Source organism: Bidens hawaiensis, unplaced genomic scaffold (assembly GCF_021521415.1).
Source record: "Bidens hawaiensis isolate Kalapana, Puna unplaced genomic scaffold, B.hawaiensis_p1.1 tig00003488_1, whole genome shotgun sequence".
NCBI classification, from domain to species: Eukaryota; Viridiplantae; Streptophyta; class Magnoliopsida; order Asterales; family Asteraceae; genus Bidens; species Bidens hawaiensis.
In genome coordinates this window covers 973190-1045278 of record NW_027491195.1, presented here as the reverse complement: position 1 = coordinate 1045278, position 72089 = coordinate 973190, and the positions used below count along the sequence as shown (strand labels likewise).

At 36.8% G+C, this 72089-nt stretch overlaps 5 protein-coding genes across 5 annotated transcripts; 1 reads left to right on the top strand and 4 right to left on the bottom strand.

Annotated features, from left to right (window-relative positions):
- Positions 1-19784: 19784 nt before the first annotated feature.
- LOC143623494 (putative WRKY transcription factor 4) lies at positions 19785-22523 on the bottom strand. Its single transcript, XM_077094391.1, has 4 exons — positions 22162-22523; positions 21209-21840; positions 20599-20769; positions 19785-20206 (listed from the first exon to the last, which is right to left on the bottom strand). Exons 1-4 carry the CDS (start codon positions 22507-22509, stop codon positions 20035-20037), a joined length of 1323 nt encoding a protein of 440 aa, XP_076950506.1. The 5' UTR covers positions 22510-22523; the 3' UTR covers positions 19785-20034.
- Positions 22524-34408: 11885 nt separating this feature from the next.
- Positions 34409-36081, bottom strand: LOC143623493 (ubiquitin-conjugating enzyme E2 2-like). Its single transcript, XM_077094390.1, has 5 exons — positions 35957-36081; positions 35864-35889; positions 35686-35775; positions 35125-35213; positions 34409-34655 (listed from the first exon to the last, which is right to left on the bottom strand). Exons 1-5 carry the CDS (start codon positions 36079-36081, stop codon positions 34527-34529), a joined length of 459 nt encoding a protein of 152 aa, XP_076950505.1. The 3' UTR covers positions 34409-34526.
- Positions 36082-39064: 2983 nt separating this feature from the next.
- On the bottom strand, positions 39065-43747 carry LOC143623492 (serine carboxypeptidase-like 45). Its single transcript, XM_077094389.1, has 10 exons — positions 43318-43747; positions 43059-43163; positions 42888-42983; positions 41602-41694; positions 41438-41523; positions 41043-41345; positions 40363-40496; positions 40191-40283; positions 39361-39478; positions 39065-39271 (listed from the first exon to the last, which is right to left on the bottom strand). The coding sequence occupies exons 1-10, from the start codon at positions 43547-43549 to the stop codon at positions 39095-39097; spliced, it is 1437 nt and encodes a 478-aa protein (XP_076950504.1). The 5' UTR covers positions 43550-43747; the 3' UTR covers positions 39065-39094.
- Positions 43748-51462: 7715 nt separating this feature from the next.
- On the top strand, positions 51463-54042 carry LOC143623523 (mitochondrial outer membrane protein porin of 34 kDa-like). Its single transcript, XM_077094409.1, has 7 exons — positions 51463-51511; positions 51619-51659; positions 52663-52692; positions 52938-53048; positions 53276-53362; positions 53451-53659; positions 53736-54042. The coding sequence occupies exons 1-7, from the start codon at positions 51463-51465 to the stop codon at positions 54040-54042; spliced, it is 834 nt and encodes a 277-aa protein (XP_076950524.1).
- Positions 54043-55564: 1522 nt separating this feature from the next.
- Positions 55565-57342, bottom strand: LOC143623522 (NAC transcription factor 32-like). The gene is made up of 3 exons (XM_077094408.1): positions 56957-57342; positions 56210-56487; positions 55565-56095 (listed from the first exon to the last, which is right to left on the bottom strand). Exons 1-3 carry the CDS (start codon positions 57117-57119, stop codon positions 55643-55645), a joined length of 894 nt encoding a protein of 297 aa, XP_076950523.1. The 5' UTR covers positions 57120-57342; the 3' UTR covers positions 55565-55642.
- Between the last annotated feature and the right edge of the window lie 14747 nt (positions 57343-72089).

Sequence of the window (72089 nt, the reverse complement as noted above, 5' to 3'; positions counted from 1 at the left end):
GCAAATGTGATATGCGCCACGCGCATAGGTTTTGGCTTTGTGTCTTCATGACATCTTGATTCCAAGCCTCTTGTCTATATCTTGTGGGTTGACCCGCCCCGCTCGATGTTAAGGCGGGTGCATACCCCTTCAAGCCCCCCCCCCCAGTCTAATGTGTGTCTTGTCTCGCGCGAGCGAGGTAAGATAGATATTAGACTTAATAGTTTGCTCTTTTAACAGGGTTTGTCTTTTCTTTTTCATTTCTCATATGTGCGTTGCGCGAAATTCTATCCCTATGGTTAAAACGAATCGTCAATGCACGTGGTTGGTTGATGCTGACGTGCATCAGAGATTGAGACGTTATGTGTCAGACCTTTCGCGTGCTCGAGGTGCTACAGTTGCCTTTCACGTCTCCTCATACAGTGTCAGGAACACGTGTCGCGCTTATGTTGGCCTACGCCTGCGCGTGGGGGCTCGTGAGCGTAGATCTGATTATTACTTGTTTCTCTTTCTCTCCCCTGGGCCTATAAAATCAAACCTTTTGAACGGTTTTTTCTTCATCTCCATTGTCATTTTCAGAGCTTTTGCTTCTTCAATTTACATTCCGATTAAGAGCCATTATATTTGCTTCCAGATTTCCGTGCTTAAAGTAACCATATTGTTCGATTCGCAATTGTATGTCTGATAACCCAGACACCACAATTTCCCCTAATAAAGGCCGTGTAAAATCAGTGGTTATGTCTACTTTGAAGATGACCGGCAAGGGTAAATGGGTTGCCGAGGCCTCGTCGGAGGAAGGAGGGAAGAACAAGGCGGTGAAGAGATGGGATGAGATTCCCTGCAAGTTGAAACAATCTGACTTTGATAATCTCGTCGCCTCTCAGGGTTTTCTCCCTGAGTATGGCTGTCTGCTCCCGGCGACCGGGCAAACGGCGGCGAATCCTCCCGCCGGCTCTATTTCTTTATACTCTCATTTTTTCACCCACTGTAATCTTCGTCTTCCAACGACGAGGTTTATAGGTGCGCTCCTCCAGTTTTACGGGATTCATATATCTCAGGTTCATCCCTGTGGACTAGTGCGCATGACTCATTTTGAGTTCATGTGCAAAGCTCAGCGCGAGGAGCCCACCCCTCGGCGCTTTCAATATTTTTATAAGCCGAAAATCCAAGATTCTTGGTTCTCATTCACACCGCGCAGTCAGAAGGTTAAGTGCTGCACTGTTTCCTTCAAAAGCCTTCATGACTGGGCTGAAAAATTCTTTTATATCAAGGCTGGTGTGATTCCCATTCGCATGACTATGCGCGTGATTACTTCTGCGCCCGCGGATGATGACGTTCTTAAGAATCCATCTGGCGCGTGGGTTAAGAAGCTATCTGCTGAACCATCCCCCGCCAGGAAAATTTGCGAGGAAGCGTTGGTGGGGGTTGGCATGAGCAAGAGGTGGATTGACAGCGGGACTGAGCCTGTCATCCATGTTGATAGCTCAGGTGGGTTGTTTGTTCATTGCATTAATTTTGCGCGAGTATAATTCGTTTTGCTAATATCACTTGTCTTGTTTTATGCAGAAAGCAAGGAATACATCCACGCCGCCTATGACGAGCATACGGAAGGTGGCTCTGTCGCGCTGAGCGCTGGGGAAGTTGCTTTCCCTGATCGCTTCGATGATATGTTCATCCCTGTCGATTTAGAATTTTGTTTTTACAGCGATGCGCCTGGTAAGCTTTTGTATCTGTGCTTAGGGCCTTAGAGTATCAAATTTGGTTTTAACATTTCTGTTGCGCGTATTGTAGATGCGCTCGCTTATTATGAGTTGGAGCTTGTGGAAGAGGAAATGGAGGAGGAAAAAGCTGAAGCGCAAAAACTCAAGCGCAAGGCTAAAGGCAAAACTAGCGCAGGGGCCAGTAAAAAACAGAAAAAAGATGATGCCTCTGTTGCCCAGAATCTTCCTCCTACTCAGGCGAAGGGACTTGAGAAAACCAAGGGTTTTACTTCCAAGTTTTCCTCGTCTTCTTTGCCTCAAGGTGTGGGCAGTCCTCCCGTCCACACGAGGTATGGTGCCGCCACCTCGTCTCTGCACGCGGCGGACAAGGGAAGCGGTGTTGTGCCTGCTGTCTCGTCTTCTCCAACAGGTATACTTTGTTTATTTTTTGTGGTTTTTATGAGCGTGATTCTGATAGTCATTAATGAAGCTTTGTTCACTCAAATGTTTGTAGAGCCGGCAACGTTGGTGGCTCAACCTCAGGCGCAGCAAGGTGCCGAGGCTACGCCGAAGGTTGTTTTGAAGTCCCCTGTTTTACCCTCGAAAAGGGGGAAAATGGACTTCATGGCGATGTTTAATTCGCGGACTGCGGTGCGCCAAGGTATTTATTGCGCTTTGATTGTCTGATTTTTTCCTTTAGTTTAAGTCATGAATCATTTCTCTTTGTTGGTTTTTTAATAGGAATTATAGCTGGCACACAAGCTGCTGGTGACACTGCTAGCGCTGGCGCCGTTAGTTCTGCTCCTGCTCCAACAAGTACTGAACTCCTCTCATTGGGATCACTAAGGAGCAGGAGACTATTTTACGCGTTGATCTAACAGCGTCAAGACCTCCCTCACCTCCTCCTGCGCAGCCCTCGTGAGACTATTTTTGATTTTTCCAAGTCGCATAAGAGACCTGTTATAGAGGATGATATGTCATCATGTTTCTTGGACAACAAAAACCATGAAGAAGTAGATAAAAGTAGCAAAGATAGTACACCAACACATGCAGATTAAATCAAGCTAACGAGTTTTCTGATTCAGCCAGTTTCAATGACAAAATCATTGAAACCTCAAACTCAGCCTCACAGAATCAAACAAGAAAGTCCACTGTTATTACTCTTGCAGTGAAGAGAGCCGAAAATGCGCATATAACATGCAAAAACTGTAAATATTTCATTTTTTGATTCGGGCTTGAAAATCTTGATGTTTAAATAAGTGAAATGAAATGCAGGTGCTATAGAAAAGTTCTTTTAAATATGTGAAATGAAATGCAGGATTCGTGAACCCGTGTTGTGCAGATGAAAATCCGACTCCTAGTTGTTGGTCTGTTATTAGCCCGTCTAGTTTCACTCTCAGAAGTGAAAGTTATTTCAAGTATTCCATCAAATTCCCTCTTCAAACATTAGTCCATTTAGAGACTCCTGGATCTTGAGCTGGGCCGGCCCGTCTGCTCAGACCCGGTCCAAAGCTAGGACCGATTAGGGCTAGATCAATGACCCGTTACCTAAATTTGTCCAATCTTATGTAATGTATTTACAATTTCGTTTTTAAATTAAGACAGATGGAACATATATAAATCTTAATTACTTTTTTCCAATTAACTTGAAGTAGTAGGTCATAGTGAACAAAAATAATCACTTTAGTAAATAATAGCCAAGTCTCATAATTTTTTTAATTTAATTAAAAAATATAGTTATGCAATACTTCACTAGATAGTAATAAAAGTTCATATATGTTTCATCTGCCACAATTTTTAAAAAAGCACCATCTAAAAAAAATATCTAAGATCAGAACGCCTAATGAAAGTTGAGTGACTTAGAGGTAAAAAAATATCTCAGTGACTTTAATGGGATACTTGGAAAGTTTGATTTCTATTTAGGGGGTATTTGAGATTGCTTATTTTCACCAACTTATAACTTATTAACTTTTTAAAAAGTAATAAGGTGTTTGGGATTGCTTATATTGTGAGAGAAAAATTTTCATAAGTAAGAATGTTGTAACTTATTAACTTAATGAAAAGTTATAAGGAGGTAAAATAAGGAATCCCAAACACCCCCTTACAAAGTTACCCCTACATCAAAGTCTATTAATGTGTATATACATATACATATATTGTCACACCCCGCCTTCGAGCCTAGGCGTGTGACTCACAGTTGGTACCACTTTTGTCAATTTATCAAAGTTTGCAGCGGAAAATGTTAATTTAAAATATTTACTTTCATAGCATAGGGAATTAAATACCCTAGATTGTTTTACAAAATTACTTGTTTACAAAAACAAGTTTAATATATATGCTTCATTACAAAATTAGCTGAGCCACCAGCTGCATTCTATGCCTAGTGATCTTCTATCTCCACTAGCATATCCTTACTCTCGATTACCTGAAAACAGTTTGAAAATACGTCAGCTATATGCTGGTGAATACGCTGACTCAATAAAACATTTTCACAATTCGTAATGACACAACACCAATAGTGTTCAACGACTCAGTGGTTCTCAATCCCATCTCATCAGAACTAACATACGCACAAACCCCATAATCGGACTTCACTCGCCCTAGAGACAGTCACTTGCCTCATGGTCAGTATGTCTGTAGTGTGCCCACTACAGTACATATATGTAAGGATCCAGACACATGTGTATTTAGCCTGAGTGTTTAGTTATACCTTGTATCAAAACGTTTTAGAGGATTTGAACCAACCCTCATGCAAATATTTCCATAACTCTTTTACATATGGATAACAGTCCATAGCTTTAAAGAGTAAATATCTTTTCAAAATATACAGTACATAGACGTATTCACGTCATAAAACATTTCACACTATAAAAAGGTTTGGACGTATTCACCTTTTGTTGATTTCAAGATTTCTCACCAACAGATGTCTGATCTTTATCTCGGACCTATAGTACGAGAATAAGATTCTATAAATAACTAGATCTATGATCTAGCTTTTAAACCTTAAGTCTATTTTCATTACCTTTACCTTGATATTCATTTCATTTTATAAAACATTTATGTACTACGTTTCTTTATCATGAAGAAACGTATATATATTTCATTTCTTCATCCATAAGATATATCTTTATAATAAAGAATAATATTTTGTTCATAATCTTATCTTATGAAAGCTACATTTCACTTATTATTTGATCAAGGTATAAACTATACCCCCGACTAGGGTCTAAGCCATACATAATAAAATAATCGGACAGAACCCCTACCTTGTATGGCTTGTCTATGAAATGCTTAAACTTCACGTGGGTAGCGCTCCTACTTGCACGTACTTCTAGACAACGAGCGTATCGGGAATGACAGAATTTTGGCACGAAAACCGAGGTAAAGTGTGTGTGATGTGATGGGGACTTCATCCCATGGCCAGCTATTTATAGGAAAAAATCTGTGCATCTTCGCGTATCGCGAAGGACAAATGTAGCCGCAATTATTATTATATTCCTTCGCGTATCGCGAAGGATTCTTCGTGTATCTAGAAGTTGCTCAATAGCTTTGCTGAGTCAACCACTAGACCTGCCACGTGTCAGCACCGGATGAAGTTACTTCATGCATCTTCGCATATCGCGAAGTTGCTAAATCTTCATTTTTAGTCCCTGGTCTTTGGTAGCTTGTCATATCTTGATCATAGTTAAAAAATGCGCCATCAAAACTCCCATCGCCCGAGTCTGTGCGCGTGTGCGTCGGGTGCTACGCACCCTCCGCTAGGACTAGTGAGAGTAGTTAGCCATACAAGAACATTACCATGGAAAATTCCTTCCTTATAAAGTGCTTCCAACTCTTTTCCACTTTCCATGTGGGACGGAGTTTTACTTATGTATTACCTTATCATAAAATGCCTTCTTTTCTTTATCATACTTTTCCCATCACTTATCTCATGAATATTTTAGTCCTTTAACTTTATAAACCTGTCAAATTTTGATCAAAATTTTGTGGATGTTATATATATATATATATATATATATATATATATATATATATAGGGTAAGGATCCTAAGAGAACCATTGGCAAATTGAGAACTTTAAGAACCATTTTGGACCACTAAAAAAACCTCTAAAAAATATTTAAAAATTATAAAACAAAAAAACAAAAATTTTTAAAAAGTAAAAAAAACCAAAATTCTTATATTTTATTCCGGTTTCATATAAAAAACGATTTTTTTTTCTTTTTAATTCGTATTATACCTATACACATATGTATACTTTCATTTAATCTCTAGTTACGTAATGTACACATATGTACATTATCATTTACCTTAAATTATACATATGTGTATAGGAAAAAACATGTGTGTACATATTATACATATATGTATAATAAAAAAAAATCCAATTTTTTTTCTTTTTAATTCGTATTATACCTATACACATATGTATACTTTCATTTAATCTCTAGTTACGTAATGTACACATATGTACATTATCATTTACCTTAAATTATACATATGTGTATAAGAAAAAAACATGTGTGTACATATTATACATATATGTATAATTTAGCTAAACCGAGAATTTTTTTTTTTACGTTTTTTTTAAGAAACCGGGATGATAAATAAGAACTTTGGTTTTTTTAGGTTTTTTATTTTTGTGTTTTTTTATTTTTTTTGTTTTATGATTTTTTTTGTTTTTAGGTTTTTTTGTGGTCTAAAATGGTTCTCATAGTTCTCAAATCCCAAAAAGTTCTCACATGATCCTGATCCTACATATATATATTTATATATATATATATATATATATATATAGGGGAAGTATAAAATGAAAACCCACTTGAGTTGTGAAAACCCGTAAAAACCCTATGTAACATCGTTTTTTTAAAAAAAAAATTTTGTTACACACGTAATATATGTTGTAACATTTAATACAAAACATCGAAAACTAAAAAAAATTGTTTTGCTATTTTTTAATATTTTTTTACTAATTTTTATATATGTTTTCAGGAGAGAGAAAAAGTTATATTTATATTTACATTTTTTATTATCTTTAATTATGGACCACAAGTTTTAATCTTTAATTAAAAACATGTGGTTGAGAATGGGTTTCTAGAGTTTTCACAACTCAAATGGGTTTTTATTTTAACCTTATCCTATATATATATATATATATATATATCATCATCATCGTACTCTGTATATCCCATCAATAGCAAAGCTATGGTAAGGTCTGAGGAGGGTAAGATGTAGACAGCCTTACCTCTACCCCGTAGGAATAGAGAGACTGTTTCCGGTGAGACCCCCGGCTCGATAGTAGTTTTGCATCAAGCCTTGGACATAAGGCGCATAACACTCAACCATCGGCACACCGATCGATTGGTGCATGAAGAAACACTAACCAGACCCCGGGCAGATTACTGGTAACCTGGGGGTTGGATAGCTGTTTCCCACGAGGGGTTAGACCCTTGGAAGATGGTTCTTCTGATAACCTGCAAAACAGACACCGTGAGCTCGTCACTGAGAAGGGGGGGGGGTTCCTCCTTGTGACCACCCTCCGGCGTGAGAATCAGACTAGATTGCTCTTTAAATATAAAAGTATATTAAGAGATTGCTAGAGCAGATATCAGGTATATTATGATGATATAAGATAATGTAATGTTGTCTTCAGATGATCATACCATTTGGGGTATTTATAGCCGAAGGTAGGTTTCCAAGGAGGTATGGCCAGCTGCAACAGTGTTCCTGTTCATCAACAGTAGCCTACGCACGTGCCTTGCTGGTAGTTGGTGAGTAGGCAGCGGCTGATAGTGACCAGGCCTGCTGTATACTATTCCCTTTCCACCAACTGCCGGCTACGCACGTGGTATGACAGTAGTTGGTGAGTAGGCAGCGGCTAATAGTGATACAGTACAGGAGCATGCTGCTCGCCATACTGTATCAGTGAGCTGTCGTATCTCTGATCAGATCTTTCGCCCATACCTCGTCAGGTACAGTAAAAGATCCTTCAGTATACAGACTGGCTTATTTGGGCGGGAGTATTCCCCCTCCCGCCTCTGTGCGGGATTGCTCCCGGCTTTGCTCATTCCTTCAGGTGACACTGATCGAGAGCTAAGTGCCTTGTGCGTGTAGCCATGCTGCGCGGGTGGCCTTCCCTAATGGCTTGTATCCGAGGCTGCGGGGACAGGCGGAGTCCTTCACCATTGGGAGGCTTTTCCTGCGGGACCAGCTTGCGTACTGCGCGTAAGGACGTCACGTCTCTGCGCATGGTTGGTCCTGCGGATCCAGTTGGTCTCTGCGCAGACGTCCCTGTTTAAGGTGAGTCTTGCGGGTCCAACTGGGCTCTGCTGGGACCTACCTCTTCAAGTCCCCCCAGTCCAATGTTCTTCTCATGCGTGTTTAATAAAGTGAGGTGAACTTTTGGACTTAAGCAAAGGGTTTTGAAAAGGGTTTTGTAAGGTTTTCCATGGGGATTCTTTCCGCGGAAGTCCTTGTCACTTGCAGAAATGCCCGAGTTTCCTGCTTGGTCTTTGGGTATGATGCGGGTAGGTCTGTAACCTCCTCGCAAGTCAGGAGCATTGAGTCCCAGTTGTATGTATTTTCCATGAGGTTTTGGTAGTTTTGAACATAGTGATCAATTATGTTAAAACCACCAATTCCATTCTGGAGCTTCAAACAACGTAGTTCTCGACGTTCCTGCTATGCGGGGATGTTATTTCCGTTTCCGCAAGCATTGCCCAGAAGATCCTTCCTGGTTTCAATTCCCAGCGGAGCGCTAGGTATGTGAAGGGTTTTGCCTTAACACTGTACCAGCGCTCGTCTTACGGTTACTTTACTTCCAAGGTATTCCTGGCGTCAATTCCCTGCGGGTGCTAGGTATGTGAAGGGTTTTGCCTTAACACTGTACCCGCAGCCGTCTTATAGTTACTTGGTTGCCGAGGTACTTGGCTTCAATTCCCTGCGGGTGCTAGGTATGTGAAGGGTTTTGCCTTAACACTGTACCCGCATCCGTCTTTCGGTTACTTGTTCACCAAGGTTTACTTGGCGTCAATTCCCTGCGGGTGCTAGGTATGTGAAGGGTTTTGCCTTTACACTGTACCCGCATCCGTCTTACGGTTACTTATTTGCCAAGGTTCTTGACTTCAATTCCCTGCGGGTGCTAGGTATGTGAAGGGTTTTGCCTTTACACTGTACCCGCATCCGTCTTACGGTTACTTGTTTGCCTATGGGTAAGGGGTATTTTCCCGCTTACTTTTTAATATTTTCGAATTTTGAATTTTGAAATTCGAAGAGTTGGTGAAAAGATAAGAACAGTCCAAACCTCTGAAACGTCGTGCGACGGTTTCTTCTGACTGTCAGGACGTGCAGGAAGTTATGGTGACGTGACAGAACATGGTCATTCCAGTCGCTTTTTCTGGCGCGTGGGCACGATTTTTCGGGCGCGTGGCCGCGAAATTACTGGCACGCGTCCTGTCAACAGCTGTTGCCAGCTTGCTTTTTGCCACGTGTCATAGTTTCATTGCACCTTCGATTTCTCTCTCCTCCGCATTAAATTCACCGCATTAATTGTGATTACTATATAAAGTGGGAGAGGGTTATTTGTAATCCATACTTTTCACTCTTCTCTTCATCTTTAAGGCGATTTCCGGCGAATACTCCTTTATTCAATCGAGCATTCTCTCGAAATCGTTCTTTTCTTCCTCTGCAAGATGTCTTCTCGTGATGCTGAAGCTATAGCTGACGACAGGGGTACTGCCGGCGAGTGCCAGTGTGCTCTGCCCGGCGATCAGTACCGGTATGTTGTCAGGAAGTTCATGCTCGATCATCTCGAGCCTGAGTTTCCTGAATCCCACCAGACCGTGTACGATGCCCCCAGAGGCAAGATCGGGGTTTATGCTGCATTTTTTGTCTATGGGAATCTTAGATTCCCATTGACAAAATTTGTTTACCGTGTCCTTGAGAGGCACGGTGTTCATTTGACCGAGCTGCACCCCATGGCGATCGCCAAGATTCGCCATTTTGAGTGGGTGTGCCGGATTTTGGGCATCGAGCCCCATGTGGACCGCCTGATGACCTTCTATACCTGGAGGTGCATCCAGGGGTGGTACACCTTGACGACCCGTATTAAGGGTCTGAAGATTTGCGACACCGAGCGCAGTCTTCGCGCGTGGAAGCAGGAATTCTTCTACATTTCTGCCCGCGCCATCCCCCTTGCCATGAAGTTTAAAAATGGCCAAGCGATACCGAGCCTTCACGCCCCCAACTACCAGGAGGCGGAATGGTTTTCGAAGATATCCCGGATCCAATCTCCGGTTTACCGGTTTGCGGAGTCCGGGATGGTCATGTTAGGGATGAGCCGGGTGTGGAAGGATGCGTCTCCGGTTCCCATCCTTCTCGAATACGGTTTGAACTCTATTCCCTATGGTATGTCTTGTCTTTCTTTTTGATACAAGTTTGTCTTCTAACTGTTTCTTCTTTCAGAGGGAAATAATTTGGAGTCGCTTCTGTTCCCGCGGGAAACCGACGGTCCCGCGCGGATGGGTACTCGTGCTCTGGACGAGGGCGAGTTGCCCATCCTGGAGCAAACGGCGGATCGTTTTGTGGAGGTCTATCCGCTGGGCCACGAGATCCTGAGCCACCGACGGCCAGGTAAGGCGATATTCTTTCCTCAATCTCTCAATGCTGTACCCGCTGTTGGAATTCTTGACCTGTCTTCTTCTGAGGAATCCTCAGATGCTCCTCCATTGGTGCGGAAGAAGAAAGCTGCTGCCGGCGGGAAAGGGAAGGAGAAGGCCTCCACGGCTGGTCCGGTGGTTCTATCTGACTCGGAGTCAGATAGTGAAGAGGTGGCGGGGAAGCCCGGTGGTGAGAAGACCACTGTTCCGGAGGCTACGACCGTTACCTCCGGAGAACCAACGAAGACGACGGTGACCGGTACCAAGAGGCCGGCTCCATCGGGTTCCTCCCCGCCCGTCCGTACGTTCAGGGTCAAGAAAACCCGTAAGTACAATCATAATGTCTTTGCAGATTTATTACTTCTTAAATTTATCTAACACTTTCTTCTTTGTGCAGGCGTGGATGTTGACGCATTCCGGGGTGAAGCGCAGGGGAGTACCTCCCCGCCAATGACGGTAGGCTCGGTCAGCCTTCCTGAGGCGTCGACCCAGGCGCCTGCGCCTGCATCCGCTGGTCCAGTTGCTCGTTCCTTTGAGCCAACTGTTCCGGCCGAGATGACGTCACCGTCGGCCGTGAGTGCGATTTTTACAGCATCCTTCACGGAGCCGGCGGTTACTGCTGCTGCTGAGGAGGCGGCGACCGCGGCGGCGACCACAACGGCGACCACGGCGGCTGCCACCATGCCCGCGCCACCGGCACCTATGGCCGGACCATCAGGTACGCGCAGGGCTTCCCGCCGATCTTTGCCCCCTTCCCGTCTGCCTGACCTGTTGGATGGATTTCCTTTAGGTTCAGGTGATGGGTTTGGCGGCTATCGGCCTGTCATTGACCCTACAGGTGCGTAGGGTTCCTTTCTTTTTCCCTAATGTTTTTTATCATCTTTTCCTTACTGCCTTTGTTTCTTTTGCAGTGTCGGATTCCAATGAAGTGTATGTTCCGCGATGGAACATACGCCGAGGAACAACCCTTCGTACCCCTGTGGAGTGCGTGGACTAGGCTCGCCACGCTGCTCCTCATGGTGCGTTGGGGGAAGCCATGGCTAGCTACCAGGAGGGTAGGCTAACCAATGAGCTTCGGGTTCTCCAAGCCCGGATGCAGCCGCGCGTCGAGCTGCTTTGTCGTGAAAACGACAAGTTGAAAGCAGCTCGCGCCAAGGACGTATCTGAGGCGCGTGCTCTTCGGGAGGAGAACCAACAGCTGGCGGCAGCTGCCGCCGACAAGGAGAAGGCCTTCAAGGCCCTCGAGGTTGAAGTTCAGGCGCGACTCGAGGCCCGCTCCAAGGCTGCCCAAGCTGTGAATGAACAGCTTCGGCTGGCCAGGGAGACTGCGCGAAACGCAACCGAGAGGGCTGCCAAGGCTGAAGCCGTTGCTGAGCCTTTGCGTGTGGAGAATGAGGAGCTCAAGGCCAAATTAGAGGCTCTCCAACGCGCTCATGATGCCTTGGCAATGGAAGATGCCAAGAAACTCCAGGAAATCTTGGACCAAAGAGGGGTGCTTGACCACACCGAGCGGAAGCTTAAGGGCGTCGAAGAGGCTGCCGCAAAGGAAGTTTTACTTGCCAACCTTAACAAGAGCGAAGCCGAACGCGCCCATAACGAAGCTCAAGCTGCCCTCCAATGGCTTCTTCGAGAAGCGTTGCCTCAGGTATGTTTAGCTTTATCTTCTCGCTTTTCTTTTGTAAGAAAAGGTTCTAATACTTATATTTTTTCTTTGTAGGTTGTGCGTCGGGTCTTTTCAGAGACCTCTTACGATGATGCTATGACCGCAGCCCTCAACGCTTCTCATGAGGATGGGGAAAAGGCCGGCTTCCTGCTTGGTCTAGGGTTTGTTGAGAAAGGCGTCCCGCCTTCCAACTTCCCTTTGTTCGATGTGGATACCGAAGCCATTTATGACCAAGCATTGAACCAATACGCCGCCTTCCCGCATCCAGTGGTGGAAAAGGTCGACGAAGTAGCTGCTGCTGATGATGGGTTAGCTGTCCTCAAAGCGTTCCTCGAACCACCCCGTTCTTCTGACAGAGCGGGTCCAAGTGGAAGCGGCCCTGAAGCTTGATCCTGAAGATCCCTTCCCATTGCTAAGACTTGTATAGTTTTATTCTCTTAGGCGGGTAGTTACCAGGCCATTCTTGTAATATATTCTTGAAATATTAATCTTTTTGCGTATAAGATTGTTATTTCCTTCTTTGGGTTCCTTGCTTTATAAACTTATGACTTGCATACTTAGTTTAGATTAGCAATTTTCCAAGTGTTTAGAATAAGAACCTTTGAACGTGGTTGATAATGTGTTAAAGTTTCGCTTCCTCCTTCGTGATTGTGCGGGTAGAACCGTCACTTGCACTTGGTAGGATGGCTAAACTTTAACCTTCATCTGACCTGCGTGTAGGTTTTCCTTTTCGAAATTTCTAAGGCATTAAGATAAGTTAACCTTTGAACGTGGTTGATAATAGGAAGTCTTGCTTCCTCTTTCGTGATTGTGCGGGTAGAACCGTCACTTGCACTTAGTAGGATGGCAAAACTTTACCCTTATCTGACCTGCGTGTAGGTTTTTCTCACCTTTTGAGGATAAGTTAACCTTTGAACGTGGTTGATAACAGGAAGTCTTGCTTCCTCTTTCGTGATTGTGCGGGTAGAACCGTCACTTGCACTTAGTAGGATGGCAAAACTTTACCCTTATCTGACCTGCGTGTAGGTTTTTCTCACCTTTTGAGGATAAGTTAACCTTTGAACGTGGTTGATAACAGGAAGTCTTTCTTCCTCTTTCGTGATTGTGCGGGTAGAACCGTCACTTGCACTTAGTAGGATGGCAAAACTTTACCCTTATCTGACCTGCGTGTAGGTTTTCCTTATCCTTTTTAAGAATTTTGTTTTGAACCGTTCGACGCGCGGTTGTCGATAGGTTAGTGTTCGGTTTCCTTTCATGATTCATGCGGATAGACTGGCACTTTCATTTAATAGGATAATTGAACTCTTCCCCTTCAACTGACCTGCGTGAAGGTTTGTCAAGTTATTGGGTTCGTGCGGGTAGGACCGCCTTCCCACGCAACGACTTCACGTAATGTGAACGCCGTCACCAGTGTTGCATAGTTTAACCGTTCGACGCGCGGTTGTTGATAGGTTATTATTCAGTTTCCTTTAATGATTCATGCGGATAGACCGGCACTTTCATTTTTGGGTGCTGAACTTTTTCCCAAACTGACCTGCGTGAAGGTTTGTCACGTTATTGGGTTCGTGCGGGTAGGAACGCCTTCCCATGCAATGACTTCACGTAATTATGCGGTGAAAACCGGCATATTAGTGTTCAGAAAAGTATGAATGTAAAATCATCAGCTTCGATGTTCTTAAAGAGAATCATTTCAATTAGAAGTGGCTCTTGGCCTTTTCTTTACAAATTGGAATTGATTTACATGCAGACTGTGTAAATGAGCTCCCTTCCATGTTGGGATGGGAGTGCCATCGAGCTGATACGCACCTGGTTCGGGATCTCGTTCTTTACGCAGCATGTAGTCTCGATTTTGAAGCTGGAATTGATTCGTGTCTTCCCCAGCTGAGGTTCTATACGCACCCGCCTGCTCAGCCCTTATTGTGCCACGAGGTGCGCGAGCGTCCCATCTCTGACAAATGCTTCGACCATGTCCTTTACGTCTATGCATTCTTCAGTGTTGTGGCCTTTTGTCTTGTGGAAGTCACAGTATTTGCTCCGATCAGCATCGTGACGATGTCGGATTATTGGAGGCTTTGGCCATGGGAGCTCTTCAGTGGCGAATATCTCAGTGACGCTTTTGGTGAGTGGCGTCCATCTGGAGTTCCGGTGCGACTGTACATTATCCCTTCCGCCCACTCGATGTTGCAAGCCGGATGAGGTGTCAAAGTTTACCCTTGACTGCCAAATGCCTAGCTTCCGTTTTTTATTTAGTCTGGCGGTGAGGACGTTGTCTTCTCTCGTCTTCTGAGTGTAGAGGTTTGTGCTCTGTGGGAGATCTCTACCCAGTTGCTTCTCTGTTTCCGCATAGCGTTTTGCTGCTGTCATGATGCCATCCCATGTGGATGGCATGCCATCTTTACCCGTTAGGGTGCGGATGAGCTCTGGGTCATGTGCGCCCTGGATGAAGGCAGCGCGAACAAGATCTTCGCTGATATTGCCCAAACTTAGCTTCTTTGAGTTGAAGCGAGTGATGAAGTTTGGCAGAGATTCATCTTCCTCTCGTATGCATTTGAGGATTGTCCATTGCTCCTCGGTATACTTCCGTTGCTGGCTGAAGTGTTGGCTAAACTTCTGTTGGAAGTCTGCCCAGTCGTAGATGTGGTTGACCGGTAGACGATCAAACCAAGCTCTAGCAGCCCCCACGAGCGTCATTTGGAACATGTAACACCACGTGGGTTCCGTCCAATTGCTGACGGTTGCCCCCGCTATGAACCTGTTCAAATGATCGTCTGGATCAGATATACCGTCATATGTGCCTATGTTGGGCATTTGTTTGGCACTCTTTGGGGCGATTGCTTCAGCAATGTCCCTTGCAAATTTGGACGTTCCTGCATTTGCAACGTTTGGTCTGAACGTTTTAGAGAAGTCTCGTGGACTTCCACCTGTGCTTTTTGGTTTGAAGGCTTGTCCAAAATGCCTTTTCGGTTGGGATTCCGTTTCCTTACGCTTCCCTTTTGCCCTATGGCGAGGGTTCGCGTCGGAGTCGGATTCCTCCGAGTCATCCTCCCAGTATTCGAATTCGTCGGCCTGTTGCACGGAACGCAAGCGTTCGTTCAACTCAGCCTGGAATTCCTTTTGTCGTGCCTCCGCCCATGCCTTAACTTCATCGAGAGTCTGGCGGGGGAGTCTTCGTTTCTCAAACTGGATATCGGTGGATCCCAGTAGGTGATCATTTACTGCACTTGCCCCAGCTTTGGTAAATGAGGTAGTGTTCGTAAAATTTACTTCACTTGCCCCGGCTTCGGTAGCCGGGGTAGTGTTTGTAAAAACTGTGTTGCCGGTATTCCCTCCAGTAGCTGGGGTTGTGGTTACCGGAATTTCTCTAACCATCTTTGTAAAAGTTTGAAAAAACTGGAGAAAATTGTAGTTCTAGCTTTATGCACGGACGGCGCCAATGAAGAAACACTAACCAGACCCCGGGCAGATTACTGGTAACCTGGGGGTTGGATAGCTGTTTCCCACGAGGGGTTAGACCCTTGGAAGATGGTTCTTCTGATAACCTGCAAAACAGACACCGTGAGCTCGTCACTGAGAAGGGGGGGGGTTCCTCCTTGTGACCACCCTCCGGCGTGAGAATCAGACTAGATTGCTCTTTAAATATAAAAGTATATTAAGAGATTGCTAGAGCAGATATCAGGTATATTATGATGATATAAGATAATGTAATGTTGTCTTCAGATGATCATACCATTTGGGGTATTTATAGCCGAAGGTAGGTTTCCAAGGAGGTATGGCCAGCTGCAACAGTGTTCCTGTTCATCAACAGTAGCCTACGCACGTGCCTTGCTGGTAGTTGGTGAGTAGGCAGCGGCTGATAGTGACCAGGCCTGCTGTATACTATTCCCTTTCCACCAACTGCCGGCTACGCACGTGGTATGACAGTAGTTGGTGAGTAGGCAGCGGCTAATAGTGATACAGTACAGGAGCATGCTGTTCGCCATACTGTATCAGTGAGCTGTCGTATCTCTGATCAGATCTTTCGCCCATACCTCGTCAGGTACAGTAAAAGATCCTTCAGTATACAGACTGGCTTATTTGGGCGGGAGTATTCCCCCTCCCGCCTCTGTGCGGGATTGCTCCCGGCTTTGCTCATTCCTTCAGGTGACACTGATCGAGAGCTAAGTGCCTTGTGCGTGTAGCCATGCTGCGCGGGTGGCCTTCCCTAATGGCTTGTATCCGAGGCTGCGGGGACAGGCGGAGTCCTTCACCATTGGGAGGCTTTTCCTGCGGGACCAGCTTGCGTACTGCGCGTAAGGACGTCACGTCTCTGAGCATGGTTGGTCCTGCGGATCCAGTTGGTCTCTGCGCAGACGTCCCTGTTTAAGGTGAGTCTTGCGGGTCCAACTGGGCTCTGCTGGGACCTACCTCTTCAGTGCATGTACCCTTGTTTTTCAGCTATCAACGCCACTACATGATGCCTAATTAACCTTCCGCCACTTTTAACATTATTTTCACGAGATTAGTTAAATAACGTCAAAATTAGTGCAACTTCACTTTTGCGCACCCAAGGGTTTACACATATATACATTATATGCACGCACCACAAGCAGGGCGTCTATATATATATATATATTTCATTGAATTATATTGTTGAAAGTTTATTCTAAAGCTTCAATATGATATTTTAAGTTTGATTTTTTATACAACTATAACCTGACCAAGTGTGTTAGAATTAAACGCACACACGAAACTGAACACACACGCGAAAGCAATAAACGAACACGAGGATTTAACGTGGTTCGGTCTAAACTGACATACGTCCACGGGTGGCAACTAGGTATTCTTTATTGAGTGACAAAGATTACAAGTACATAATGTGGTTTAAATAGATATTGAACTATGGTTAGTAAATGTTGAACAAGAAATCTAAACTGGGCTGGGCTTGGGCCCGCCCGCCCGCACCCGTCTCCTCTTTTGACTTCATACAATAAACCGGCCCGAACAAGGCCCATGAACCCAACAAAGTGCCATGTTTACAGAGATAAGGCGAAAAAGCCTGCTCCAAGTTATTCTGCTTACATTCCATTTGGTTTAGGTCTGTTTGCATGCCCAAACAAAATCAACCACATTACCAAATACATTGAGCTTCCTTCGTTAAAAGGCAATGAAAACTTGTCGCCTCTCCTCATTGTAAATATTCAGGTTCGGATTTTCCATTAAAGGCGGCTGCATATGATAACAGTAAAAGATTTTGCATAATGCAAAATTTAATTTTGTGTTTTGTGTATAGGTTGTTCTTACAGTTGCCTAGTTATGCTGCTCAGATGTTCCTTAGTGACAACGACGGTGAGGGTGTGCGCCTCGTGATCGGAAAGACACGTCTCCTCAGTTTCAGGAGAGCATTAAGGTAATTAAAATGCAGACAAACATTGTTTCCTTTGTTTAGAAAGGAGGTCATGTTAGTTTGTGTTAAGCCTGGCAAAATGGTTGGTCAGGTCAGGTAATTGGTCAAAATGGATAGGTCAGGTGAGATGCTGGGTCAAATGGGCGATTTAAAAAAGTATTAATTTGGTCAGGGTCAAAATAAATCCGACCAAAACAGGCTCATGTCGAAATAGGAAATGGGTGGGTTCACCAATCACCAGCTATACTTATTAATTGTTTTGAGTTTTAGTGAAGGACAAAATGACTGAGAGGAAGCTTTTGCACACTTAAAATGAAAAACCCATGCTTTCACGCCCTCAGCACAGCTTCTATCGGGTACCCACCTTTGCATTCTCAAAAGTCATGATTAAGCAAGTAAAAGTTCACATGCTTTGGTTTATTCAAACACAGGGTTTAAACTGCTTTGAAATTGACCTTGACATTCATGATTCATCGGTTTAGTTACATAGCAAGAAACGGACTTGATGTGATTCATGAAGGCCTTAAAGATGGGAGAGTGAATCTCGGCCTAACCATTCAGGTATACATATTAGGGGTGTTCATAATCATGGATTGGCTTTGGGACAAAACTAGAAATTTGGTTTTTAGGTTTTTGAAAACAATTGACTTTGGTTCAATTTTTTGGTTTTGTCATTGGGCCTTGAAATATTTGGACAGAAAAATAAAGGCCCATTAATAATGAATTGACTGAAACTTCGGCCTAAACTTTTTTGTTAATTGATTATTTGACATATGTACCTAAAATTTTTTGGTTACACCATTTGTTGTTATTATTCTTTAAATTACGTAAGATTCTAATTAAAAGTTATAATCCATAAATTCAATAACAAAAGTCTTTTTTTTTTGTTTTTACGAGTTCGGTTTCTTCAGTTTTCGGTACATGCAAAATTGAACCGAACCGGAAATTAGTTTTTTGAAAAAAAAAATGAAACCAAACCATCGTTTGGGTGGGGTTTGGTTATTTCAGCTCATTTAAGTTGGTTATATATGTTAAGGATCAGCTATTTCAGTTTCATACACAACCCAACATTGTATCATAGTCAGTGTGTTTACAAACATGAACAAACCGACTTATTTACAAAAGAAAAATAGGCTCAGAAGGCAGAAGAATTGCCCGAGAAAGTTCTTTGTTGTTTGAGATTAAACAAGATTGACTTTGTGAATCGTGGTCAAATACCGATGTTAGATTGATCCTGTTGTTGATGGCCATTGTAGATGGATTTAATGTAACACAAGGTGGATTTGTTCTCTCCTGAGCATAGAATTAGAAAAGGTTTGGAGTCAACTACTGTAAGTTGTACAAACATTAGGATCTTCATCACTGCTTTTGTAAAATACAGGTATCATTCACGTTGGATTAAAATGACTGAAATTTTAAACATCAAATGCTTGTCTACGTCGAAACCAAATATTAATATAATTGAATTGTTAGAAATTTGAAAGTATTAAAATGATTGGATTATGAGAAAGTATGGTTAAATACTTTAATATTTCAAGTTGTTTATAGATCAATTTAAGATTCAGTTTAAGATAATGACATCCCAGAAAAATGTTGTGAAAAACATAAGATCATAGATAGCATACCTACAAATCGGCGGGTAATATGTAATAGGTATCCGAGAGGTATAAGACATGATTATATGATCATGTGTCCAAGACCAAGGTCGGCACCTCTAATACCAATTGATACGTGCTGATAAGAGAGAGAAGTAAGAAAGAAACGTAAGAAGAATTAGGTCAATGATCGATGATTGTTATTGATCTCGTTAGTTCGTACAAGTACAAACAACAACCAACTAAATAACCAACAACCAACTTGTTTACACAACTACAAATCAACCCTTCAAGGCTTCAACTGCTAACATTTTCATATAAGCCCTGAACTATTGGTACAAAACAAAATGTGTTCAGCGCATGATTGTCATTTTCTTGTGATTTAATTTAAATTTCCACCAATCAAGTTCAACATAAATGCTTATGTGAACGGTTTGACAACTAATACATTCAGACCCCACCACAAGAAATAATTGGCTCCCCAAAACAAAATCATACAACAAATATTTTCAATGATGAAGTAGATACAATAATTAGAAACCAATATAATATATATCTTTATTGAATATATATCGTCATATGTTTCCTGCAATGAAAACACTCACTCTTCAGGATCAGATCCTCTCCTATCCCTGTCCAATATCTGTCCAATATTGAATCAAGATAATACACGACACGCAACATACCATGCCATGAATCGCGCTTTAAATTCATACCGACCAAGAAGCTACCATAGCCTTAAAACTATAAGACACAAAGAGGTACAAAGCTCACTCTTTGTGTAAATAAATAAGGCAAGCAAGGTTCACAGACCATCTATACATATTGTACATATGTATCTTCAATAAAACAATCAAATAAGATATAAAAAGATAGAAAGAAAACGAAACTTTGATCCAAAAGGATGACATATGTTAGCAACAATATAAACTTCAAAAGGGATCTTTTACATTACCAGATTCAGAACATAGAATTTACGCGGTTATTTCCTCTTCTTTCATCTGTAACATAACTGGCATTTCGTTGTTTCCTAAATTGGTGCTTTTGCTTTGTGACAGTTATTTCCCATTTTGCCCTCCACCGTTGTTATTGTAGCCTCGATGCCTAGCTACTGGAATATCATGATTATGCTTCCCTTCATATGTTGTCACTACAGATTTCGGGTCCGATGGAGCTCGTTCTACATGCTTCCGCACGTTGCATCCTGCATATGTGCATTTATAGTAACTCCTGCATAGTTAAAAGCTTCATATAAGTGAACAGAATGAGAGAATATCTTTGACCCTTTAATCTGGCACGCGAGAACATAAAATCTTTACCCATTTCATTGTAACTATTTTTTAACCTTATGTCGCATATATCTTTGACCATTTATTCCGTCACACGTGAATTTTAAATCTTTGACCCGTTTCATGTTTAACCAACTTCATTTACCTTACGTGGCAAATAACTTTTGACGCTTTATTCTGTCACGGGCGAATTTAACTCTTTGATTCATTTTATGTTTTAACTAACTTCTTATGCCTAGTGTGTTCCCAAATTGACCGTTTTCAATTTATTGAGCCATTGATATGATAAAAGCAGGAAAAGAGATTACAAAGCTTAGGACATATAAAAATCACCTTGGATTAGTATTCCCCTTAACCACTTTCTGCCCGTATTTTCGCCACTTGAATCCATCATCCAAAAGATCAACTTCACTTCTTGTTTGTACCACAATTTTCGGTTCAGACACCATCTTCTGAGCTGAACTTGAGTCCACCGGCACCGACACAGTCCCCACCTCTGTTTTCCTGCAATCCATGACCAAGGCACGTCAACCCACACGGAAAAAAAATCAATCTTTTGATAAAAAAAAATTGAAATCATTTTTTTATAAAAACATCTTTTGCAACAACAATACAACTTTTGCTACAAAAAATCAATCTTTTGCTAACAAAATACAACCTTTGGATACAAAAATTCAACTACTGGTACAAAAAATTCAACTTTTGCTACAAAAATTCAACTTTTTCTGCAAAAATTCAATTTTTGCTACAAAAAGTCAATCTTTTTGCAAACAAAATACAACCTTTGGATACAAAAATTCAACTACTGGTACAAAAAATTCAACTTTTGCTACAAAAATTCAACTTTTTCTGCAAAAATTCAATTTTTGCTACAAAAAGTCAATCTTTTTGCAAACAAAATACAACCTTTAGTTATACAAAAATTCAACAATATTCAACATACCTTCTTTTTGGATTAGGTTCATCATCCGGCTCATCTATTCTAATCAACTGATTAGATCCTTGATTAGTTCTCATCAACTGATTATAGCCTTGATCAGCACCAATCATGTGATTAGCCACCGGTTCTTCCACCACACGTCTTACAAGCTGAGAATTGTTCGGTTTGTTCACATCAGCGCCCTCTTTATTACCTCGTTTGCTAGGTTGAGGTGGCTCATGATTATGCTGACCTTTATACACAATGTCGGTTATATGACCATCAAGTGACTGCCCGACCTTTTTCTTCACCGGGCAATTGGCGTGTGTGCATTTATAGTAGCTTCGAGGATGCTCACTCGCTTTGACCTGTTTCTGCCCGTACTTCCTCCAATTGTAATCATCTTTGGTATCGACAGAAACTATTTGTTGAGTTTCGGTTATGTCGGATTGTGAAACCACATCCGGCGATCCAATTTGCGAATCATCAAGCTCGGTCTTCGTGTCAAATGTATTAACCGTCTGCGGTTGTAACTCTGATGCCACCGTTGTTAAAGATCCAGTTTCAGGTTGCACCGGATTCAAATAAGATTGAGATAACGCAGCTTGCGCGGTTACGTGAGCCAACGCCTGTTGGTGAGACATCCCAAATGGACTCTACCCAAATTCAAACAGCAAAAACAAATAAAAACCCAATCTTGAAATTCCAAAACAGTCAAACAAAAAAAGTCAAACATGTAAATTGACAGTGCTATCTAACACATCCAGACACCAATAATTTTCCCTTTTAAATTACTATCCTAATGCTTAATGTGATTGCTCAAACTTCACTGTCTACCTCATATTCACCATCCAATTTCATAATTCAAATGAGCTTCATTTGACCCCAAAAGTCAACGCCACTTTTTCTTTAGAAAAACCCAAAAACCCACAAAATTACCAAACTTTTTACAAAATTATTATTGAAAAAATGAATACCTGAAGAGGCGAAAAAAACCCAGGAGAATTAAGAAAGCCAGAAGAACTAAAAACCGATGGGAACATAAACCCAGATGGGGATTGAGCAATAACCAAATCCACAGGCCGGTTCTGCTTAAACCCACCGGGTTTCTTCTCATCCGATTGCTTGGAGTCATCAATTACAGCAGCAGGTGAAGCCATAGCGCCGGCCAGAAGCTGAGAAAATGACCGGCAATCCACATCTGGGTAATGATCCGAGAAGAAATTGGACACCAGGGTCATCGGACCCGGGCTGAACCCGGGTCCGGGTCCGGGTCCACCGGTGAATAGGGTTTCGAAAGATGACTGTGGTGGGAGTGAAATCATCGGTGGGACTCGCCGTTGTTTGTCTCCGTTAGTTTCCGCCGCCATGAGATGGTGGTGGCCGCCACTTTAAGCGATGGTTTCGATATTGGAAATGATTTGATTTGATTTGGTTTGGTGGGTTAAGATAAGATGGGATTATGGGTTGTATTTTAAACTTGGTATATGCAGACAAGAAGATTAGAGATTAGAGGTTGTATTTATGTATGTATATGTATATATGTGTGTCAGTCTCGCATCTCGATCTTATATTCTTTTATGCTGTCAAGTGGCAAATACTAAATTCATGAGTGGTGGTTTACAATTATGGTCCTCCAACTATTATGTAACTTTCACTTTTGGTTTATCGCCAAAAAGGTAGCCAGGTAGGTATACGTTGCTTGGCGGGCTGAGATGCGAAGATTACCGAATATTGTTCGTAGTTGGTCACTCATCCTGATATTATTCTCACTTGAACTTAAGCATGTTTAATTGGTGAGTTTTCCTCTCACCCATTGCCATTAATAGCCTAAAACGCATTATGATGGGAAGGTATACACTTTCTTATAAAGAAGGCTTCGCTCTCCTTCCAAACCGATGTGGGATGTTACAATTAATGTGAAGCATCTTAACATATTTTGTTTCCTGTGATCTTGCGTAGTCAATTTGGCTGGTGGTTTACTAATGATGCAAATTATCTTCCATTTAGGTGTTTTGTGTAAAGGATTTATTGGAGGTGGTTAATTGTGTTAAGGTTCTACAAAGGAAGGTGAATGTGATTTAAGCGATAATCCTTACCTCGTTCTGTTTTTGTGGAAGGCTCGGAACGAGTTGGTTTTCAATAAGAAGCCCATTTTTCTCTCGAAGTTGGTTGATGACATAAAGGGTCTTAGCTATTACGTGTAATCGATGATCGAATATTAAAGGTATTTTATGGGAGGATTGGAGAAGGCTCAAATTGTATGGCCTTGATAAATAGTGTAAGTTGTCTTAGGTATTTTTTTAGTGTTGTTTGGGGGGTATTTTGCTAGATTCTTTGTATAGTGGCACTAGCCCCTTTCTAGTATTTTGTGAATGAAATATTTTATTGTCGTTCAGAAAAAAAAAATCGAATCGTATAAGCGTGATGTTAAAAATATCATTTTGCGGATTGTTAAATCAACTGGTAAACATATTAAACACATTAAACTAGATAACCATAGTACCAACCAGGTTGATATGTGTAGCAATCATGACCCGTATTTAAAAAAATATGTCGAATCAAGTAAAAAAAGTACCAATGGCTACATTTTGGTCTACTTAAACTATACAACAAATACGTATTATGTATTATGGGTGCAAAAAAACCAAGTAGCTCGTGAACTATTTGAGATCAACTCATTATAAGCTACAATTAAGTCGAACTTAAACAAGCTTAAGCAAAAAAAGGTGGTTTAGTAAATGAGTCTGAGCTTGAGCAGGTGCAAGACTAAACAAGCCTATTATATATACATTCATATAGAGGAGGGTTCAAATAATAAATAATTGTTTTAGTGGAAGTTTATGAAGCCTTTAAATAAAGCACACCATGAAATTATATCATGCAAATAGGACATTATATGATTTATTAGCACCCTATAAATCTAAACCATCAACTAACTTGATCAAAAGGTCCTGATATAATTCTAAGCTTTCTTAAAAAACTATATATTCTTAACATAACCCTATCATCTATACTATATATAATGTATGAGACAGAGGCAAATTAAACACTTGATTTTAAAAGTTTTACACAATTTAATGCATAAGGTACATACACAAAAGAGGGTAAACTTGTCTTTTCAACACTTCTTAAAAAAAATATATTTACAACTTTTCACCCTTAATTTAACCAATTTTTGTTAAAATAAATATTATTTACATGTTTACTCCTTCATCTTTAGCCATATATTATTTTTTATTTTGATTATAAACCAACTTCCTCACACGATTCTTAAACGAGCATAACTTATTCATGCATTAATATTTTTTGCAAAAAAATTGCACCATAAAAACGAGCATTTTATTCTCTTTAATTTGAGTATGGTATTGCTATAGTTTTTCAACTAAAAACATTAATATGTTACGTATGGGTATTCACGATCGGTTTTAACGGTTTTTATGTTAAGTTTGTGAGCCCAACCGTTACTATCAATTTTTTGTCATCAAAACCAAAAATGGTGAACATCCATAATTGTTATGTGCTTACCAGGGTATGTGTTTAAATACTCGCTGCATCGCGCAGGCTCCCGTCTAGTGTGTGTGTGTGTGTGTATACATACACATATATATATGTATATATATGATTGATTTCTTTTGAGAACCACTTTGAGTTTTAATAACTCGAAAGAACTCAACGTAACAATTTTTTTTTAATTTTTTTACATATATGTAATATATGTAAGTTACATGTATGTACTATGTAGAAAAATTACAGAATTTTTTACGCATCGAGTTGACATTTTATATAGGTGTAACAGACGTTTAAATTTAGTGTAATCATTGTGCTTTTTTAGTCTCTTTCCTACTTAATTTTTTAATCACATTTAATATCAATAACATAATCTAATCTATGTAATTAAATGTGTTGTTAAGAATAAAGTTCTTAAGTTTAAAATTCAACAAGGTTCTTAAAATATTTTTTCCTCACACACACACACACACACACACATATATATATATATATGGTTAGGTTAAAATAAAAACCCACTTGAGTTGTGAAAACTCTATAAACTCATTCTCAACGATATGTTTTAATTAAAGATTAAATCTTGTGGTCCACAATTAAAGTTAATAAAAAATGTTTACATAAATATAATTTTTTCTCTCCTAAAAACATATAAAAAAAATTAGTAAAAAATGTTAAAAAATAGCAAAACAATTTTTTTTAATGTTTCGATGTTTTATATTAAATGTTACAACATATATTACATGTAACAAAAAAAAACGATGTTACATGAGGTTTTCGCGGGTTTTCACAACTCAAATGGGTTTTCATTCTATACTTTACATATATATATAATTTTTATTTAATATATCAATGATATACTTAACTATTATTATATATAAAAAATCATAACAAATAATAGTATATGCTATAGAGAAAAATTACAACTATTAATATACATAAAAATAATTATAAACATATATAATTATTTTCTTAATAAATAGCAAAACGAATTGAGCCTAACATGAGCTTAGCTCAAGCTTAAAAAACTACTCATGAGTAAAACTCGAATTATATAACTAGAACCTGAAATAAACCAAGCATGAGCTTAGGTGAGTTCTGACTCGACTCATTTACGCCCTTATTATTATTTTACCTACCAACTATATGCCATACCATCGTTGTCATTGCTTCCTCCTTATAGTTACTTATTTTAACATGAGCCTAGAACCTTTTTGACACTAACTAAGTTGATAATTTTCAAGATGACATGTTGACCCGGACAAATGTTTTTATCGACCCTGAACCGCTTGTTTTGCTAAGGCTTGTTGACATGACTCATGAGTCTAGCCCATTTATTTAAACGTGTTCATGGGTTGAATCCAAAACGTATACGAACCCGTTTAAACCAAAATAAGCATGTAAATTTCATTTTAAGGTTTTTTATTTCATGTTATAAGTTCACACAAACCTATATATAATAACTAACTGGTGCAAATATAAAAGGCTGATGGGCTACATCTGTGATTAATGGATACTTCAATGATGAATATGTAACTTATGTTATAGATTATAATAATAGGGCCTATGTTTCTTTTTTATTTTTATTTATTTATTATCTAACCAATATAATCTAATCATTTATTAGTAGCATAGATTATTTAACAAACATCAAATTATTATTAGTCAAAACTTCAATATTTTTAAACTAATCATTATTTAAAAGATTAAAATTCCATCATCCAACTATTTCGAATCTTACAAATTAGTCATTTTCTTATTTTAGCGAAACAATTCATAGTCATACATACTTGTTTAACTATTTAATAACTTTCCTAAAAATCAAAATATCTATTTATGTATGTTAAATATAATTTTTAACTTTATAGTGCTTAAACTTTACCTAAAACAAGATAAATATAAACAATACTTCAAGAATCAAACTACTAGACATATTAAACACGTGCCATTCAAAAAAAGACATGTTACACATGTACGAATTGAATCATTTGTTCTTTTTACAAGTTACAATCATAGGCCATTTATATAAAAATGGATTTTTTTCCACTCCGAACATAGGAAAAATAGGATGCGACTCGTGTATATCAGGATATATAGGAAAAATACCGAATAAATCAAACTCAATTGACCAAAAATTGATTAGTTAGTTACGAGTTTCATTTTTGTCTAATAATCAGTGACAGATATTGAACATCTAGTATGGATGGATCGAGAGTCACAAGACTCAAATTTTTTTTCATATCTTTAAATTTCGGGTCGGGTCAAACAATAAAGCTCTCTATGTTTTAAGTTTTAAACTAACCTAACACATAAGTTTTAATCCAAAACCAAAACACGTCAAACTGAATTCACATAATAAAATCTTCCAGTAATTCCAAAACCTAACCTACCAAATTTAAAAAAAAAATACAAAATTGTGAAATGTGAATTGCTGAACATGGTCTCTACTTGCTTCTTTTTGTTTTGATTAATCGATTTTACACCCACACGAGTCAGTTCCGAACCTCAGGCCCCAGCGGACAACGGCATCGCCCAATCAGTTAATTAATCGATTTCATCAATTCACCTGCTTGCCTCTTAGCTTTAGTTTTGACTCCTGTGCCAAACCTCACAAGTCACACAGCGGCCGGTGCACAATGGAAACTATGTTTGTTGTGTTCGAACATCAACAGAACAATCAAATGGTATGGTTGGATTTTGGGCTTAATTAATATTTGTTTGCTTGTTTTTTTGGTTTAAAATTTGTTTGGGCTTGGTTTTATGATGCTTTATTTCTTAGCCTTTCCTTGTCTTTACGTTTACTACGTAAACGATTTTTCATTATTCGACTTTAAACAAACTTAAAAAAAAATCCAAAGCCAGCCCGGACTCAAATAATATGGATGGACCAGACTCAAATAACTTAGTTGGATTGGACTATTTGATTTTTTTTTAAAAAAATACACTACCAAACAAAAAATGTGATGAGGCCATGACCCGGTCTGGGCGAATAAAAAATCCGTCAGTGTTAATAATTGAAACAAACCGTACGCACCCCTACCAAAAAATTACCAATACATACTAACTAAACTACATGGGTAGTGAATTGCTTGAACGCCACATGTTAAGGAACCCAATTTTTTTCAAATTAGCTAAAAAAAAAAATACAACATAATAATTTAGTTACAACTTACATTCAAACTATACACATTTTATATTACTAAATAATATGTTTATAATTCAGCTCAAAACTAACTAGTTTAACTACAGCTAAATAGCCTAAACCTATGCCAATCAATTTGTTATTATGTTTATACGTTGGGAAAATTCCCAAAATAGCCCATCTAGAAAATGAGTTTTTAATTTTGTCCCTCTAAATTCAAGTTTCCAGTTTTGTCCCGTAGTTATCTTGTCGCCGACGGCGTGTTAGGGAATACTGACGACGTGTTACTAAACGAACCGAAGAACGACACGTGGCCGGAATCTGGCCGGAATAGGTCGTCAACGATGTGTTTCCGCGGCCATTTTATCGCCGACGATATTTTATATCACGACGTCAACACTGGGCTACCATATCTAACACCCGTGTTCACTTCGCTGGCAACGGCTTGCCGGATCTCATGGTTGGCGACTAATTGACAGAGCATAAGGTTGAACATGCATTTCCGCTGCTAACGTAGGGTCGAAGATGCATTTCTGGTGCAAGCGCAGGGTTGACGCGTTTCTAGTGCTAACGTAGGGTAGACGATGCGTTACCTTTTAAACCTAACAACTTCCATCTGGCCCATCTCCGAATTAAAAGGTAACGTATCGTCTACCTTACGTTAGCACTGGAAACGCGTCTTCAACCCTGCGTTAGCACCATAAATGCATCTTCGACCCTACGTTAGCACCGGAAATGCATCTTCAACTCTATGTTTTGTCAACAAGTCGCCGGCCATGAGATCCGGCAAGCCGTCGTTGGCGATGTGAACACGAGTGTCAGATATGGCAGCCCGACGTTGACGTCGTGATATAAAATATCGTCGGCGATAAAACGGCCGCGGAAACACATCGTCGACGACCTGTTCCGGCCAGATTCCGGCCACATGTCGTTCTCCAGTTCATTTAGTAACACGTCGTCGGTATTCCCTAACACGTCTTCGGTGACAAGATAACTACGGGACAAAACTGAAAGCTTGAATTTAGAGTGACAAAATTAGAAACTCATTTTCTAGATGGGCTATTTCAGAAATTTTCCTTTATACATTTCATATTGTGTGATAAATTAATGTAAAAACTATAAACCAAACAACGAATCGCCTGCATTATTGTGATCCATGCATATAATCATGTGGCGGCTTCCCAGTTTCAGTCAAATCACCTCAAATATTTTAATATTTAATTAAAATTTTATTTGCCGCCATTCATTGCTATAATACCGCTATATTTAAAATGAAGCAAATTTGTAAACTATAAATTGATATTTGATACTCCAAGGTCCTGTTCGATTTTAAATCTCATGAATTGATATGTTTGTTTCATTAAATGAAAAAATGGGAATGGAAACTAAATCCCACATTTCATAAGATTTTAAAATCCCACCTATTTTAAAGGATAGTTATGGAAAATAAAGGATTTTCTTATTAACAATAAAAACCCCTCAAAAAATAATAATAAAAAATCATAACTCAAAATATAAATAAAAAACAAAAAATGTAAAAAAACTAAAACGTTTCTGCCTTTACCCTCGTTCTTAAAAATAAAAAACCGAGAAATGAACCGAAACCGAAAGTGGACGAAAACGAAAAACAAACCAAAACTGAACCGAATTGATGGAAACCGAAAAAATCGATCAAAACGAAACAAAAAAACTGAAACCGAACAGAAATGAAAATGAAAAAACCGACCACAACGAAACAAAAGGCCGAAAACGAATCCGTAATCGACCAAAAACAAACAAAAGAAACCGAAACCCAACCCGTCTAGTGCTCCGAAACTGACCAAAAAGAAACAAAGGAAACCGAAACCCAACCCGTCCAGTGCGGAAACTCGTGTTAGCTCGAAACCAATTCCAATATATATTAACCAACCAAACACATGATAGGGATTCTCAAACATTCAATTCCATTCCATTCCAATTCCAATTCCAAATCATTTAAAAAAGGTTCGTGAAACGAACGCGCCCTTAGAATGCAGAACAGAAGGTCAAAGTTTAATCCTTGTGGTATGCATATTGAGCCATTCAATAAAAAACATAAAAATGAAATACATTTTTATTTTGTTAAGAAATTAGAAATGTTAGCAGCAGTAAAATCAACAAAAGTCGTAATTTTTTCTGGTCTCGTCCTTGAATAAATTTTTGTTACGTAGAGCCATTCTTCCGTGTCATCTCGAAAATAAGATTACAAATTTATTAAAATTTGAAATTTCGAATCAAGATATTATCACAACCGTGGAAGAATCAATTTGACTCCTTCCACATTTGATACTTTCAGTTTCCTAGCGTTTGAGGTTATAGGGCTACTTAGTCGTGTTCAACGGGTAATGAATAGTAATGTTATGACCTCACGTTCAATGTATGTTATTTTTAAAAGACTTAACTTTACTATCCGAAAAAACGTTTGCAACACAGCTTGTTACAATGTTACTCGCTTGTCTTCACCGTCAATGTATACTTTTTAATTAAATATAACATTCTTTTCTTTCCGTTTAAATATAACTAAATACATTTTGACTCCTGAACCAAATGGGCCAAGGGCCTAGCAATAAATGGCCATCAATAGATGGTGGTTAGACAACTTGCCAAGTATAGGCCACCATACCTACACATAAGATATAAATTCAAGTACTTATCTTCACCTATACATACACTATACAGTATACACAATACACACGACCTGTTATTGTACAAATAGATTTTTATTAAAGTATACTAAGTATTTAGGAGAAGATATGTGCACAATGGTGAGTATCAGGTGGTGCAACGGCATGTGCATGACTACGCGTGATTTTTACGCTAATATACGCTAGATTTGATGTTTCATATAATGTGTTAGATGCATTATTGAAATTGGGTTCCGTAATCAAAGTTCATTACAACAAGAATCGTACCTAAAAGTTGGACACCTATTATGATTAAGATGGCAAACAAGCCTATATCCGATGGATAAACCCGAAACCCAAAATATATAGAACAACTATTCAGGTATTAGAATGGTTATGAGATTACCTTGAAAATTTCTCAAGTGTGGGATTGTGGGTCGGATATGGTATTATGTGATACACAAGATGATTACCTAAAACATAAATACATGTTTGTCCCGTAACAATTTTTATTTTTCTTTGTTCTTGGTAATAGAAAAATCTACTAATTCAATGACTCGTTAGTTTTTATGATTATAATTTCTTTTGGTAACAGAACTATATATTATTTATAATGGTAGGAAATGAATTTGGGGAATCTCAACAAGTAAATTAGCAAACTAACATGTATCTCTAATAATTAGGCTAAGGGTAGTGGGGCGCGGAGCCCTGGCGTGGCCACCTGACTCGCGAACACCGTTACCACCTTGGCGCGGATGGGGAAGCGGTTTGCCGGCGCGGGGCCATCCGCGTGGAGAATATAGCAATTGGTGACCGTTGGGCTATTAAAATAAAAAAAAAATTCAAACTTTTTATAAATATCACATTTCATTTTTTTTTAAATCACCCATCTCATTCTCTTTCTCTCAATATTTCTACTAATACCTCTCATTTGATTTTCCAAAGTTTGTTAAAAAATCATGTCGGGTTCGGGAAATTTCAACTACAACGCTCAATTTCAGATGCAGGGGTTAGACTACATGTCTGACGAGGCCTTTCAAGATCTAATGGCATCTCAAAACGCGACTTTTTTCAACTCGGATACACAACCCGAGTTTTCCGTTCCGGAGACACAACCGGGACCGGATAAACCCACAAAACGCTCTCACAAAGGTAAGAAAACGAATAAAACCGGAGAAGCGGGCGGTTCATCGACACCGGCTGTGACGAAGCGAAAGTCTACTCTTTGGAAAAAGGATGAAAAATTAGCGTTGGCTAGAGCTTGGATTGAGATATCTCAAGATCGAAACGAGGGTAATTATTTTTTGGTGCATTTTTTTTTAATTTAAATTTTTAATTTTTGTTTGCAATTTACTAAAGTTTTGTTATTTTTTTTATAGCCGACTTTCATAAACGTCGAGTATTTTGGAGCAAAGTTCGGGAATTGTTTTATGAGCAAGTGGGGAGTAGGGACCGAACCGATAATATGATATTGGGTCAGTGGTCCGATATTCGTAAGTTTGTAGGATTATTTACCAACCTACATAACCGAAATGCAAACCGAATGCGACAGAGTGGGTCCGATGATCTTCAAGTTTTTCAATTCACTTGCGACGAGTGGAAAGCGGAGGTGTTAAGGAAGTACGGGATGGTGAAGACGTTTGACGAGTGCTACTTGTGGGACGTGCTCAAGAAGTGCTCGAAATGGATTATGTTAGTTACTCTGGATGCGGATGTCGGAAAAGAATCGGCTAAATGTACGAAAACTAGCGAGTCTGGCTCCTACGTCTCTTCTAGCGGCTCGGAGACTCAAATTAACTTCGACCTAAACTTGTCCGAGGGCGATTTGAAAGGGCAAGGCTCTAGCCGCCCCCCGGGTAGGGAACGTGGGAAAAGAACCGCCAATCACGACTTCGGAAAAGAGATTGCTAGAATGTCAATTGGTCTCGAGTCGATTGGTCAAGCTAAACATAATAGAAACCGGATGAGGAGTTTGGAATTTCTAGCCAAGGACTTTAGCCACCTACCGCCATCCGACCAAGCGATAATGGAGGAAGAAAAAGATCGTATTCGGAAGGAATTGACGAAAAAAATTAAAAACGCTATTTTTATGTATTTTCTTTTAGAGGTTGTTGCATTTTAAATTTATGTTTTTATTTTCCTTTTTATTTATGTTTTAATAAAATGTTTTAATTTAGTATTATTCATATTTATTTAGGATATAGTATTAAAAAAAAAACTCAACCAAGCCCCGGCTCACCTGGACCATTACACCCTTTGAGGCTTGGTCTAGGGGCTTGGTTGGCATGCATAGTCAGCGCCACATGTCATGAAGATGTTGGTTCACTTGGGGCTCAGCCAAGCCCCATTACCCTTAGCCTTAATGCGTATGAGATTGTGTATGAAACACGTTTTTTTACAACCAGGTATGAGATTAAGATTACCAATATCCGACCATTACAACAATATTATAGAAATAAATTAAAAGTGAAATATTCAACACACCATGCACCGTTGGACGGATCCATGGGTGATACTCTACCGGAAAATATGATGTGGTAATATACTAATAATGGCTTACCAATGAAATTCGTCGAGGGATCACCTACAGATTTTGTAGCAATGGATTACCGAAGAAAATTTGTGCCTCTTACCATATGACGATTTCATCAAGGGATTAGTATCGATAGATCACTCACCTTATAGAACAAGGTAGACCCTGTTCAGGTCAAGCAATATTAGTTCACATGTGATGAAAGATAAACGAAGATGTCTACTATTCGTATGCCACCCCAAACTCATACACCCAACCCTCAAACTCAAAAGGCCCCTTGACGAGGAAAAAAAACAAATGGTCGTTTAAAGGTAAGGGCTATAACAGAAGCCTAAACCTTCAAACGACTGTTCGGCGAATCCTCAAACGAGGGGTAATGATCATTGTTGAAAAAATCGGAAAAAAGTTAGACTAATTTGCTAGTCGATCCAAGTGGCTCTAGTCGGACCAAATCGCCCTACTTGGACCAAATCACAGGCTAGCTCTGTATATTACATAAAAAAATGTGTGTTGTAAAACTAAAACTTACAAATAAAAATTCCAATCCGATTAATCGCTAATCCTTACCTCATTGCCCGACTAACGAGTTTTACAGCATTGGCATCATGCTCTAACCTTGCAACCTCAGACTTCCGTTTGAAAAACGGGGTGGATTAGATTGTTAGTGGCGCATGTATAGCGGGCCCTTAAATGAATCCTGAACATCTACATCCCATTTTTTAGGAGTGCGGTCCTCCACCGCACCCTTACAGAACTACGAGATCAATGACATTAAAGAATATGATTTTTGCACACTCAAGAAGATTGCAGAACTATGGTTCTAAAAGTGAAGAACCGAGATCAAAACAAATTTTCTTTGTTAGTAACGGCATTGTTCTTTTATGGTTTTTTTTTAACTTATTTTCTAGTCTGAGCATTCATTTTTCTTCCACTATGACAAGAAGGGAGTATTTGAACATAGATTACGGTTATTAGTATTTATGAACCAGGAGGGAGTATTGGAACATAGATTACGTTTATCGGTATTGAGCGCTCGGGCCAAATTAGATTTATTGGGTTTCTTTCTGATATCTATATATTGTAAAATACCCCCATTCTATAGGTGATTACAAGTTTACAACATATAGAGATTGTTGGCTCAATACTAATAAACCATAATAATAATATGTTCAAATTATTCGCATGTTTAACCTTTTATAGTAGAGATAATGATATACCCTCCTATAATTGTAGTGCATATAGAATAGAGTAAGTGACTTAGTTCATCAATCTAAACTGTGGCCTCGGTTGCTACTAACATCATGACTTTCAATACCATAGCAATTTGGTTAAAAGAAAAAAATGATACAAAATGGTTCAATCCAGTCTTTCAATAATACACCAATCAGAAAGAAAACAAATATCCCCATGATTCAGACAGAAATTATATGTACAAATTCGTCCAATAAGCAAGCAACAAAACACAAATCAATGATAGCATAACCATAAATACCAGAGACCGACAATGGCATGACTTTCTTAGTCAGCTGTCCAGCTCTGCTCAACAATTTCACGCACTTTTCTGTTGTACTCGCGCTTATTCTCACTAAACATCCGTGCTGCTTCTGAATTTGCTGGTGAGTTCGGGTTTGGATCACAGAGCAATGACTACAATGCAATGGAGTAAGTTTATGAATCAGGGTCACATCAACCAAATTAAACCGTGTCCCACATCCTCAATTTAAAGTTAAAAACACTTCTTGACCTAAATCTAAACATCTTTTACAAACACAACTACCAAAGGCGAACAAAATAAACCAACTACATACCATTAATCCGATGACAATACATTAATGCACTTCAAGCTATGGTACATGTTATCTACATTGTTTAATTGTTTACCAAAGTAAATTCGCCTACACACTTTTGTCATGAAAAGCAAAAATTGGTCAAATATGTCTTTGTTATGAAATCATCGGCGGTATTCTTATCATAAGTCAACCCTTAACCAAATATTAAAGCCTTTACATCGAGGTATTAAATTCGTGAGTTAAATTCAACGTGCACATATTTTTACAGTTCTAAGATCATAAAAAACAATAAGTTCAGTCACGCTATGTTAAACAGAACACCGCACCTGAATTGATGTAAGAATGGCAGCAACGTCATAAATTGGACTCCACTGATTTTGAAGAATGTCCAAGCATATGCTTCCATCAGCATAAACTGGTGAAAGGAGATAAAACGGTCAATTTGGATCATATTAATAATAATGGATCAAAAGGGTAGAACTTGAAATGTTAGAAGAAAAGAAAGCCGAATGAATGGCTTAGAAGTCATCAAAACTTTACACGAGTGATTAGAATCATTAAGCTAACTTATAATAAACAGTGATCAATACTCTTATAACAGTTTTTATTAACCATCATAATATTCATAAAATTAACTTGCAGACACAAACCTATGTGTATAAACTAATAAAAGCAATATAGCCGAATGAACGGTTAAGAACTTAATAAAACTTTACACGAGCATTAGCAATCATTAAGCTAAGCTATGATAACAGTAATCGTTACTAAAATAACAGTCTGTATAATCATTTTAACCATCACAATATTTATAAAATTCACTCACAGACACAAACCTATGTGCATAAACTAATAAAAGTAATACAGTCTCTTTGGTTATGAAAGCTTACTGTTGGGATGAAACATTCGAGAAATGAATCGCACGGTTGGCGGCTTATTAGGATAATCTTCCGAAAACTGAAGTGTCAGCTTGAACGTACCTGAGATCAATTATTAATTCCATAACGCAACGACACATAAACAGACGAGTTTCGGTAATAAAAAAGATGAAATTTATATTATAGTCACCTCCATCCCAAGGAGTGTCATCAGGACTGCAATGCAAACAAAAGAAATCAATAAATCATCGTATATATTTATTTCTTGCTATATGATACATACCCAAATATGACAGCATTCCAGAGCATAATATTATTATCAACAGGAGCACCGCTGATACCAGCAGGAGGATCTTGCTGCAACCGCCTGAAATCCCGCATTAACCTCTTCCTTGCAGGGGTCGACATCCTGTTAATAAACTCAAAATATATTACAGTAAAGTGGCAGTTTGAATAGCAAACCCGATCCTACTAAAAAACGAAACTTTGGGTTTTAGGGGCTGATAAATGACTATTCACACCCCTAGCTGAAAGGAACAATTTAGCCCTAATTTTATTTATGGATCAGACTCTTGTGTCCAATAATTTGAATGCAAACCCTAGATCTATAAAATCAGAGTGAGTGCAGGAAAGGGTTGATTTGTGTGTATGAAAGAAGTGTGAGAGGATGGATTATTGTTGACTGTACCTGAGGTTAAGGGCTGCAGGTGGTGATGAGATGAGCCGCCGATGAATGAAGGTGGCGTAATATGTAAGCTCGTGATCTTTCTTTGTATTTATTTGTATCTTAAGAGGACTGGGTGGGATGTATCTATGGTATGGAATTATGGATATGATTTACTAGTTTCATCCCTCTATAATCATAGGGTTTTGTTTAAGTTTTTGTTTTTAACCGTTTTCTATTTTATATTTTGTAATGATTTTTAATCGTAGCTTTGTTTTAATTTAATGCATATATATATATATTAGTTGTTATGTTGATTATATTTTTAAAGTTTGGACCTTTTCAATTGAGATGCGTATGTTTTTTAGATTTTTAAAAAACAAACATAAACTAATACGAACAAACATGAACATAAATATTTCTCTTTTGAAAAAGGGATGGTTGATGTAGGTGACGATGGTGGTTGATGCATGAGAAGGGAGGTTGGCGATGGTGGGCCTTTGATGGAGAGGATAGACCGACGACTGAGAATGTATAGAGGAGAGAAATTAAATTAAGATTTGATGATGAGAGTGTTTTACAAATAAATAAGATGTTATAACTCGTTTAAGGGCCATCAAGTTTGGTGGGACTTATGACCCGTGAAAATTATTGTTTGATCACTTGATGATTAAGAAGTGGTGAGACCTATACCCCCGGGTCAAACGATTGAGAAACCTCAAATCACAAATTAAGCAATCCGGTGGCTTAAGAGAGGGTGAGGAGCAACCAAAGAGTAACACATAAAACTTTTTGTTTGACAATTATATAGATAGATAGATTTTTATTTTAATATAACTAGATGATTTGGGTGAAAACAAATTAATTAATAAATTATATACGAGTTTTTTTATGTAATCTAAAATTAGCTATTGTGTTTGTTTTGGTGTATTGAAAATCGTTAAGGTGCATGAGTAATATAACTGTTATAAAACATGTGAATTTAATTATATTTAGATATCATAGCAAATCACACATTATTATTGTTTCTATACATGTGTAGAAACAATTGCAATGGAATTGTTGCCACCATCACCCCATACCAAACACATGTATAGAAACAATAAGGTTATAACTATAAGCTTATTTTGGTTTTCGGTCTTTGTCCGTTTCGATATTCCAGCTTTTCGTTTAAGATCGAGACCAAATAAAACATTGCAAAACTGTCTTGTAAAATGAACTTAATTAGAAGCCAAACCTAAGAATCAATGATCGAATAATTAATCTCGAATAAACAGACAAATGAAGCAAGTTTTGATATTCAAATGTAAATACTTGCATAAACCATTTCATAACTCAAGTAAACACATACAATGAATAAATAAATAGAGAGGCTACCATTATGTATCAGTTGTTAATCATAGTGATCAAAATGTATCGAAGATGTTTAAGAAAATGTTGTTACGTAACGCTATCATCTTATCAAATGTGAGAGCATGAATAGTTATGACACTAAACATAAAATGGTGTGGCCGGGTACACAACCAATTTAGTGCTTCAATTCATCATGGAATAGACAGGATTTCCATATGTTACAAAACCATAGACATGCGTTTCATGAGTTCAAGTCATCGAAATGTGTATCATGCTTCAGTTGGCATCCAGATACTATGAATTTATATAAAAAAGTTGAGAGAACAACTGATGACGCGATGTAGTAGTAGCTGGTATAGAAAAGGTGAGGTAAGCATCCATTTTGGGCTCTTTCACAGATGGTTTATTTTTCTTGCCCTTTTAGTAAATTTATAACCCGATCTTCATTTAAAATGACTTATGATAGTGACCCTCATAGTGCTTTTGAATGCAAATTGAATGATGTTGTCTTACATTGTGTTTGTCACTATGAATGCAAATTGAGAACACTTCAATCCATCCATCTTACATTTCTAATTGTTTCTACTTTTTTAAACATTCATGAGGAATAGCATTCATACCTTCTTGCCTTTTGATATATTGATAGCACTTAGATGTTAATTTTTACCTAATTGCTTTAGCGATTGGTATTAACAATATAATGCAACATCAGTAGCCTATAGTGCTTGGTTATGATACATTTCCCTACAATGCAACATCGGTAGCCTATAGTGCTTGTTGATGATGCATTTTCATGGTATAGAGAGATGTTGTGGGAGGACACTGGAAATAGTTACTCTAGTGTGAGGCAGACCTTATCAAAATTGACTACTACAAAACTCTAGTAAATGCTTACTTCGGTAACACCTTTGATAAAGTATGGAAATACATCAATCCCATGTTATGCTACCAAGATTATGTTACTTTTTAGTGATCTGTGAACAAGTTGTGGAGGCTATTACCCTAATATAAGGCGGGGATGCATAATCCTCAACAAATACGTTGATGCCAGCTCAACTTTAGAAATGCAATTAAAGTTAAAAGTGTAATTAAACAAAATTATACTATGATATACAAATATATATATATATATATATATCTATTTAACGTAATGCTCGATAATTTTCAAATTTTTTAACATTCCAACACCATGAAGTACTGAAGTTCTCGTGACTAAGTAATATATAATTCAGTATCAATAGAAATACATATAAAATCAGCTATAAAACATAAAAAGTTCGTATGCAGACAATTTAGAGAACAATGTATCATATCACACCCAACCTTTAGGACGCGAGTGAAAACATTGGTAACGATGTTATTAGTTTCTTTTACATCATTTTTAGCAAACATATGGGTATGTTTTTAGGATTTGGGCCGAGGGAGTGGTGATTCGCTAAGGAAAGAACGGAAGAGTGTGAGAGCTTGTAAAGGAGAAGTGAAGGGGACTTCATGAGCAGCACCTCGTACTGTTGCATATGTCAAGTATGTAACATTGTGTCCGTCTTTTAGTCCCCCAAATGACTGCCACCAGCCCCCTACCTGCAACATTGCACATTTAAAACATGTGTGTTACAATTAATTTTGCAATCAAATAAATTAACTTTAAACATTTATATTTTTTTACGTACTTGTTTCTCGCTGTACCAAGTCCTGTATTTGGTGAGGGTTGTGAGCTTAAGCTCTTTTGCGATATTATTAACAATCAACCTTGTTTGTGTAAGCGGGATTTTTGCATCTTGATCGCCACTACACAAGGCAATTAAAAACGATAAGCTATATCAAAATGGATTAGAAAATTTATTATAAATTATCAAATTCGGGTAGTTTTAAAAGGGAAAGTAATATCCATTTTGATCCATATAATTAACAAAATATCTTTCACGAAACCAAGAAAATAGCCACATGACTTGTTTGCTTATTAATTTCAAGTAATGTCAACCGCATTGCGTTACAGCTAGCAAACGGAATCTGATGCTCCAGTTTCCTTAGTATTCGTGTTATGGTGGATTAAAATCTCATGCGCCTAGAAAAGGATTTGTTGTGCCATGTTGATTTGCTACACTAAGAAGATCTAAAATCATCTAATATGTTGTGCTGAAGTGATACAATCTATAGTGCTAGCCGAATTAATATATGTTGTGCCAAATAGCACGCATTGGCACATCACATACTAATTCATTAATATTTTTAAAAAGTCAATGATTATTTTGTTATTTGTTAAAAAGTTAATTTGGTTCTTTATTAAAAGTTAAACTAATATATAACTCGCACTTGCAATTATATAGAAAAATGAATTAAATATGTTGTAATGAGCTAAAACTTAAATAAATGGGAAATTTGAATTTTAAATAAAAGATAATTAATAATTAAAAAATATTATAATAAAGTTTTAAAAACATAATAATGTAATTTTTCTAGTTTCTACAATGATTCCATTAATTTAAAATGAAATGTGTACCTGTAAAACCAGATCGGAAGGCCCGCCTTTATGAGATTGGAGATGAGTGGAATTATGTTTATTTCAAGATTCTCTTCTTGATAAACCAGAGGCCTGCATCATATTGTGGCAAAGGCGAGTCAGTCACTAATTATATATATTCTATCACATGAAGGAACATAGTAACACAAACCCTAGACAAAAATCCCAATGCCCGGGAAGATTAGTCGTGTTAGCATAAAGTGCATCTTGAACGTCCCTTCTATTAAGATATGTAAATATCCTCGATTGCAAACACGGGTCACCAGTTCTTAGGATTGTGTCAATCTGTTAAAATATAACCAACGTTGTACGTTAGACTCACTCAAATGTGTCTAATCAGTCGCTAAAAAGTTCGAATTGTGCCCAGTTTAAAATTGTTTGAGCCTAAAAATAAGCGTGAACTACATCTTCATATATCGAGGTTAATAAGGCTTGCGAGCCTAAATAAGCCTTTTTTTAATTATAAATATAGCAATTTTATCTAGATATCTAATATAATAAATATATATTACTAAATAAAACTAATTATATTTATAATTATGATCAAAATAACTAGATAATGTATATTAGTTATTTTTGCCCCATAAAATATATATAATACATGTGTGTATGTATATATGCATGTAAAGCAATAATTAAATAATCAAAAGATACTAAATGTGTCCACCTTAACCACGAGCTTGAAAATTTCTTCATGAACCGAGTTCAATATTTTAACATAAGCTAAACAAGCCAAATTCAAGCTCGACACAGCTTATTTGTATTGTTGCTTCCTAATAAAAGGGAAAAAAAAGTTCTAAATCCCGATGACAATAAGAGGCATGTTCATACCGATGAATGTACTTTCGAGTGTAACCCTCGAGGTTTAAATTGTTGAGATGAAGATGTTGGCAACAAGCACTTGGGCAGAAGCAGGTCGTCATGTTGAACATCGTCACTAACTTCGTTTTCAACTCGATTGAAGACATCATTGCAACCCTGAGACCATCCAGAATGAACATATTCCCGAAGGTACTTTGAGTCATTGCATACCGTTTTTTCAAGCATCAAAGTCTTGTCTGATATCGCGCCATGTGACCATAAATATTCACCTGCGAGGACACTAATGTCTATGTCTAATAACGGATTTCCAATCTACAAAAATAGTAATATGTTTGTTCATTGTTTATTATCATATTATATAAACAATGTCGAACAGAAAAAAAAGGTAATTGAAAAATATATACAGCAATTGCTTTGAGGTTGATTTGAGTAACGTTTGGGGTCTTGTTATGCTCTAATATTAGTTCCGCTAGCTGTGGAATGTAATGGCCTGCAAAAACATTTAGTTAATTTAATAAATCAAATTAAATGATATAAATAATAAATATCTAACACTATATTAATGTACCTGCATAACTTTCTCCCGCCAAGAAGAACGGTGCGTCTTTGTATAAAGGGAATTCTTCTAACCATTTTGTGACGAATACCAAATTATCAGACGCTGTCATTTTATAAAACCAAAATTATTAATATATAAAACATAATGCGTAACCTTTTAAATTGTAGTTTAAATTACACAAAAAAGTAAATAATTATTTTTTAAAACCGTTAAAATGTTGGAAACTTTAATGCAATCAAATCATTAAGCAAGATATATTTAAGACAAAAGATAAATTATGGTATATGTCGATACAAATCAGCAGGTGTGGCGTGAACGCTCCTTTGAGACCATTGTGAATCCAAGAACCAACAAACTTAACTGTTTTAGGGGACAGCAAGTTGGATAATCAACAATAGTTGAGTTATTGTCGAGGGAGGACTTTTTTTGTTAATATAACAGAAAAACTGTCAACTGTAATATTCGGCTAATGATGTAACCGAATAACAACCAATGGGGTATAACTGTTAACTTAACGTTGGAGTAAACCGTGGTTTTCGTCCTTGTGGTTTGTCCAAATCTGTGGTTTTAGTCTAGAAGTTTCAAATTTATGATTTTCGTCCCTGTGGTTTCATTTCACTTGCAATTAAACCCGACTATACTAACCCTGTTAAGTCTTGTTGTTAACCCATCAGTGTGCAATCACGTGAGGGGCAGTTTTGTCCTTTTTATCCCAGATAATCCCCAGCCTCTAATTCGCAAGCCCCCTCACATGAGGGGTTGGGGTGCATTTGGGGAGAAAAAGGACAAAACTGTCCCTCACGTGAGGGGCACGCTGAAGGGTTTAACGACCAGGCTTAACTGGGTTAATGGGGGCTGGGTTTAATTGCAAGTGAAATGAAACCACAGAGACGAAAATCACAAATTTGAAACTATTGGACCAAAACCGCAGATTTAGACAAACCACAGAGACGAAAACCGCAGTTTACTCTAAACGTTGTTATGGTTCTTTAACAACAGAAGAAAAATATCTGGTCTAAATTTGATATACGTTTCCATAACGGAACTTGAATATTCTCTCCTGTAACTTTTTTTTTAAGTTATTCATTTAAAATTTTCATAGTAACATCGAAATATTTTAATTTGACCGTAATCCCAATTCAGTCCAAAAATGATATATTGTGAGTTATAAAAGTTACACAGAATGCTACATTGTATTTACTTATTCAATAGTGAACGCATGTATTCACTTATAAATAGATAATTTAATTGTTTGAGCATATGTATCTTGTATATAATGTATAATAAATCAAAACCTGTTTTCGTGTCGTTCCAATCAATATAGTCTTCATCTGTTTCCGAGTAAGAAAAACCAACCCCAATGGGTGATTCGACATATAACATGTTGGATTCTGTCAATAAAAAATAATAGCATGTTTTAGATATACAAAAAAAATGATTATTGTTTATTTGTGTATAAATTATACCTAAATTCCAAGAGTGTTGATTCAAGACAAGAAGTCCATCTTCACCGATTTGAAATGGCCCGGTTTCCATGAATGCCCCAAAACCAAGTGAAGAACATCCGGGACCTTCAACATATAATAAAATCAATATATGCATGCATATATAGGACTAAAAAGTAGCCATTAAAGAATTTAATAGACTAATAATTAAGTAAATTTTATTCGTTTAAATATCTGTTCAAATCTTCTTGTTAGAAGTCGGGAGAAAAAAACGTGAAACCTCCATTGAGCCACAAAGTTACGGGAAGTGAAGAATGGTTAGATGAAGCAGCCTCGATGAAGTAATAAAAGAGTGAACGGCCATGCTCTTTGTTCGTGACAATATAACCAGAATATTGATTGAACGAGTAATTACTCGGTTGCCCTGGTAGTGCTTTTATAAGCTCGGCGTTACACCATCGCAAGAAACAAATACAAAACACCAATAACGTTGCAAGAAACTTAAAACCCATGATAAAGGGCGTGGTTTTGATTTAGGGTATGTCCATTTTTGTTAGTGAAACATGTGCTATATATATGTAAATCGATACCATTGAAGATAACGAGTCTGCCTTTTCTTATAAGTTTGATCTTTGTTTACAACATATGGGGACTGCAACAAGGGTTGTAATTTGGTTGTTTATAGGAAAGTATTCGGCTAAAGAATTAAGATTTTTAAACAAAGTTAGATTCTTGAAAGTGTCACCTAGTGCCATCAATGGCACCAAAAAAAAAAAGGATAAAATAAACATGAAGGATCTTTAATTAGTAATCGAGTAGTAAAGACATGTAATTTGGTTGTTTATAGGAAAGTATTCTGCAAGACATGTAATTTACATTCTAAATCGAATTCTAAATGGAGTACCTACAAACTCACTATTAGAGAAGACCCCTTATGAATATTTCAAAGGATCAAAACCCGATCTCCAACACATACGAATTTCCGGTTATTTGTCATGTGGAGACACCTCCAAACACCACTTAAGAAACTTGATGGTTGCTATTGCTTAAATATGTTAAAACCCCTCAAATTCATGTAACATGATTATAGAGATAATTTAAGGTATGACCATTAATAATTTGATGATTAGAAAGGAGTTTTGGGATGGGGTTTAGTGTTGAAAATTCATAATGGAATGTCGATTATAGTAGCAACTTCAAAAATTTGTATAAAATTGTAGAAATATCTTGTTTAAGTTTGTTATATATGTGTGGAAACATATATAAGTATATTACTATTCAACTTGTTTACATGAAAACTAAATAAACTTATATAGTGGCCAAAAGAGTCAATTTCAATATCTGTATAAAATATGATTGCACAGAAATAAAGTTTTATAAAATTTTAACTAGTGTCGGATGTTTGTATATCTTTAGGTTAAGCTTGGGATATTAGTTTCTATAGTTTACTGAACACATTTCAATGTGTTCGGAGTATTGAAATTATTCAAACATGATATCATGCAAGTTTGTGCACAAATGAGATGATTCTATATGTATATATTGATTATATGTTTGATTTTGTGTATGAATGAATTTTCTTATCGAGTGATTAAATTTAGGGTTGTTCACAAGCCGAGCCGAGCGAAGGCTTGTTCGTTGCTTGGCTCGTTTACAACCGAACCGAACCGAACGGTTGAATTTCGAACCGAGCAAAAAACGAAACGAACTAAAATCGAACCGAGCTTTTTTCGATCGAATATCGAGCGATTTCGAGCATTTTTTTATTTTTTTTTCACTTTAAAATTTTCAATAAGAAACAAGTTTGAAGGTTGTAAATAATATATTTTGTAAACAAATTAGTTGTTTTTAGACAAGCATATGATACTTTGTAAATTTTTATGAGAAAGAAGTTTGAATTGAGATATAATGAATATGTAAACAAACTTTTAGTATTCTGAAAACTTGAATCGAACTAATAAAACTATAAAATTGACGTAATAGGAAAAAATTTAAAAGGGTTTAAAAAACTGTATACGTATATTTTATGTGTGTAGTCTATATATTTATATATTTGTTCATATATAATTATATATAAAATAAATTAAAAATATTCTAGCCGAACCGAATCGAGCAGACCTTTGCTCGTTGCTTGGCTCGTTTACAAACTGAACCGAGCAGAGCGGCTCATTTGCAATCGAGCGAAAAAACGAGCGAGCATTTTCCATACAATTTCTGAGCGAGCAGCGAGCGAGTTCGAGCATCGAGCGATTTGGACGGCCCTATGATTAATAACTGGATACCAATGTCGTACATTATATCCTAAAGATTTATGTTTTCAACAAGCTAGGCGTGTTAGGCAAAGTAAATAAACTTATACTCTAAACTCGAATAAGGGTGTGTTTGAGATTGCTTATTTAAGAGAAAAAGGACTTTTTGTTAAAAGGACTTATTTGCTTATGAATATTTTAAAAGAAGTTTTGAAAAAAATGTTTGGATTAGCTTATGTGTTGGGGAAAGCCAAAATGACTAAAAAGAACACTCTTTTTTAAAATGAGTTTAATGGGTTTGAGGTTAGAAGGGTGTAATAGGTAAATCAAACCCATTAAGTTAATAAGTTATAAATTCCTAACGTTTCAAAACCCCTTTATTTTGCCTTCTCCATAAGTTAAAATCCATAAGGCCTTATGGTTTGCCAAACACCTTATACACCTTATTAACTTTTCAAAAAGTTTATAAGTTATAAGTTGATGAAAATAAGGAATCCCTAACACCCCCTAAGTTGTATTCATTATTCTTTCATGAAAACCCAAGTGTAAGGATGGTTAGTAGTAGATTAAAGACTTATGATGTTAAACTAGACGTGTACAAAAAAACCGGTTCCGGAACCTAACCGGTGGAACCGAACCGGAACCGGTTCCAGTTCCAACCCGGTTGGAACAATACCCGGTTTGGGTATTTTTGTACCCGAAAATCGGGACCGGTTCTACTATATATATTTCAGTACCGGTTCCAACCCGGTTCCTACCCGGTTCTTATTTGGAACCGGTTCGGGTCGTACCCGGAAAAACCGGTTCCACCGGGTTTTTTTCAAGGGTCAAACAAAAAGTCAAACTAGCCGTTGGAACCGGTTCCAACGGTAATATAGCCGTTGGAACCGGTTTTTTAGACACCAAGTAGCCGTTGGAACCGGTTCCAACGGTAATATAGCCGTTGGAACCGGTTTTTGAGGCAATATATCCGTTGGAACCGGTTCCAACGGTAATATAGCCGTTGGAACCGGTTTTTGGGCCAAACCTATATATAACTTGTTTCCATTACTTGTTTCACCACCAAACTCAAAAACAAACTAAAATACTACTCCTTTAGCAAACCCGTTCCTTTACCCGACCATCCAACAAAATATTATTATGGCACCAATCAAAAAAACTAACAACAAGGCTAAGAAGGGTGTTTTTGTTGCCCCCGTTCCTGTTACGGAGGACCCAAGGGTTGTTACGGTAGTCAACCATAACCGCAACCAAGATATATGGAAGAATTGGGATTTGATTGTGGATGACGAAGGTTATCAAAAGGCTCGTTGCAAACTATGTGGTTCAATATTAAAGCAGGATTCCAACTCTACTTTGAGAAAGCACATCGAGAAGCCATATTGCAAGGCGTTGAAAGGGATTGGCACGACCGATCAAATTGACTTGGGTAAAGATGGTACACTATTTCGTTACAACACGACTCAAGTTCAAGATAGAATGGCAAAGTTCGTTATTCAACGAGGTTTGCCGTTTAACCACTTTGATGACCCGGAGTTGACGTCGTTGATTCGCGAAACTCTACAACCGAGATACACACATGTAAGTCGTACTACCTTAAGACGTCATTGTGTCAAGTTGTGGGAGTGTGCTAAAAAAGAGTTAATCGAGTCTTTTCATTCTTTAGAAGCCATGGTTAGTTTAACTACCGATGTTTGGTCGGCACCACACGGGTTGCCCGAATCATACATATGTGTCACCGCTCATTGGGTTGATCCGGTGACATGGCAATTGATGAAACGCACCATCGCTTTTGAAAACTTCCCGTTCCCACATACCGCCGAAAAATTGTTTGAATTACTTGTTGAAGTTATAACGACTTACAACTTGAGAAATAAAATATTTTCGATTTCGTTTGACAACGCTTCAAACAATACTAAGGCGGCTGAAAAATTTATCATTAAATATTCACCACCTTGTTTCGGGGATTTTTTTCATGTCCGATGTGTTGCACATATCATCAACTTGGTTGTTCAAGTAGGTCTTGACAATGAACACATTTGTGATGATTTAAAATACTTTAGACTTATGTTACAAGATGTCTTCAAAAGTGGTAAAAGAAGACATCTTGAATATAAGAACTATTGCAAGTCGGTGGAAAGAAAGTATTTGGGGCCGAATTGGGACGTTCCAACCCGTTGGAACTAAACTTGTCATATGTTAAAGTGTGCTTTTGGCCAACGCCAAACTTTACAAGCTTTTCATAACAATCTTGTTGAACAACGCGAGGCCGATATGTTTCCGGAAAGTGTTTGGGTCCAAGTCGGTTATATGTTGGAGTATCTTGACGTGTTCAAAAAGTCAACAACAAAATTATCGGGAGTCTATTACCCTACTAGTTGTTGGGTTTTGCAAGAATTGTACTATATGTCTTGTGTTTTTAAAAGCTTTGCGTAGAAGAACAAACTCTTCGAAAATATTGTTGCGGTGATGAAAGAAAAGTTCATAAAATATTTTGAAATCATACCGCCGGTCTTTACTTGTGCCGCCGCATTAAACCCCTATTGGAATGTTAATGGGGTTGAAACAACGATTGAGGAAATATTCGACAACTTAGGTATGCACGAGATTGACCCGAAGTTGTCGACGGAAGCGAAGGACAAGTTCAACAAAAATCTTCAAGACCTTTATGACCACTATTTTCAAATGTACGGTCCAAGCACGAGATCGTCTTTTGTGAAAAAAACAACAAGTGGTAGGCCGTGCAATGACCCACTTATAAACTTGATGAATGGGATTCGTGAATCCGCATCTAAGAGGCAAAGAGGAAACACACCAAGTAGCGAACTTGGTCGATATAGTGGAGCAAACTATGTTGAGGGCGCAACGGTAGACGAAATTCACAATATTGATTTATTGGCTTGGTGGAAAGGTAAACAAAACGAATTTCCCATTCTATCCGCCATGGCTCGTGATTTGCTTGCCGTACAAGCCTCAACGGTTGCTTCCGAATCGGTTTTTTCTCTTAGTGGGAGGGTGTTATCTATGCGAAGAACAAAACTAACTCCCGAGTCTCTAGAGGTTTGCATTTGCCTAAAGGACCATTTGGATGCGGTGGATCGTGTACAACACAAGTCGAACTTTGAAGACGAAATACCAATAGAGCGTCATATTCATGATGAGGAGGCGGAGGACGGGGTTTCTTCCGATAACGAAGACGAGGGTGAAGAGAATGAAGACGAAAAAGAGTTGTAATTATTTGTTTTGGTAAAATTATTTGTAACTTGTTCGACTAATTATTTGTTTTGGTAAAATTATTTGTTTCGACGAAGAAGAATTGTACTATTGTCTGTCAGTCACGTGTTTGAACGGTCAAACGGTCAAAAACGGTTAAAAAACCCTATTTATAGTTAAAAAACCGGTTCCAACGGTCAAAAACGGCTATATAGCCGTTGGAACCGGTTCCTAACGGCTCTAATTTATAAATTTCAAAAAAAACCGGTGGAACCGGTTTTTACGTAAAAACCGGTTCCGGTTCATACCCTACCCGGTTCTTAAAAGTTCGCATATCTGGGCACCGGTTCGGGTCGGGAACCGAACCGGTTCCTGACTGGAACCGGTGTCATTCTCTACCCGGGTTGAAAAAAACCGGTTCCGAACCGGTTCGGGTTTTCAAGGTGTACCCGATTTGTGCAGGTTGTGCGGGCTAGGCCACCGCACAGGGCCCAAAAGTTTTAGAGGCCCTTGTTAAAAGAGTAAATCTGAAATATATATTAGATAAAAAAAAACAAACGAATCTTAAATTAAATGAATCTTAAATTAAATTGTTATTTGACTCAGCTGATTGATTCTCTTTCCATTAACAATGTCTCAAGTTCAAGATCCAAGTGCTGCAATTTTCTTTGTTTTAATTAATTGTTGCTTTCGTTGCCTGTATTACTTTTTTTTTATTTCTTTGTTTTTTATAAAATCAAACTAATTTATTTGGTGGCGGGCCATATTGTATGTACATTCACATTAACTACTTTGTTATATTATGATTTTTTTATATATATATTTTTTAAACAAAGGCATAACTAAATTTAAAACTCAACCAAAATTATAAATAAAAGCCTATTTAACTTCGGATAACTTAAAAAGCTTGGGAATATCTCATAGAATAGTAACAAAGTTTCAAAAGTGTTCTAATTAAGTTACTCATGCAATTTTTTCTCAAATCGGGTCACCAAATCTTGAAATCGAGTCTCGCTGATTTCTTTGTGCGTCAAGAAAGAAATGGAGGATAAGATGTGGGAGTCGGAATTTGCAACATATGTAGTTAAATTTAAAAAAATTAAAAATATGCTAATTATATTAAAATTTAAAAATAAAAAATAAAATTCACGTCGCCACTCAATGTCAACATAAAAAAAAGATAAAAAGATTTCCTATGTGAAACAAAAAAGAAAAAGGTTAAAAAAACATGTTAAAACCTTTAATTAATAAAATATGAAAGTTGAATGATTTAAATAAAAAAAAATTTAAAGTTGACTGACCTGATTAGAAAATTTTTAAAACTTGGTTATTATTCTATGAAATTGCCCCTTAAAGATTCAAACATGTATTTTTGTTTTTAAAAAAGATTTAAGCATGTATTTCTATTTTAGCCTAAATAGATTGATTAGGGGTTATCTTTTGGTTTTTCTTTTCGGCCCACTTTTTTAATCGCACAGAGCCCTCGAGATCACTCGCATCCTCAGAGACGGCTCTGTAAACTACATGTGACAAGAAGTTTTATATATTGTAATAGGCATATTATGTAGACGACCCGTTTATAGTTAGTTGGTAATAATGTAGGTACTATGGTTTAATAGTTTTTTTGACCCATTTAATGGTAGTAATTCAAGTGGTATTATATATAAGGATATTGACTTGTACACGTTAGACTACATGTAGTGGTAAAATTAGGGGCGCCAACATGTGATGTGGCTACCAACTTGTCCGCTAAAAGTATTACGAGACCTTCAATTCTAGCACCATAGAGTTTCTCTGCCAACCCCTTAACGGGCTTTACTTGGGTTAAAGCATTTATTATTTGGCAAAAGAAATGGATATGCTATTAATATTGTTTGGAGAACTGTGGCAATTTCCCCCACCGCACTTCAACGAATGTCATTATATAAAATAAAAAATGACTTATTACATAATGCACTTGCCACACACATATGTAAAGTAACTCTATAATTATCTCATACTTTATAACAAAATGGATCAATGACCTAACGGATCGTATAGAGAGTCATAACCAGATGATGAAAGATTATTTTAAGAAGAAAAAAAGTAGGGACACGTATGTAAATTTTTGAGTGGACTTTGTAGAACATCTGTGAAACAATTACAAAATTGGCGACGTCGATGACAAGAGCAACGGTGAGAAAAACAACGACAATGAGGAGAGAAACACTTATTAAAAATAAATAATTGCACTATATATATTATAAATAAAAATAGTTAATTTCCATTAAAAAAACAAGAGCATGAATTTCACATATATATAATTATTCAGAATATACAATATGCTTGTAACTTTTGCTTTATTAAAACATTCTAGTATTTTATTGTGTGACTTTTTTTATTTAAATTATTATATTTATTGAATAATATATATTAAGTAAATAAAAAATGATTAAGTAGTAATTACAATTAGTTAAAATCACTATACTTGATTTAGAAAGAGGCTCTAGAGAAATTATGTTTGCCTATGGGACACCTATGTGTCACTTTAACTAAACAATTAACAAAAACCACTACAGATAGCCTTACAGTGATTTAACTTTCACCCCATCACACCTATGACAACATTCATCACACAATAGTGAATTAACTCCACCATATTACACCCGTAAAAATATTTATCAAACAAGGATGATTTAGTTACCTTCATATTACAATGATAGGACTTAACAATATCCAAAAGTATAAGTTTGACTACCTATGACTTTTTTTTCTTGAACGACTAATTTGAAATGATAGAAAGGCAATCGAACGGTCCAAAATATAGAAAACACAAAGAGCAGCTGCAGGATGGATAGTAAAAAAATTAGGGCTTTTCTTTTTCCCCAATTCATCCAACCCTATAAATAAATAAATAAATTCCAATAACATTACCATTCATTCTCACTGTTCACTTCTCAACCATCCTTAAGCTACAATCAGTCATGGTGAAAGGCCCTGGTCTTTACTCCGACATTGGCAAAAAAACCAGAGGTAATTAACCAATTTCATACATACATCAATGTGCTGCATGTATTCTATTCATCTTTGTTGGATCTACATTTATTTATTTGTTTTTGTTGTGATTAATAATAATGTAGATCTTCTGAACCGCGGTTACCAGGGAGATCATAAGTTCACCATCACCACCTGAAGAAACGTGGATCGACTTACTAGTAGACGATCAACTTTCCTTGGGTACGAGTATGCTGTATCACCGATGGTTTTCCGGAGTATGAATTCTTCCACCAACAAAACAAGCAGCACCGTGAACTTACCCCTCAGAAAAGGACAGAGGGGTCCTCTTTGGGGTAACCCTCCGGTGTGAGAATAAGATATTGTAGGAGAAGATAATAATAATCTGAAAGTGAGTAAGAACTTAAAGTGTATTTTCTTGCTTACCTCCCCTTGTGGAGGTGGTGTGGTATTTATAGTGTTAGGGTTTCCAATGATTGGGCTCAGACCCAATGAGGGCCTTTTTGGCATCCTCCTATTGCTTCGCGCCACGTGTCCTAGGACACCTGGTGCTTTTTCATTGATTATTCTCTGACCAAGGTATTTCACCTGAGCCATGTGCAATCACGTGGTAGCACATGGGTTTTGCTGAGTTATCCACCTTTCATTGGCAGCTGTCAACATCAGCATATTCTTATTCCTTAAAGGATACCTTCTGGAAGGTTGTCTGATGAGCACAATCATGGTTGTCCTTATCCTGATTTGGATAAGGACGTGGTTGATTATGTGCATGTGTGATATGCGCCTATCCTGGGGATGCGCGAGGTCTTCTCTTTATTCTCACGCGCAGATGTGATATGCGCAAGCATATGTAATATGCGTGAGCATATGTGAGATGCGCCACGCGCAGATGTGATGCGTGAGCATATGATGCGTGAGCATATGTGATACGCGCCACACGCAGATGCGCCACGCGCAGATGTGATGTGCGTGAGCATATATGATGCGTGAGCGTATGTGATACGCGTGAGCATATGTGATGCATGAACATATGTGATATGCGTGAGCATATGTGATATGCGCCACGCGCATAGGTTTTGGCTTTGTGTCTTCATGACATCCTGATTTCAAGCCTCTTGTCTATATCTTGTGGGTTGACCCGCCCGCTCGATGTTAAGGCGGGTGCATACCTCTTCACCACCTATTCACCCACTGGAGTTGTAAGTTGTTATTATTTACTTTTTATATCTTTTTAATCATAGGCTGCCTAGACCTTTTTATTTGATATTAGGATCATATATGTATGTGCCAGTTTTAAATGGTTAGAAGTTGTATTTATATATCTATATGAATGATGAAGGCATTGTTTAATTGTGGTGCGGTTTTCTTTCGGTCTGTTTACTGGTGGTGAACTTTGAATATTAGTTGCGCTCGATTAACTGTTTCTTGTTTCTGTACCGTGCAGGCAATCACATCTTCTGGAAACAAGAAAGGCGATTTGTTTCTTGCGGATGTCAACACTCAGTTAAAAAGGAACAATGTTACTGCCGATATCAAAGTTGACACAAGCTCTAATGTATCACAGTTTCTACTTCCCTTTCGTGCATCTATTTATCATTATATCTTATATTTGTACTTGAAATGTTTTTCTGTCTTCACTTTAAGATAGTATGACAATATCTCAAGGATTCTGGTTTTAGACATCCTAACATTTAAAAGTTAAACTTTAAGTTACATCTGAATTTATGAAGTTGAATATGGTGTGTGAGAACTTTAACTAAACTGTTTACAACATTAATGTAGCTCTCGACAACCATTGTGGTTAATGAACCGGCACCTGGGCTGAAGGCAATCCTTAGCTTCAAGGTTCCCGATCAAAGGTCCGGGAAGGTATGTGAAAACTAAGCTGTTTTTTTAATATAATGAATTTGAATACAATTTATATAAAAAGATGTGTGATAATTTATTATTCTGGTAGTTGGAACTTCAATACTTGCATGACTATGCTGGAATCTCCACAAGTATTGGGTTGACCGCAAACCCTGTGGTCAACTTCTCTGGTGTGTTGGGGACCGCCAGTGCTGCTATCGGAACCGATGTTTCCTTCGACACCAAAACTGGGGACTTCACTAAATACAATGCTGGGATTAGTTTCTCCAATGCTGACCTCACTGCTGCTTTGACTTTGTAAGTGGTTGACTTATTAAATCTAAAAGTTGACTTTTTTATGTTGTAGATAATGAATCTAGTTACGTGTGCGCAGGAATGATAAGGGTGAGACTTTGAATGCATCGTACTACCATATCGTGAAGCCGTTGAGCAACACATCAGTGGGTGCGGAAGTCAATCACAACTTCTCAACCAATGTAAACACAATCACGGTTGGGACTCAACATGCTTTGGACCCGTTGACCACGGTCAAAGCCCGTGTCAATAACTTTGGGAAGGCGAATGCTCTGATCCAGCACGAGTGGAGGCCCAAATCTCTTTTTACCATTTCTGGAGAAGTTGACACCAAAGCGGTTGATAAGAGTGCTAAGTTTGGGCTTGCTTTGGTTCTTAAGCCATGATGGTTGCGGGTTTTATCTGGACTTAGGAAATAAATGTAATTTTGATATCTTTCTTTGGTCTTGCTATGATGTTTTTGATTTGGTTCGTTTTTTATGATTAGAATTTATAGGTTTTTTGACAGATTTAACTTTGAGCAAGTGAACACTAAAATTTTGTTGGTCAGTTTGATTTCTTGATTAATCTGATACACTTCGTTGAGCAAAATGTGAATGTCTTTGGCTGTAAACAAACGCGATCAAGGTTTTGTCTGTGTTTGTTTGTGTAACCTTAACCGAACAAATAAATAAATAAATTGAAAAGGAAAAGGAACCACTTTTAGCTTATGTTCATATCTTAAAAAAGTAATAAAGCTGTCGCATGCTTCTGTTGGTTTCTGAACGGATATGGTAAACAGAATTTTTCAAAGTAAAAAAAAAAAAGAAACTTGCATAGTTTATAACAAGCTTTTATTTGAAAACGAACCTCTCATTCAAAATTTTCTATTCTTTCAAGGAAGCTGGTTTAAATGTAAAGGGGATTGAATAATTATTGAGCAGGCCTGACTAAAGAATCGGTTTGGTCACGGGTTAGAACGTGTTCGATTCATGTCAATACGAAATTTTAAGCAAAATTAGTTCGGCTAAAACGGGTTCTAAGCTAAATAAATTAGGGTCCGTCCGAGCCATTTAAATAAAGTGTCAACTTGATAAGGGCATAGAAAATCTGTATCTTAAAACAAGTAACAAGTTTTTTCTTAGCATTGATAATTTTTCTTCTAAAAAGTTGACTAGTTAAAAGAAGTCATACCTTCTTGTTTTTCTATTTATTATTTATTATATGTTATCAAAAACCATCTTTTGATGCACTCTAAAAAAAACACTATTCATGAATTTTGTTATTTTTGTCCATACACGTGTATCTATCTCTGCTCTTCTTTTTGCACCACCTCTGGCCACACATTCCCATTTCCTGATAAGATATTTTGCTCTTTTATTTTCTTTAGCTTATCTACCAGCTAGATCTCTCTCCACTTGCATGTTTTTGCCTTCTCCATGTACTCAGGTAACTATTTGAAGACGTTAATTCTTGCCTCCATCCGTTTCTCTGTTTTGTGACCAGGCTCCGAATTAGTCAACGACACTGAATCTTAGCTTTTTCCGACATGTATGATTTTACCAATACATCAGCTCCTTCAATCTCATATGGGTGCTTGAAAGCAGCCATCATATGTTGCATGTTCATTTACATCACTCCTTCGATCTCATATGGGTTCTGTTTGGTTCAACTTCAACCAGAAAATTTGGTTTTGTAAATGTGTGTAGTCGAAATTGAACTATAAGAATGCGACTACTTCTGCGAAACTATGTTTCTTTTATATAATTAAATATTCAACCTATATCAGTTGTCGCGTATCGTTTACTAGCCCCGCCATAATACTTGTTACTCAAGATAATCTAACAATACCATTATTAAACAGCTAACAATATATAATTCAAATTGAAAAAAGAAATGTTCTACATGAATATATTTGCCTTCACTAAAAGAATGCTACATGATACCAATTAATGGATATATTAACATGGGATATGAACCTAGGACCGGGTTTGCAAAACATCATTCTCAAAGCCCACTTGCTTTTGGACCAGATAAAACCCCATTGTGTTTAGTTTTACATTTGAAAAACATATCTTGTAACGGAGAGAGTTGATAGTCGTTGAAGTAACGAGTCTGAGCAGTAAACGAGTCATCTGTAAAAGGATCCAAGTAACCAAACTGAAACCCGTCTTTTCTTACTTCACTCTCGACTTCTCGTTCGTGTTCTAAGCTTGAATCCGTATGGAAGGTCCCGACTGACTCAGATGTTTCAAAATTAAATGTATCATTCCTAATCGGATAGGGTATTGACGACGGAGGGTGTAGTGTCGATGATTTATCCATGGGAGAATATGATGTAATTTTGGGCTTCGTATCGATTTCTATATCCGAAAATGAAGCATCTTTTACATCTGAGCTCACGTGTTTCTCCAAAACACCTTTTTTGTTGTACAATCGACATAATACCCAATCATCTAACTGCACAAATACAATAATAAACATAATTAATCACAATTCAACCAAATAATATTTAAAACGTAAATAGCTAACGAGCCATGCCAAGCCAGCATTATAAAAACAATAGAAACATACCCTAAGATTGTTGCTCCGTTTCCCCGCGGATCTATCCACATTAGCAAGACGATACTCGTGCATTATCCAATTCGTTTTAACTCCTTTTGGCGCTTTTCCTGCGTAGAACACCAACGCCTTCTTTATAGCCATGGTTTTCGATTTCCCGATCGGTTTATCGGCTCCGCTAGCCTTCCAATAACCCGTTCCGGCAGCTCTGTTTGGCCGAGACCCGTTCGGATACTTCCTGTCCCGAGGCGAAAAGAAGTACCACTCCTTTTCTCCGTACAAAGCCATGTCTATTCAAATCAAAACAGAAACAAAATCAATAAAGATCAGAATTTAAATTCATCTTAATTTGAACCAAATATCTTCAATCAATTGACTTAAAAGCATGGTTATACAACCCAGGCGCCGATTTATCGCTAGTCAGCGATTAATTGCTATTTGGTCAAATCGGTCAAAATTGAAAAAAATTATAAATGAAATTTGGTATATATGTATATAAATTCCTATCCGATTAGTCCGAACTAATCCCTATTAACCCCAATTAACCGCTAGTTCTGCCCCATAGACTAGAAAAACACGAACAATCCATCCGAATTGCCCAGATTTCTCATTTCATTATTTAAACCAAAAATATGATTTTTGATCGCTCTTAATGTTCTGATATTCCAACAGGTTCGATTTTTATCAGATTTGAATAGCCCCTGGCAAGTTCTACAACACTGCTTAAAAGTAAATAAATAGAAATAGAATTTGAATTACCGGGAAGCTGCCACGGATCGAATTTATACAAATCAATGTCTTTGATAATCGGAACGGAGATCGATTGAGAGGCGCATTTGGGGCAAAGATAATGCATCACCAATTCTTCATCCGTAGGGTGAAATCTGAACCCCGGTGGCAAATTCAGACCGTTTCCGGACATCTGCAGTGTGTTTGGAGAAATTAGGGTTAGGGTTAGGGTTAGGGTTAGGGTTAGGGTTAGGGTTTTGAATTTTCGACAGTCGTGTGGATGAAGGGGTGAGAGTTGTATTTATATAAGGAAAGTTGGCACGTGGGGGATTGAATCTGGATGAACAAGTGAGAGTCTAGGAAGGAGGATATGCTTGGAGAACAAGGTTCGGTCGACGCCGCCTTTGGTACGGGCGAATGAGAGGAGGACGCGTGTGAGAGGTTGACCCCACGTGCATTGTGTCATTGAGTTCGTCATTTGGTTTGGAGTTTGGTGGAGAAAAGCCGTTTGTTGCTTTGTGGAGTGGAGTGGAGTGGAGTGGGCATTGCTTTGACTCATGTCATGTTCAATTAGCGACTGGATTTGCGGCTCGTTTAGTTTTAGTTGTTTTAATTTAGTGTGAACGTGAAATTAGATAGTGCTATAATTATTCATTAGTCTATTATGGATTCAGTGAATATATACGGTCGATTTTAGACATTGTTGCTATTAGGCGTGGGTCCAAAATCACAATCTATTGAGTGATTGAAAGTTAAAACTAAAGAGAATTGGTATCAGGTATTAATGAACAAAACACGTATTTGGCTAAACACCTTTATTGAGAAACTCACTCAAAACTCAATTACAGTAATGAAATCCTACACGGTTTATATAGACCAAACCTAGACACGTTTGAGTCTAACTAGGATTCCTAAACAATAGGTAATTTAATAAACAATTAAATAAACCTAACAACCTAAACCGACATGTATTAGGAAGTATTAGGATCCATATATATATTCTTTAAATAACTTGTGCTTTGCTCGCCAATTTACTTGCCTTGCACTTCAAGGAAGATCATTCGAAATTGCCGACAAAAACCACCGTAACTAAGGGAGGTTAAGTTAACTTCTTGATAGTTATGTGATAATGACATGATACTTTAACTTGTTCGTTTATTAAAACCACTACAGATAGTATAGTATTATAGTATTAGACCATTCTCAATCTAGCTGTGAATGGCTGATGTGAATTGTGAAGTGGTTCTTAAAAAGACATGTATTAGAGCTTTGTGCTCAATGCATAGTTGTGGTGTGTTTATTCAGGATTTGTGGTCAGATAAATATATAGAGTTCCTTGTAAATTCCTTTTTTTTTCCTTTTCAACTTTATTAATATACATGCTAATTATTTATTCTATATTTTTGGACGTTAATTTTTGTAACGTCATTTTTAAACCGCTTGGCTCTCCCACGTGCGGCGGCTACCTTTGAATGTTTTTTCCCATGGTTCTCTGTCATCTATTTCGGTTGTTATACTGAGTGTCTATACTGTATTGATAATCAACTTCTCGTTGCAACGTGTGAGGTTAAAAAACTAAATGCTATAGTTGTTTTTTTTTGTTTTTTAAAATTCAAAAAAAATTAACATGCTACGTGTAACATCTAGGAAAAACCCATATTTATTTTGGACTAAAGTTGTCAACTTTGAAAGTTGAAGGATTAAAATAATCTCAAAATCAAGTAATGGGAAAAATGAGATAAGAAAAAAATTAATCATCTTATGTTTAAGAAAGTAGGAAAATCCATCCCATATGGAAAGATGGAAGAAAAGGGAAGCATTACCCATGGGTATAAATAAGGAATGAAATTTTCATCCACATGGAAACAAACAAATAAATGAAATCTCTTTATAAGGAAGCAAGTTTTCATAGAAATGTTTTAATGTGGCTAACCACTCTCCATAGTCCTAGCGGAGGGTGCACAGCACCCAACGCGCACAGACTCGGACTCGGGCGATGGGAAGCATTACCCATGGGTATAAATAAGGAATGGAATTTTCATCCACATGGAAACAAACAAATAAATGAAATCTCTTTATAAGGAAGCAAGTTTTCATAGAAATGTTTTAATGTGGCTAACCACTCTTCATAGTCCTAGCGGAGGGTGCACAGCACCCAACTCGCACAGACTCGGACTCGGGCGATGGGCGTAATGTAGTGTTTTGATGGCGTTTTAATATTTTTGGATAGTACAACGACTGGAAATGAAAATCTGAAACTTGCATCTTCGCGATACGCGAAGTTACAGATCAGGCATCATTGCGATACGCGAAAGACAAAAGACTTGGGCCGACTTTGGAGCATCTTCGCGATACGTGAAGTTGCAGATCAGGTATCTTCGCGATACGCGAAGCTGCACTTCTGCATGCGTGACACGTGGCGACACCTGGTGACACGTGGCAACCCTACTGCTGACTCAGCAAAGCTAGTGCATCTTCGCGATACGCGAAGATGCAGAATTTCGGCTATAAATAGAGGGGTGTTCGGCACATTCCAACTCACACCAACCACTTCACTTTTCACACGTTTTGCATCGTTTTGCGTGCCGACCTCGAAAGGCGTACCGACCTCGTGAAACGCGCCAAGCTCCGAAGCTCTGACGGTGTAAGCTCTGTTACGCGATATAGAGTGGAAGTGCCGCTCGATCAATCATAAGCATTTAACTCCAAATACCCGTACGAGGTAGGGGTTCTGATTAAGTTATTATTTTATTATTATAATAACTTAGACCATAGTCGGAGGTATAGCCCGAACCTTGATCACTGTTAAGTACAACATAGCTTTTCATAAGCACATGTTATAATCTAATTATAGTTTCTTCATGATTAAGAAACGTAATCACTTATATACAAAAGGTATAGTTAAAAATAGTATTTCTTAATAATTAAGAAATATACTATTCATACACGGGTTATAGACAAAGTAATGTTTCTTCTTGAAGAAGAAACCTGGTATAAATGTTTCTTCCTGAGAAAGAAACCTGATATATAATTAATAAATAAACAAAGGGACTAAAGGTCCACATGTTTTGTACAAATAAACGAATTGTCAAAGGTTACAGCTATACAAAACAAACTACGGGGTATGAAGCTATATCGTTTATCCAGATATTTATACAAATGTTATACTTGTACTATTGGTCCGAGATAACAGCCAATCAATTAATCTGAAAGCTGAAAACAGAAACAGGAATCAGTAACAGAAACTTATTTACAGATAGGGGTCAGTAACCGAAACTGATCAATATACATGAATCAGTGTCAGAAATTGATTACAATCATATAAGGTGAATACGCCCCAAACTTTTATAACTCTTTTAGAGTCTGAACTGTTTACATAGGACTTATGAATCCTTAAAACTTTGTGTTACAATAATGAGAAATGGGCATACTCAAATTAAGAGTATACATGTGTCTGGATCCATACATACATGGTGACTCGGATTTCCCCGAGGCCATGCATATCATCAAACACGCCTTTGGTAGTCTACGGGACTGATCAGAGAAATGATATTGTGTATATGATTAATTGTACATGTACTTAGGGTAATTTTAACCCAATGAGTTGGGTGCCTAATGAGTATTGTCACAAAGGTATTGTTATTGTTTACACACTGGTATTATTGAGTCAGCGTCATTCACCGGCTGTGTGCTGACGTATTTTTCCCCCACATTTCAGGAAAACTGTAAAGAATAGAACTGACAGGCAAAACTGATAGAAGATTGGAGACATAATCATTAGATGTGATTTGATGGCTCAGATATTTTATTTAGAATATTATTAATAAATTATATTTTCAAAAGACAGTTAATTGAAATATCAAACGGGTATTCTGACCCGACATTTTATAAATGAATATTGTATTTTAAAAGACTTTCGTTAATAACCCGCAACTCTGATATATTTTCAAAACCGGATACCAACTAACGGGCGTCGCACCCAGGCCCTGAGTCGGGGTGTGACATTACGTGATTACCACTAGGTGTGCATGGGTCGGTTTGAAAACCATTCGGTTTCGGTTTTTATTTTGAGTTTGGCTTGGTTTCGGGTTTTTTGATTTTGCCATTTAAATAAAACTTTTGGGCCGAAAAAGGCTAGCAAATAATATTTAACTTGGGCCTAAATTCATTTTTTAATCAGTAATTAATTAATTATTATACATTTTGGATTGACATATTTGAGTTAAACTATATATAAAAATATTATAGATGACTTTATACTTAAAATAAAAGATAAAATCTATAACTTTGGTTTGTTTTTTTAGAGCTTAGTTACACACATAAATGAAACCAAATTGAAATGTCGGGTTTTATGAAAATATAAAATTAAATCATCGGTTTTTGTTTCATTTAAGTTGTTTCGTTTGGTTTTGGATCATTTTTTGGTTTCAAACACACCATGGGTGGATTAAGTGTTGAGCCGGGGGGAGCGTAGGCACTCTCTCAAATTCGTATTTCTTATCTAAACTTTTAATATATTAGGTTCAAAGACCCTATGTCCCCCATCCGTGTTTCTTTAGTGTACCAAACCCAACTTTCCGAGCCAACTTTTTAGACGCAAGTTTAGTTTTTCTTTCACAAGATAACAATTAAGCTTAGATTGTTTAATTGTCTAACCACTTCGTCAATTAGTTATTAATATAGTGATATATTCTTTTAGTTTAACTGGACAGTTATAAAAATTAGACCAAATATGATAGTGTTCAGAGTATCATTTCTTTTTTATAATTCTACACTATTTAACTTTATTTTTTTATATGTACGTAAGATCTTTGAGCTATGATAATTATGTAAAGGTTTTTGTCAATTGTAATATGTATTTTGTTTATTGTGCTTAAGTGAAATTTATTACTTACATTTTTATACGTGGTTTATTTAATGTAATTTATTTTGACCGGACCCATTTTGGTTTGACCCCCTTTAGTTTGACTTGACCCATTCTAAGTTGACCATTTTTGATACCCACTGACAAAGATTTCTGAATCCACCACTATTTAACACAACCCGAATTATCATTGATATGCGTTTCATGACTCACGCAACACACGAACGCCCCTCTTGTAACTGATAAATAACAAACTGAGGGGTGATACCCGTCGTTTGCTCAAAAGATAAAGTCATTCGTTAGTTTTTGACTGGTATTATTTTATTTTCATGCTTTACCCCTTCCATACATGTATGACTAGAACACTGCATTGCATGACACAAAACTTAGTGCTTACAATATTAATATATACTTACTATTTTTAATATATGTGGCTTTTTGATTGTTAGAACTTGAAAGTGAACATAAAGTATTTTTTAACTATAAAACCAAGATGCTCTCCTTTTGTCTTTATAGATGTACAACACAATTACACAAGTGAGATGACTCCGAACTGTTACTGTTTCATAGTTTATCACTTAATCTGGACAGAAACATGACATCGGATTTATTCTACTTTTTAATGTAGAATAATACTTATATAATCAAAAAGAAAGAACTTAAGGAAACAATTAAATTTATTAATATTTTACAATGATTTATTTTTGACAACTTAATAATTTAACTTAAGAACATCCCATTCTAGCGCCCCTTCAACCAATCCAGTGCAAATGTGAAATGACATAGGGCAAGTGTTAAGGGGCGCTAAAGCCCTCCACAAAGTATCACTTAGGCAGTTTTTACGGTGAACATTCCAACACTCGCTCTGCGGAGGGGCATGATGGAGTGGCTTGTTGATGTGGATGTGTTAGTATAACTTTCTTAAAAAGTTTTTTCACACAAGTCTATCAAACTTTTTAATATATGATATTTTTAGGGTCATGTCACTAAGCAACATTATCCAACATACGCTTAACGTAACTAAACAGTAAATAAGCTACCTACAAACCCTAATGTGTTGTCATGTCATGCACTTAAAAAAACCATCAAATTTCAATTGCACAAGATTTAGCGTAACAATGTATATGCCTAGCAACATATCATTACCTCATTAATTAACATTCCATTAAGTGTCAAATGAAGAAACCATTTATTTTTAAGCACACACCCTCATTATAATTAGATAGAGTCAGTTATCAGTTACCACTTTTGATCGACATCTTGATCATCACAAATATATCAAGATCAATATCACCCAAGATTCTATGTGGTCAAACATACAAAGTTACATGAATAAATTATGTTCCTTTGGTTGAGCTTGTTAATATGTACTCTTTGAATGATCCAATAAACTCCTTATATGTATGTGCCCATCTATCTATATAAAATCCTAATTTCAAGAAAAAGTATTTTTCATTAAGCTTGCGTATATTCATCTTCGCGCTTATGTTTCTACTAAGCAAATTCATTTTGTCATCCATTGCTCAAATCTCATACTTAATTGTAATACAATGACATTTTAGGTATCCCTGAAACAGAGAATATTTCATTAAGGTCTATACCAATTACCATGACCTTCACTAAAATATTTTTTTGCTAGTACACACCGTGGTCTTTTAATTGTAGACTCATTTAACTTTCTTGTTATGGGAGGTTTAACCAATAACCATACTTAGTTATCATAAATGTGTCACCTCTAGATATGCATAATTCAAAATTTATTAGCAATATTCAAAATCTTATATAGTATAGAAGGACCGGGCATTTGCAGGCACCCCCTTCATGGTACCTTAAACTGAGCGGGTACACCAATTCCACCATTAGGGGTACCCGGTGAAAAATGGGGATGCGGCTGTGATACCCGTTGAAAGAGAACCATTATTCAAACAATCCTAACCAAAACTTTGACTTTACATTCATGTTGGGCCAGACAATTTAAAACTAATATGCAGACCACTTTTTCAAGGCCCATGATTGTTTTATTAGCCCACTTTGCCAGGTAATTTGCAACAATTATAATTATAAATTAGTATAATTGAGAACTTTGTTGTCACAAAGTTTTTTAAGGCTATGACTTTGACTATTTATATAATTACTTTCAAGATTTGTTCTAAGTTATTAAGTTGGTTTGATGGTTGACGGAGCATTTCCTAATTCTTTATGTTCTAATTGGCCCAAGTTCAAAACTCTATTGAATTTTTCTCTTTTTCTTTGTATCCATTGATTGTTGTATTAGATATTTTTAATTATGTAATATTTGTTTTTTTCTTGTAAATATGACAAATTATATTTTAAGTTTAGTTTTCGTATATGTAATGATCCTAATTGATACCGATAGAACTCGCATCAAGTCGTCGTAACGCCAATGTTTTTGTTTTAATTCCGTAGACTCACCACCTCAACGTCCGCGATCGACAACGGTTGGGCTTTACCAATGCTCAAGTTTTACCGACCGCCACCACCCCGTTGGTTCACCTCATTTTCTATAACCTTTTGTTTATATTTGGTTTTAATTCCGATACGATAATGCGCGTCACCGAATTCGCATCGACTTTCTGGCTCAACGCTTGGGTTCTGCCACTGTCCGAGTTTTACTGACCTGCTCGACGCAATGCGCCGGGGTAAAAACTAGTTTATTATATTAAGAGTTAAGTGCAGTTTGCACCCCTGTGGTCAACACCAAAAGGTAGCTTGCAACCCCACTTTCATTTTTGGGCTTTTGACACCCCGACTCTGCAACCCATCACTTTGAGCCCAGCTGTTACCCAAACGCAAATTTGTTTATGGTACTTGAAAGAAGTGACACTAATAGTTAGGGTAGTTCGTAGTAAAAGTAATGGCATTACAAGATTTGTGGAGTCAATACTCAATACCTAAACTACTTTTGAGTAAAAATGAGGTGGCATTACAAGATTTGTGTAGTCTTAGATTACTTCAGATAGTTGAATAGAAGCCCATCCTTTATGCAGGCCCAAAACCAAATATGAGCATGATAAGCCCAAATGTATATATAAAGCTTATTTGAAACATGGAGGCCTTTAATTTTGTGAGGTCCTAAGCCCAACACTATTGGGTAGGTTCTGTCGCCACTCACTACCATTTTAATTTTATTTTTTCTTTTTTTTTCCTACCTACCAAACAAAACGACGTAATCATTCATTTCATTCCCACCAATTTTATATTTTGTTAATTGCATACCTTTAATTCCGATAAAAAAAAAGCTCTGGCTGTAGATTCTTTCTAATAATATGTCTCTTTGGTTTAAATTGCTACAAATTTGTTATTAACTTAAAATTTTATCTTAACAAAGCTATTAAATATCTCATTCTCTTTATGCAGCATGTATTATTATTGTTACACCAATTCATATGGCCAAAAGTTGGATCTTCGTTAAATCCGAGAATCTAGTTTAATAATCAAAGCTACTTTATGTTTATTTCCTGTTGACATTGTGTGTCTACCCCATCGAACCATTAGTCACCGGGATCCAAGTCGCTTATATGGAGACGTAACCGCACTAAAATACCAAATGGCAAATACTCACCCGAGTTCCCCTCCAAGAATCCAAAAATATACTTCCAAATAGGGGTGAGCAAGATAAGGGTCATACCCTTAAAACCTTTTAACCCGACTTGCAAAACCCTTAATTAGACCCGAATATATAATATGAGTAGGGTAAAAGGTATTTAAATTTCACCTTAAAGAGCAAGATAGGTTTTGCGATTCAAAAAGGAGTAGCGGCGCAGCTTGTTGCCCGCTTGCCTTCTGTTTCGATGTAATCCAATAAACAATCATATATTATAGAAGAGTAAAAGGGTTTCAAGGGTCCGACCCTTTTTTAAACCCTTGACCCGTTTACTAGTTTCTAAATAGATATCTATAATATATATAAACAAAAACCCAAAATCCTATGTGTCGCGATGTGGTCGCTCCCCCTTTTATGGAAGCCGCCAGATTGCTTAATTTTTAAATTGAGGTCTCTCATTGATTTAACCTAAATTTATGGGTATGGGTCTTACCAAAACCAGATAGCTCTTAAACGAGTTATAACATCTCATTAAATTAAAAATTAATTTTACCAATTATTTGATGTAAAAATCCTATAATATAGGGATATACTAAAATTTAATATCCAAATTAAAAAGAAAAAGATATTATTTATAATTAATAAACAATTTTATAGTAAAAAACATAAGCGGGTCATGGGTCACCAAATCCAGATTGTTTTTAAACGGGTTATAACATATCATTTATTTATAAAACTCTTTCATTATCAAACCCTAAGTATATTATTAACTTTCTTACAACAAAGAAAATTAAAATCCAAAAAATAAATATTAAAAAAATATATATATAAAAACAACCATTTTATCATCAAACCTCAAGTATATTAATTATTAGCTTTCTTACAATAAATAAAATTAAAATCCAAATATATATATATATATATATATATATATATATATATATATATATATATATATATATATATATATATATATATTAAAAACGAATAATGTAAAACAACCCCCGTAATACGGGGGATAAAATCTAGTATATCATATTCGTGATTAATCTGAAATGTAGGAGAAGTTTGTATTTTATATATGATTCATCATAAATTTCCCAACTACTAAAAAAAATAAAAATAAAAAGACCATACTACTAATTGGAAACACACACACACACACACACACACACACACACACACACACATATATATATATGAAAATCACTGAATTGTTCTCTACATGTAATGTGTGAACGTGAATATTATTTTCATCGGTTCAAATGGTTGATAAACTTTCGAATTTAGAGTATACTGTGTTATTAAATGAAAATATAATCGTTCTAGGATTCATATATTAAAGTCAGATATGCAACTAGTAAATGCAGTAAAAGAGCTGCGATTACAGCTTTAAAGGGTAAAGGGTTGAACCCTTGAAACCCTTATTTATACCCGATCCTTTTATTGTTTAGAGCGTAGGGTCTCGGGTCCACATTTCTTCCTAAAAGGGTAAACAGTCAGGGTAGGGTATCAGATAAAAGGATAGGGTCTTACCCTTTGAACAGTCCTACTTCCAAAGACCACATTTACTAAGATCATCCCGAGATAAGTATACATTAATCATAATGCAATTCTGTTTACAATTTACTCACACCCCTTCCGTGATAACAAGGTTATCCATGCAATCAATAGATTATTTTTTTTTTAAGGGAAAACTTCACAGAATAATAACAAACTTTTCCCATTGTATAAATTTGGTTACTCTTAATTTTTTTTTATCTCAATTAGGTTACTCACTAACTTTTTTGTATCAATTACGTTACTCACTAACTTTTTTGTCCCATTTAGACCACTCAACTTTCACCTATGTACTAATCAAAGATTTTTACCATCTTGGTAAGTTATTACGTTGACATGTCATTTTAAGACTATTTGTAGTGGTTTTAACAAATTGTTTTGTTAAAATTCCACCTAGGCGCCATGTAGGCAAATATAAATTCACTAAAACTCATTTTAAATCAAGTGTGGTAGTTTTAACTAATTGCATTTATTGCTCAATCATTTCTTTATTTTATTAATAAAATACAAAGGATATTTGAAATAAATTTTTATACACACACACACACACACACATACACATACACACTATAACATATTGTGACAATCCTCGATTTCGGGTTAAATTGTATTTATTTTGTATTTGTTTTTATGTTGTAAACCGACCCGATTTATATCCCGAACATTTCAAATATATAAAATATTGGATTTTATGTTACTAAAACATTCCCGCTTGTCTAATTTGAAAAACCCCTTTTACGGATTCGAAAACGGACTTAAAACGCTCAAGATACATCAAAAACGAACTTCCGGACGCGAACCGACGTGTTGACCAGCAGCAGACCAGCAGCCCATTTTTTTATTTTTTATTTTTTTGTTGTTTTGTGACTTGTCTTGACCCCTCTTGCATGCAAACCTTGATATCATACCCCATGCTTGACCCTTTCAACCCACTCTATATATACACCCTTATCCCATTCATTAATCCTTGCTCATTCATCTCTTTCTCTTCCAATTCTCAAGCATTCAAAGGTGTTCTTCATATTTTTTTTGGCAGTTTGACTTTCCAAAGTCAATTTGACCATAGTCTTACATTATAATCAACTTGTTAACACTTATTTATACTTGAAGATTGTTATACAACATATATATAATAGCACTCTTTGTACCTTCGGTGGGCATTTCTCCAGTCTCGGTCGGTTAAGTGTCCGGCCCATAAGACAAAGCTACATGGAGGACTCGTAGTAGTCCTTGATTATATATATTTTCCCCATCTAACTATCAAACTAGTTATACTTGTTTAACTTCTGCTTATCTTAGTTTTATTTTACATTTTGAGTTCCATGGTTATGGGTTTGTAGAGATTAGCCTCGGTTATTCCGTAAATAGCTCCAAACCGGAAGCCGAACTATTGTTTACTAGTTTGTTTAAATAGTTGTATAAACATGTTTTATGTAAGATTTGAGTTTCTAAAATCATTTTAATTAGTTCCATGGTTATGGGTTTGTAGAATCTAACCTCGGTCTTATCCCGAAACAAGATCCGAACCGAAAACCGAACTTTCGTTTAAAGACTTTGTTGTTGACTTTTTGTATGTAAAACTTTGGTATTATTATTTATAAATTATTTTACAAGTTCTATGATGTTTGGACATGTGGTAACCATTCTTAGCCTTATTCCAAGATAAAAAAAAACTGAACCAAACCGAACTAAACCAAGTTTACTCGCTTAAGACACACAAGTGTGTTTTTAACCATTAAAGCTTATATATTTCTTTAAAAATACTTTATAAACTGATTTTAATTATTTTCACAAAGTACTCGGAATGTTGAATCCAACTTGATCTTATAACAAAGTTTGGACCGACTAAAAGCGAACACTCGATTAACGGACGTTGTTAGTTCTAAAACAATAGAACTACATACTTGGTTAAGTCTCTTTAAGATTTATTGAGTTATCTCATACATTTATTATTTTGGGAAAGTTGACTTTGGGTTTGGTCAAGTCACCAAGACCCGAACCGACCACCCGAACACTCGTTAAAACCCGTTTTAGTATCTATATTATAAAGGGACTTGTTTTCTTGCATTTTTACCCACCTTATTACTTAACATAGGTTGAGTAAAATTAAGGGCTAGATACTTTAACCTGGTTTCGAGCAAACTTACATTTTAAAGGACTATTATTATAATTTCTTAAATATTTACATTTTAAACCTTAAACTTTAAATTGTTTATATTTCTTATCATTTATTTTCATTTAAAGACTTCCAAGACAACTTTTCTAATACAAGACTTCTTCTCCTTTAGGCTTCGTTCGTTAAACTCATCGTTCCGGTTAATCTCCAAATCATCAAATCTTTCAAGTTTATTTCTTGAATGTGAGTACTTTCATCCCCCGTTTTCACTCTTTTATATTTTGGGGGTGACATTGCAAACTTATTCAAATCCAAATGATTTATACTTGAGTCTTAAACCACAAACTTTATTGTATACTTCACTTAAATAAATGCTCGATTTGGTGATTATATGCTTATATGTTTAAGTGCTAATGTGTTTACCGCTTTTGGATGGTTGATTCATAAATCCGAGTATATCTGGCATCCCCTTATAGAAAGGTGTCGTTAATGTATTCTTATTAACGATTTCATACAAAATCCGAGTATATTTGGCATCCCCTTATAGAAAGGTGTCGTTAATGTATTCTTATTAACGATTTCATTTATCTAAATTGTTGCTATTATTTATTGTTTTGTATACAAGTTGTGGAATTTCATATTATATATCTATTGTTCAAAAACTATGAAATTGCTCACCAACCTTTGTGTTGACAAAATCTATTTATGCAATGTTACAGGTTTGACTTTAGGTTGACTCGAGGACTTGAAGAAAAAAAAACGTTATCGAGACTATTAGGATATTAGCAAAACGAACAATATATTATTTACTATGATTTGAATTTGGTTATTGTATGAACAAGTTATGTGACTCTTTGTGTTTTTATGAATTTAAATGAGTTGATTAAATATTGTCACTTAATAGTGTCGTGTGTGATGAACAATCGGTTGCACCCCGACGTTTCCGTCATGGTCGGGGTGTGACACATATTAAAGGGAAAAAAATGACTACTAATTGGCACGAGTTTCATTATTCCTTTGCTTGAATATAGCACGATCTTCGGGTGATAAATGAGATAAGTCTTTTTTTTTTAAAAGCAAAATCGATATCGGTTTTGCTATTCCCATCTAAACCCGAGTAAATGATCAATTTTAGAATACAAGCTTTCCATGTGAGATACTATCTCGAGCTTCATTATAGTCAAGGAAGTTGATGAGGATCGGACTTTAGCTTTTGCTTTATCTCAACTGATCAGGCGAACATGTTTTAACCGGGTGCCACCAATATATAATTGGGCGTTTTTTTGGTGTGGTGAAAATGATTTAAATTGTTGGTTTTAGTATAAAAATGGAAATTAAATTTTTTATTTTATTTTAGTTTACATAAAGTCTTAACAGATTTCTTTTTCTTTGTATTTTCAAAAAGAACTTCAATGTATTGCAATTTAAATATTCAACGGATTGTAATTTGACTATTATTTATTGTCTTTCCTAAAAGAACTTACACAAAACGCCGTTGTGGGCTTAACGGAAAACATATATGGTGCTTCAATTGTATGAGGCGTACTGGGCTGTAACGAGAAATGGGCTGCCACATTAGAATCTTTAGCGCTGCCTATATTGCCACTACGTGTTAGAGGTGTACAAAACCGGTTTTAAACCCAAACCGAACCGGTTTGGTTAATGACTGGTCAAAATCGGTTTGACTCAAACCGGTTTAGACACAAGATAGGCCGACATGGTCCTGTCGGTTCGGTTCAGTTTATAAACCGGTTTTTCTCAAACCGGTTTGGTAGATCTTAAGGGGAATTGGTTCTGAAACTGAAGGTTTGGGTCGGGTTGGGAACCGGTTTGGGTGAAACCGGTTTTAAACCCAAACCGGTTCGGTTTGGTTTGCCTAAAACCGGTCCCAAACCGGTTTTTTTGTATACCTCTACTATGTGCAGTCTAATTTACATTGTTATTGGTGACATGAAATTTATAATTAATGACATGGATATTTAAAAACTCTTTTGGCTATGTTAACGAGAATGTTGACTAGTCTTTTTTTTTACGCTTATATGATGAATTATTGTTTTTTTTCAGCTTATTATATAATTTGTCTGAATTAATGTTAGATGACTTTAATTTCTTTTTTAGAATTATAGATACGCCTATACCTTAAAACTTAAATGATAAAAAGTTAAGTATAGTATGAAATTTCAAAACTGAAAATAGATTTTTTAATAAAATATTGAATAGTGATGCTTTTCAAGAGAAAAAACACTATTTTTATTTGAATTTTTAATAACTAAAAAGAACATGTTTTTTGAATTTATATATTAACAAAATTCATGTCAATAATTTTAATTTCCTATCATTAGTCTACCATGTCATTATTGAAAATATTCCATGCCATCATAATAACTATCAAAATGACAAACAAAAACTTGGATTAGTAGATGGATAAAACTTGAGTGATCTAAATGAGACAAATTGATACAATGATGAAAGTTGGTTATTATTGTATAAAATTCCTAGCATCAACATTTTGTTGAACTGAGCATTTATATGCAGTTCTCCATTTCATACACATCTCAATAAATACATAGAAGAATTAGGCTTTTCGTCTAATTACACAATACATTTATCCTTAAAATGCAAATAAAAAATAAAGAAGAAAAAAAAATCTTTTCCCATTTAGAAAATCATAATTCATTTTTAATCTACATATTTTATTATCTTTTTAAATGAAATATAGTATGCCAGCTTTGCTTTCCTAACAATGATAAAGATAAAAATAAAGATAAAGAAAAAAAAATATGTATATATGAAATTTACTTTTAGTGATGACGAAGTGACTTTAATGTTACAACTAGGAAACTCAATGGAAATTCCAAAACGGTTACCTTGATTCCTTGCAACTATTTAAAGCCTCTATTATTCTAAGCTTAATTCACAAAGAAAAAAATGTACTAGACTTACATGTAATTTAGTGTCGTCCAAATTGCTCGTCGCTCGTTTGAAAATTGCTCGAAAATTGCTTGCTTATATTTTCGCTCGATTGTAAACGAGTTGCTTTGCTTGGTTCGGTTTGTAA

What these genes read in the sequence shown, in the direction of transcription:
- LOC143623494 (XM_077094391.1), bottom strand. Translation starts at nt 22,509, where the DNA reads ATGATTTCACTCCCACCACAGTCATCTTTCGAAACCCTATTCACCGGT. An exon ending in GGTTTTTTTCGCCTCTTCAG is followed by an intron (nt 21,841 to 22,161) that starts GTATTCATTTTT and finishes GAATTTGGGTAG; the next exon opens with AGTCCATTTGGGATGTCTCA. An exon ending in AAGGGGAATACTAATCCAAG is followed by an intron (nt 20,207 to 20,598) that starts GTGATTTTTATA and finishes TTAACTATGCAG; the next exon opens with GAGTTACTATAAATGCACAT.
- LOC143623493 (XM_077094390.1), bottom strand. Translation starts at nt 36,081, where the DNA reads ATGTCGACCCCTGCAAGGAAGAGGTTAATGCGGGATTTCAGGCGGTTG. An exon ending in TCGAATGTTTCATCCCAACA is followed by an intron (nt 35,214 to 35,685) that starts GTAAGCTTTCAT and finishes TCCTTTCACCAG; the next exon opens with TTTATGCTGATGGAAGCATA. An exon ending in CCATTCTTACATCAATTCAG is followed by an intron (nt 34,656 to 35,124) that starts GTGCGGTGTTCT and finishes ATTGCATTGTAG; the next exon opens with TCATTGCTCTGTGATCCAAA.
- LOC143623492 (XM_077094389.1), bottom strand. Translation starts at nt 43,549, where the DNA reads ATGGGTTTTAAGTTTCTTGCAACGTTATTGGTGTTTTGTATTTGTTTC. An exon ending in TCAACACTCTTGGAATTTAG is followed by an intron (nt 42,984 to 43,058) that starts GTATAATTTATA and finishes TTTTATTGACAG; the next exon opens with AATCCAACATGTTATATGTC. An exon ending in GGCGGGAGAAAGTTATGCAG is followed by an intron (nt 41,524 to 41,601) that starts GTACATTAATAT and finishes ATGTTTTTGCAG; the next exon opens with GCCATTACATTCCACAGCTA.
- LOC143623523 (XM_077094409.1), top strand. Translation starts at nt 51,463, where the DNA reads ATGGTGAAAGGCCCTGGTCTTTACTCCGACATTGGCAAAAAAACCAGA. An exon ending in CCTATTCACCCACTGGAGTT is followed by an intron (nt 52,693 to 52,937) that starts GTAAGTTGTTAT and finishes TGTACCGTGCAG; the next exon opens with GCAATCACATCTTCTGGAAA. An exon ending in CTCACTGCTGCTTTGACTTT is followed by an intron (nt 53,660 to 53,735) that starts GTAAGTGGTTGA and finishes ACGTGTGCGCAG; the next exon opens with GAATGATAAGGGTGAGACTT.
- LOC143623522 (XM_077094408.1), bottom strand. Translation starts at nt 57,119, where the DNA reads ATGTCCGGAAACGGTCTGAATTTGCCACCGGGGTTCAGATTTCACCCT. An exon ending in CGATCCGTGGCAGCTTCCCG is followed by an intron (nt 56,488 to 56,956) that starts GTAATTCAAATT and finishes TGATTTGAATAG; the next exon opens with ACATGGCTTTGTACGGAGAA. An exon ending in AACGGAGCAACAATCTTAGG is followed by an intron (nt 56,096 to 56,209) that starts GTATGTTTCTAT and finishes GTATTTGTGCAG; the next exon opens with TTAGATGATTGGGTATTATG.